The sequence below is a fragment of the Eptesicus fuscus genome, chromosome 16, assembly GCF_027574615.1.
Source record: "Eptesicus fuscus isolate TK198812 chromosome 16, DD_ASM_mEF_20220401, whole genome shotgun sequence".
In the NCBI taxonomy this organism is placed as follows: Eukaryota; Metazoa; Chordata; class Mammalia; order Chiroptera; family Vespertilionidae; genus Eptesicus; species Eptesicus fuscus.
Genome location: NC_072488.1, coordinates 55,366,992 through 55,437,377, shown reverse-complemented (window position 1 = coordinate 55,437,377; position 70,386 = coordinate 55,366,992). Strand labels below are relative to the sequence as shown.

General features: G+C 49.6%; 3 protein-coding genes across 3 annotated transcripts; 1 reads left to right on the top strand and 2 right to left on the bottom strand.

The window, feature by feature from the left end:
• Nucleotides 1-177: 177 nt before the first annotated feature.
• Nucleotides 178-5,868, bottom strand: LOC114229652 (ral guanine nucleotide dissociation stimulator-like). Its single transcript, XM_054728542.1, has 10 exons — nt 5,830-5,868; nt 4,998-5,188; nt 4,588-4,835; nt 3,623-3,838; nt 3,166-3,269; nt 2,620-2,689; nt 1,877-1,942; nt 1,369-1,440; nt 521-642; nt 178-336 (listed from the first exon to the last, which is right to left on the bottom strand). Exons 2-10 carry the CDS (start codon nt 5,170-5,172, stop codon nt 306-308), a joined length of 1,104 nt encoding a protein of 367 aa, XP_054584517.1. The 5' UTR covers nt 5,173-5,188; nt 5,830-5,868; the 3' UTR covers nt 178-305.
• A 36,587-nt stretch (nt 5,869-42,455) lies between these two features.
• LOC129151903 (ral guanine nucleotide dissociation stimulator-like) lies at nt 42,456-44,198 on the bottom strand. The gene is made up of 4 exons (XM_054728476.1): nt 44,141-44,198; nt 43,633-43,704; nt 42,818-42,939; nt 42,456-42,633 (listed from the first exon to the last, which is right to left on the bottom strand). The coding sequence occupies exons 1-4, from the start codon at nt 44,183-44,185 to the stop codon at nt 42,603-42,605; spliced, it is 270 nt and encodes an 89-aa protein (XP_054584451.1). The 5' UTR covers nt 44,186-44,198; the 3' UTR covers nt 42,456-42,602.
• A 17,483-nt stretch (nt 44,199-61,681) lies between these two features.
• FABP1 (fatty acid binding protein 1) lies at nt 61,682-67,959 on the top strand. The gene is made up of 4 exons (XM_008155928.3): nt 61,682-61,748; nt 63,666-63,838; nt 65,508-65,600; nt 67,909-67,959. The coding sequence occupies exons 1-4, from the start codon at nt 61,682-61,684 to the stop codon at nt 67,957-67,959; spliced, it is 384 nt and encodes a 127-aa protein (XP_008154150.1).
• Nucleotides 67,960-70,386: the final 2,427 nt, after the last annotated feature.

Here is a 70,386-nt window from a genome sequence, read left to right as displayed (position 1 = left end):
TTTAAGTCCATTAACTATGACCAAATTGTATAAATTATGATGAAACAGGAGAAAAGATACTAGAAGATATCATTTTTCAGAAAGAATTTTAATATTGCTAAATAATTTACTAAACATAAACATGAGAAAAATTTATAACTATGGTTAAGGGTATATTTACAAGTATTGTGACTATATTTGAAAGGGTAAATTTTAAAATATAGTTCCCATTTAGTGTATGAAACTGCTATAACGTTCAGAATAATTTCCACATCTGCAGAAATCCAATGAATTTCTTCGATCAGTTTTCCCCTGGCCACCTAGGTCTATGGCTCCAGCTGGCAGGACCGGATGTAACTGCAGGACAGAGTGGCACCTGTGAGTTCCCAGGCCTCAGGTGTCCCTCCCAGTGTCAGGAGCCCCAGGAATTGCTACAAAGCAAGGTCTGTGTGGGGATCAGGGAGCCATGGACAAAGATTCTCTGGACTGACCAGCAGAAAGCGTCCACTCCTACCCTTGCCCAACTCCTGCCCGGCCTCACCTATCATTCTCACTGAGCCGCTCCAGGGCCCAGAACCAGGCCCGGAATTCCTGCTGAGGTTGGATTTCATATTTTTGGGCAGCCTCCTGAAGCACCACTATCTCCTGCAGAATTTTGTCCACCTGGGGCCAGAGGGAAGGAGAGGATGCAGATACTGCCTCAGTGGGAGTGCAGAGTGGAGCCGGGGCACAGTTCTCGGTCTTTGAACACAGGACAACCCTCCTTCCACCTAATTCCACCCAGGCCCTTCCTGTGCTCAGAGATGGACATCAATAGCCCTTCCTCTAGTCTAGACGGTTATCCTTGATGCCACTCCCGTGCCCACAGCCATCAAATGGAGGGTTCTCCCACTTCCGTTATCAAAATCTCCAAATAAATGGAAGATACAGCAGGTGAAGCTACTATGTGTACTGGCCAGGGTGTCATTGATTCTCACTCCCCTCCCCTGCTTCTCAGGAGGTTGCCAGATGCTCAGGGTTTTTTTGTTTGTTTTTTTTTATGTGTGTTTTTTTCTTGTTTTCTTTTTTCTATGTTGATCTCATTCCCCCTAAAAGGCAGACATCTAAGGTCCATCAGAAAGAAACACCTGGCTAGGACTAGCCCCTTGTGCTCACCTTTTTCATGTTACACTACCATCAGGACCTAGGAGGGGGTGGGAAACACTAAAAAACAGAACTTGGATCAAGGCCAGGTTCTGGGCTCCCAAGGAGGGTGTAACAGATGGCTATGATGGGCCTGTCTCTCCAGCTCCAAGGGGAGGCTGTGCTGAGAACTCAGGGCTCAGTATGGGGTTCTCTGTCCCCCAAGGTCAATCCTGGACACCCCAGGTCAGGCCCCAGTTAACCCACCTCCATATCATCTTTTCTCCTCGCGTCCATCCTCCGCAGAAGTGTCAGGTATTCTCCCAGGAAGGGAACACACTGGGCAAACAGGGTGAGGGTGGGATCAGCCCCTGTTCTCAGGTGCCCCACAGATCCTCTTCTGAAAGCCTCCCACTCTCAGCCACCTGACCACCGCAGGGTTCTCATGTGGAGCAGCCCAGGTGCCTTAGGACCTCCACTCAATTGCCTCCTCCCTCACTCTCCAGGAATGCCTCTTGATCACCTCCCAGCATCTCCTTTGGGCAAATCACAGTGTCTGTTTTCCTGGGCCAGACCCAGGACCATGTCCATCCTACACTCAGCTCCCCTAGGCCCTCCTCTTGGTCACAACTAAGGGACGGTTTCAGGATCTGTGGGCACAGGAGATGGGGCTGGAGGAAGAAAGCCTCCCTGTTTTGCCTTGGAGGCCTCCAGTGGGGAGCACGGAACACCTTTTGCTCTGACCGCGGAGCGTTCCCCAGACAGGCTCACTCACCTTCTTGTGCAGCCCCTTCCTGGATCCTCGGAGGTGGAGCATCATAGTGGCAAACCTGGAGGGCTGCTGCCGCCAGGGTGGAGGGCAGGGTCATTGAGCTCATGCTCACCTCACCCCACTTCCCCACCACCCCTGACCTCACACCCTGGACATCTGACCCAAGTCAGCTGGTACCAGTGCCACTCCAACTCCAGCATGCTCTGATTCTGGATGCCTCCCAGCTACAATGCTCACTCGGTGTGTTTGACTTTGGGCTGGGCCTGACCTCCCTGTCCCATTCCCTCCTCTGAAAGATTCTCCTGATTCTCACAAATTCTCCTGAGGACTCAGTGTCATTCCTGTCATCATTGTTCTCGCCCTCAGCCCTCCAGGTAGGACAGGGCAGGGAGCTCTGCACAGATCTTTCCTGCCCTGAACTCATGACCACCCTGTGAGGCCTGAAGCAGCAGATGGTCACCCTTGCATGTCAATCACAAGGAGAATGACTGGCATCGAGTGCTCTAGGGGCACAGTAGGAAGTCTCAGAGAGCAAACCCGTCTGTCTCTGGGCCCTCCAGAGGGACCTGAGGCCAAGCAGCTCTTTTGTTCCACCTGCGCATGGACCAAACAGATCCCTCTTCCTGGTAATCGGGACCCAGAGTGTGAACATTTCCTGAGAATCTTTAAGTGACAAACTACCACAGCCTGTGCAGTGCCCCCATCCCTCTTGCCCTCCTCTCTGCAGACCTCCAGGCTCGCTCTACCTTGATGAACTGTTTCCTGCTCAACGAGCTGTCTTCCTTGAAGAGTTTTTTAACTGTAACTGCGCGCCTCCTGAAGAGATGGAAAGAGGAAAGACATGTTTAGGAAAAATGGGAGAGAAGGGTTAACAGCATATTCCTTTTGACAATCTCATGTTTCATACTGCCTTGGTGAGGGTATTACTGGGTTCCTCTGAGCAGGAAGGTCTCCGTCGGATTGGGTAGGGCTCTCATGCTGGTCTCTGGGCCTCCTTCCCATATCGAAGGAGAAGTTCTGTTTTGAACAGTTTGGGTTTCAACTGGGCATAGGGTTCTGGTGCTGGTAACATGAAAATCACCCCCATTTGGCTCAATGCAGTCTCTGACATTGAAGGAAACTGACTCCTGAAGCAGAGTTAGTGGCCTGAGGGTCCAGAGAGCCTTAGAGACCCGGCCCACAAGACAAGTCTTTGTCCCCAGGGTTGGCTGCCTCCCAGCAGGTGAGGGGACATTGGGAGACATATGGGCGACACATTAGCAGGCTTGCTGTGATGGGAGAGGCCTACGCACCTGCAAACTTTCCCCCACGTCTCCTGCAGACGAACGATGGAAACGCTCTGTAGAGCGGCCAGGATGGCGTGCAGGGAGGAAAAATTCCTTAGGCTTCTGCACTCCTGGGGAAGGGGAGACATGTTCTGTGAGGTGAGAGCTGCAGCTGTAGCTTCAGGCACCCTTGATTGACAGCTCCTCTTGATAGGACAGATGCTCAGGGTGCGCACTTTTAGCACCCAAAGACCAACTCCCAGAACTAGGAGGATCCCAACTCAACCCAAAGAAGGAGCCAGGAAGGAAGTGAACCTCTCACCATGGGGACCGGGTGGGTCAAAGTCTGAGGGACCCAGGCAGAGAGGACCTGGAGGCTGTGCTGGGGATCTGATCTCAGTCCTCAGTCCTGAGAGCTGTCTGAGCAGCAGATGCATTTTTCAAGGGTCCGCACAGGGATGCTGCTGGGCTTCCCCTAACATACCTTGGCTACCTTTATCCAATGTTCCACCACTTTGGCCCTGTCCTGGGCCATCAAGCTTGGGTCCCCAAGGCAGGTGGTGATCACACAGGTAGCCACGTGGTTGAATTGATTGACAGTGGCACGGACAGTGGATACCAGGTGCCCCTTGCGAGGCTCGGTCCTCTGTGACCAGACAGAGCCCAGGCACTGGTGGGGCAGAACCTTCTTGAACAATTCCTGGGAAGAAAGGGGAGTGTCACCCAGCCCTGCCACACACCAGTTCAGGGTCCCCAGCCCCTGAAGGAGACACTGGACAAGACTGAAGCTCAGGAAGCTCAGGAAGCTCAGGATTTGACTGAGCCTTGGAGTCCATGGGAGTCATTCTCTGTCCACCCAGGGCACCCAGCACTGGATGACCCAGGGGCCAAGACTGGTGGGGAAGGGACAGGAGCATCTGCCTCCAGCCCATCCTCAGTGACTCCAAGCTCCAGGAAGTGGCTTACGTCTGCTCACCCCAAGAGGGCATCTTCCAGCATCTGACACCCCTCTGGACCCAATCCACATTCAGTGCACATTCCCCTGTGACAGCTACACCCACAGCTGTTTGTCTCACTTAGTGGTAAACACACATCAGGGGCAAAATAAGTGCTTAGGCTGCTGAGCCTATGGGCTCATGAATGGGCGGCCGATGGATCTGGCTGCACACAGTGAGCTCCCTGCCCTACTAACAGGGCCAGGCCCCACCCAGCTTCCTGTCTCCTCTCCCTCTTTTAATCTGCACAGCCACTCTGTGCAGCAGGGCCTGGGGTGCCCACCTCCACAGCCCACAGGGGGTTGAGAAAGTTGTCCAGGACCCATGGGTGGTAAAGAGGTTGAGCTGCGATTTGCATCAAGATCATAGGAGTTGGGATCAGGGAAAGGCAGGTTGGTGCGGCCAAGGGCAGAGGGAATTCCTGTCCCTCCCACCCTGAGAGACCAAGACTCACTGCATCCATTGATGTTAGTTGCTCGGCCACCAGTCTTGGAGGGAAGGTGAGGATGGGAAGCTTCTCCTCCTTAGGGGTCACAGCCCTGGGGTAGTCAGTTGTTGGGGATGGAGCTGGCTCTGTTGTTGGCATTCGGATCAGAGCTGGTGGTCCACATTGCTCCACCACTCTCACACCAGGACCAGGCTCTAGCCCAGGAGCAGGCCCTTCCACCAGCTCTGGGGTGTGGTTGAGCTCTTTAAGTGGTTCTAGAGCAGGTTAAAGAGACAGGTATTTGCACATGCCTCACTTTCCCGTGCATTTTCAGACACAGGAAAGATGTGACTGCCTTAAAGGGAAGACTGGCCCGTGAAACACCCCACCCCCTGCCCCACTCACCCAATCCTCTTGCCAGACTACAGTCCCCTCACCTTCCCACTGTGCCTCTGTAGGCTCTAGTCTCTCCAGCTCCACCCAAAGACTTCTTACTTGGCCCACTGGGTGTTTGACAGGGAGGCTGTGCAGCACCAAGGCCTGCTTTAGAATGAACCAGGGGAACATGAGGGGCTGGCCGAAATGTTGTATCAGGTCCGGCCAGGTTCCCATCACAGAAGCGGTGGCCCTGGGGAGAGGCAGGTGGGGAATACAGTCAGAGTCCTGGTCTTTCCTTCCACTCTGCCCTCCCATGACACCCTTATTTAGGACTGAGCCTCTGTGTAGGCCCCTCCCCATCCAGAGGAGAGTCCCATGCCAACCCTGGCCACCTGTGTGGCTATCATGCTTAAAGCATTCGTGGAATCTAGCAGGTTGAACACGGAGTCTGTGTGAAACTCTTCTTCCCACTGGCAGCTCTCCTGAAGGACCTGTACACTACCCACCTCAACCCTCCATAACCGTGGGCATCGAGGCTGAGGACTGAGACAATCTTGTGATCAGCCTGATCACCACCATCCTGTTCTGAGCCATCCCGTGGGGTGTCAGGGGAGATGGATGTGGAGAGGGGAAGGCAGAGCGGGATGGGTTTGTGGTGGGGATGGGACTCGGAGGGTCAACTCAGCCCAGCCTCCCCTCTGGGTCAACGAGGCCAGGGACCCCGACCACTGTCCTCTTTCTCATGTCTCCTTGCGGAGGAGCCCCCAGAGCTCAGACCTCTCTTGGGAATCAGAAGATGTGTAAGATTGGGGATCTGCCAGGCCCTGCCCTGCCTAAGCACCTCCTCTGCTAACACAGGAGACCCTCCTTCTGCACCCACAGACCACTCACTTTGCCAATTGCTCCTGCGGTGTGTCACCCCTGTCATTATGCAGAGGTATCCCTCCAGAGGTACAAAACACCCTGATGGAATCCGATGTGATGGATGGTGGCCAGGACCTGTGAATGATGGACAGTGTGACTGTCTGACTTGGTGACTAGAACAGAGGCCAGAGATTGTGTCTGCTTCATTCCTTGAGTCAGGCTAAGTGTCTCCAAAAGTGCCTGCCTGTAGTAGGAGCTTAGCACAATTGTCAATTAAATGAGCTCCAACCAGAACCATCTGAGCCATCTGAGTGGGCCTGGGACCCTTCTATCCCCTGCTATCCCCCATGTGGCTACAGCAAGGACCAGGACCAGGTCAGCTGGTGAAATTTCAAACTGTTTGACAGGTTTTTTCCCCACTGCTTTTCCAAACTCAGATGCCACAGGCCGCTGATGGGGATTCAGGGCACTTTCCATGGGACAGAGAGACATAAGTGGCAGGAACAACCACAGCCGGTCCAGCAGCCCTTTCTGCCGGGGCAGGCAGCAGGTAAGCCCTGCCATGGCTTGTCCCCACAGCAGTGCCTACAAGAGCCCTATGATGTTGATCCTGTACCACCCCACTTTCCAGAGGAGCATTTTGAGGCTTGGACTGATGTGATGACATTGTCAAGACACACAGATAGCAGTGTACAGAGTCCCCACTGCACCGAAGAGGGGACCCACACTCACCCAGTTAACAGCTCTTCCAGGAAGCACTGGGCCCTGGAGAAGGCCGGGTGGATGGGCATCAGGGTGCAGATGTGGGGGATGTTTCCAGCTGGGAAAGCTGGGACCAGAGACCCCACCACCTTCTCCAAGGTGCCTTTCTGGAGGGCCCGCACCTTGCAGACCTCACGAAGTGTCAGTGTTAATGCAGCGGAACACTGTGTGGGACAAGGAGGGACATCCAGTCAGTGGCATCACCAAGAATCCCAGGAGGATGGAGGTCTGGAGCTCACACAGGAGTCCCAGACCCTCAGGAATGTGTGCAAGAGAAGGCACAGGAGTGTCCAGGCTGAATGAGGTTCTAGGTTTCCAATGTTCCACTCAAGTTCGCGAGTGGGGAATGTTTGTACCATTGTTACTTTCTGGGCAGGTTTGTTTGCTTGCTTGGTTTAGCTTAGGAACAACAAACCTCCTTGTATGAATAGTTTGTATGAGGAGCACTGTCCCCATGAGGCCAAAGGAAACATTCCCGTTATAGAGATGCGAACACAGAGGCTTAGGATGTCACATGTCTCCTCAAGGTCATGAGGCCAGAACTGTGAACTGTCCTGTGTGACATTCTCTCTCAGCTACCTGAGACTTATGTGCTCCCAACATGGATGCAAAGTGGTGGCAACCTTGCACATCCCCTGTGTGAGGACAGTGTCCATCATAGACAAGGCCTATGAAAACATTGACTTCAAAAAAGACACTTTTGTTTCATCCTTTTATATTAAAGGCCATTTTAAGACCCTCATTTTGGAGAACCCAGATTCAGCAAAGCAGCAAATGCTTGCAGACTCCTGTCTAAAGGAGGGTGATCCGCAATCATGAATCTGAGCAGTGGACTTGAGAGCGAGCAAATCCAAGTGGTGATTGTAAAGTGACAGGTGACTCAGTGTCCCTGTGAGGCAATTGCCAATGAAGGAACACTGTGATTGCCTTGTACACCCTGACAGTGGACAGGTGAAAATTTCAATGAGTGAGAAATCCCAGAGCCTGGCTAAGAGCAAGGCAGCAGCCATCATCAGAAACTGCTGTTGGCACCATAACTGATACAGCCCTTTGGGTTTGGAATCTGCCTGCAGCCATTACATTTTACATGTGCACGTCCTTCCACAAGCAGTGGGTATCCATCTCTAGAAGGGGGTGGTACATATTGAGATCAGAATGTGTGGCCCCAATTCCATGACTTTGGGACCCCTAGAAATTCAGAATGGGTCCTCATTTGAGATTTGGTCTTTAAGCAAGTGATAAGGTGAAGTGAATTCAGTGGTGTGGGTCTTAATCTAATCTGACCAGTGTCCTTAGAAGAGCAGGGGAGGAAACATGGCAGTGCAGAGGGGACTCCAAGTGACACACAGAGAGAAGGCGGCCATCTACAAGCTGAGAGACCCCTTAGGAGACACCAGCCGTGCTGACAGCCTCCTCTCTCACTCCTAGCCTCCGGAATTGTGAGAAAATGAATGTCTGCTGCTGACACCATCCAGCGTGGCCCTATGTTATGGCAGCCCGAGCAGCCTAACGCAGTCCATTTCGACACACTTCAGTCGCTCCTGGCAGCACTGCTGACGTGGCAGCTGAACCGAATCAGGCCCATGTCCAACAGCACTGAAAGCCTGCATCGCTGGGCAAAGGACCTCCATTATTGGTCCAGGTCTGCAAGGACAGTGGAGCTGACTGCTCCACGGATCATGGCAAGGGTAGTTTAAACAACAAAACCGGATATGCAAATGTGCTCCTGGTCTCCTCTAAAGTGAAACAATATAATTTCACTCTCATATTTCCACAAGTATGTGAGGAGCATCTTTCTACTCTCCCATGTAACTGAAGGAAGGTGGAGGCCCGGATTCCTCTGTCATGGGGCTGAGGCACACGCCAGGGAGAGCCATGGGAAGGCCTCCAGGGTAGCCAGCTCTGAGTCTGGGTTCTGGGCACTGCCAGGTTGTCTCAGGTTTATGGGTGTAAAGACCCTCAAGGCCAGTTCTCACCTGACTCCAGCCCTGGATGTTGTCTGTGGCCTGATGCAACTTCCCCAGTTCGAAGGAGGTCGAGTAGTTGAACCCTTTGACCAGTCCTTCATTGATGTCCTTGTTGGTGCTCTACAAAGACAGAGCCCAGTATTGGGCCCGTGGGCTTCAGGAACCTTCCACCACAATCAGTGGCTCTACACCACGGCAGCCCTGGCAAACTGAGACAGTCTATTAAGACACAGTGAGGATGTGCCGGCAGACCTGCTGTACTGGCAGCAGAGGTGCATCATGTCACGGTCAATAACCCTGAAAGGCTGTGTTTCTGAGGAAGACTGCGTCCTTTATGGGTTGATTTGGAGGTGAGTAGGCCACAGCTCCTGACCATGGGACCTAGGGTGGTTTGCCCTGCTCTGTGAGATGACAAGTTGCAGAGAAAAGTATCCAATACTTTGCTTCCTCCCATCTTTTTGACAGACCACCCAGTCAAGTGTGATGGTGAGTGAGGCTTAGAGAAGGTCTGCAAGGATAGTGGAGCTGACTGCTCCCCAGGTTACCTGGGGCGGGTAGTTACAAGCACAGAATAGCAAATACACATGTGTTCCTGGCCTACTGTGAGGTAAACAACATATTTTTCCCTTTAAAATTCCCACAAATATGTGAGGAGTGTCTTTCCATTCTCTGCTGTAGTTGGTGAGGGGATTGGAGGTCCAGATTGCTTTGTCATGGGACTGTGGACACCCTAGTGTGGAAGCCCTGGGAGGGCCCTGGGGGAGTTTGCGGATTGAAGTCTGGATTCTCAGCCCTCCCTGGTCATCTTGAGGTCCTGGAGGTAGAGACCACCCTGTGCCAGCTCTCACCTCAGACAGATATTGGACGGTGTCATCGGCCTGGATCACCAGCACCCTGACCTGGTAGGCGGTGTAGACGGGCCCATGGGCCACTACCTCCATGAAGTCCTCCTTAGAGGTCTGTGAAGTCAGAGCGGGTACTGAAAAATGAGGCTTCAGAAACCCTCCACCACATCCGTGGTCCTGTGTAATGGCAGACCTGTCACACTCATACAGTCTATTAGGATCCAGTGGGGATGTTCCCAGCATCCCTGCTGAACCAGCAAGAACTGTTTAATGTCAAGGTCTAACAACAGTGAAAGCCTGAATCGCTGAGGAAAACGACATCCTCGATGGGATGATATGGACATGGGTAAGTCCACAGCTCCTGACCGGGCACACTTCAATAGTTTGCCGTGTTTAGTGGAATGGTAGATTACAGAGAAAGTATCCAATACTTTAATCCCTTCCCCCCTTTTTTTTTCTAATACACCGCACTATCTAGTGGGATGATGTGTAAGGTTTGGAGAAAGTCTACAAGAACATCTGAGCTGGGATTGGTCCACAAGATACTTGGGGCAGAAAGTTCAACATTTGAAATGAGAAAAATGCAAATACAACAAAAATGTTTTCTCTATGACCCCAACAAACACACGAAGACTGTTTTTCTTTCCTACTAGGGACCTGGTCGGGAGGGTTGGAAGAAGAGATTCCTTTGGGAGTGGATCTGTGAGAAATTTGATGCCCCAGATTTGAGTATGAGGTCTGGTCCCACACAAGTCACCTCAGGGTCAGGGTGTGGGCCACCTCTCACCTCAGTTTGGCATTGGACGGATTTCCGGGCCTGACACACTTGTCCTCTGTACCTGTTGCCGGCATCAATGAACCTGTCAACCTGCTCCTCCACGACTTCATGGCTGGAGCTCTGCAAATACAGAGAAATGAGAAAAATGCAAATACAACAAAAATGTTTTCTCTATGACCCCAACAAACACACGAAGACTGTTTTTCTTTCCTACTAGGGACCTGGTCGGGAGGGTTGGAAGAACGGATTCCTTTGGGAGTGGATCTGTGAGAAATTTGATGCCCCAGATTTGAGTATGAGGTCTGGTCCCACCCAAGTCACCTCAGGGTCAGGGTGTGGGCCACCTCTCACCTCAGTTTGGCATTGGACGGATTTCCTGGCCTGACACACTTGTCCTCTGTACCCGTTGCCGGCATCAATGCACCTGTCAACCTGCTCCTCCACGACTTCATGGCTGGAGCTCTGCAAATACAGAGCCCGGTCCCCGGCCAGGAGGCGTCAAGGCCTGGCATTACCAGTAGGGGAGATGCCTACCACCCATTCTGCCCCCAAAATCAGGCCAACAGGCGCATCTGCAATGACCTCTAGGTGCGGAGAGAATGAGATGATCCCATGAGGACCCCCAATTAAGAAGTGGGTAGTACAGTCCATCCCCAACACTCAACTCCCTTCCTGTGAGCCATGACCTGGCCATGAACATGACAGAGCCTCCAGGCTTCTGATACCTACCAACCTGCTCCTTCCCAGGTTGTCTTTCCCTCATCCCACGCTGACCCTCACCACCCCAACAAACACATACCCGGGATGAGGAGTGAGAAGTGTGGGCCTTCCCAGCTCTGACCCATGTTATGGCCTGGCTAGGATATTCCTTCCCTGGGATGCCCACAGTCACACGACGGGTCCTCCTGCCACAGGCCGAGGGTAGTCGGCGGTGGGGCTTGTTTGGATTTTTGCGGCCACAAACACATATTTCACACTGTGCTTTCTTCTTCCTAGAACCTCGGAAGTACGGGAGGCAACAAAGAGACATTGTAGTCTCCCGATCCTCTCCACTCAAGTGAGCTAGAAAGGCAGTTGTCTCTAGAATGTGGGGACTTGGTTACCACGGTTCTAATTTCTGTTGGGAATTGGTTACCAAGGAAGTGAGGTCACCACTTCAAGGTTCCATGACCTGGGTCCTTCCTCCAATCAGAGTCACCCTTAGCCCTCTCTGAGCTGGTGACCTCTCACCCTCTTCACCCATGTTATCTCCATATCTGTACACCAATATCCAATATTCCTTCCCCCAGCTCTCTGGGAAGGTACGAGGCCCCTGCTTGGGGGAGAAAGCTGTGATCACACCTCCTTTTTCCTACTTGTACTGTGTGCTGGAGAAGACTCTGTGCCTTTCAAGGCCTCCCACAGGCTCCCAACCTGCTCAATGAGGATGATGCTAGACACCATATCTATAGTGTTAGAGAGTAGGAATTTTTGAGCACTCCGGAGAGGCCGTGGACTATGCCCCAGATAGGGTTGTCAGTGCTGACACCAGGCCAGGCCTTGAGATATGGTCTCATGGCCCCTTCCCCTTGCACCTCACAAAATGGCCTTGCAACATAGAACACTGTCAGCTTTCTAAAGAACAGCATAACCCTGCAAATAACATGGTCATCAATAGCATGGCCCTGACATTATTTGGGAAAAACTGTTTTGTCTTGGGTTGCTTACTCTGCAAAAGCAGGATGTGGTTAATGTGCGTAAAAGGTGGTCTTGCACAAAGGATCGGGGCTGCTCTCTGACCTCCCAGTGTGGAGAGAGAACAGCTGCCGGCCGGCTAATAAAGACTCCCTCAATTTTAATTTGCTCTGGACTCCAGTGGTCTTTACTCACGTTACCTCTACAACATTTGGAGGCCCCAGTGAGATAACCAGCCTTTGCTTGGTCCTGTGACCAGAGCCCATCGGGATCCCCGGACTCTCTGACCCAAGGGGAGATCTCTGAAAGATGTTCCTCAGTCCCGGGACTGGTAGAGATCAGAGACCCCACCTGCTAAACTTCCTAATTGACTCTGATCGGAGCCACCTGGATCTGGTTCTTACCGGTAAGAAACTTATTTCTGGTTCTGTTCTGAGGGCGCCCATCTGGGGTCTCTGGAAGGCTGGACGCAGCGCTACTTCTGAGACCAGATCCTGGGACATGATGGTGCCTGGCGATCCTCAGTTGGTTGTCTTTGTCTTTTGTTCTGTGTGTTTGTGATCTAACTGTCTCTATCATTAGAATGGGTCAGTCTACTTCATGTGCCTATGTCTGTACTCCCTTGCAATGTTTTTTGAAAATTTTCAGGAATTCAAGCAGCGAGCGGATAACTACTGAGCTTCCGTTAATGCCTTTGATTTACAGAAATTTTGTGAGCAGGATTGGCCAAATTCCCCATATCCCAGTGAGGGGTCCCTGGAGGGGTCCACTGATCTAGGGCTGGCATATAACATCCAATATGCTGTTTTTGACAATCCCGGCCACCCAGACCAAATTCCTTATATCCAAATTTGGATAGCCATTTTGATTGATAATCCCAAGTGGCTTCGGAACTGCAATAAGGAAAATTTGAGACAGAGATGGAAAAGAAATATCCATCCTCCTCACTAAACCTCCTCCCAGAGAGAGCGAGGGGAAGCAGGCTGCGCCAGTGCTGCAGGGAGGGCTGGAAAGAGAGAGTGAGGGGTCAGAGGCACCAGAAGGGAACAGGGAAGTGCTAAGGAAGGGAAGCCCCAGAGAGCTGACCTGGAAATCCAAGCTGCCGCCCTGCCCTGAGACTGAGAAACAGCCTCCTCTCCTTCCATCATCGAGGACACTCTCTTGACGGAACCTACCCCATAATTGTCTGCCCCAACTTTGGGTCCCCCTGAAGTCCCAATGAGTCCTCCCCACACCTGTAGTGGGACTGAGTATAGACTCCATCATTCGGACCCTTCCCCTGATTCCTCAGGGTTCCTGATGCTGCCCCTTTCTCAGGTAACTTCAGTAGCAGAAGAAGGCAGGCCGTTTATGTTTTATGTCCCTTTCACCACTAGTGACCTGTATAACTGGAAGAATCAGAACCCTTGGTTCTCTCAGAATCCCCAGGGACTCATCTCTCTTTTGGAGTCTGTATTTTTTACCCCTCAGCCCACTTGGGACAACTGTCAGCAACTCCTCCAGACTCTGTTCACTTTGGCAGAGAGAGAAAGAGTGAAAGTGGAGCGGGGGAAACTGGTACTCGGACCAGATGGTCAGTCAGTGTTGGACCCGGCACAGCTGGAGTCCTCTTTTCCACTCGCCCCATCCCCGTGGGACCCCAACTCAGATCAAGGTAAGGAGGTTCTGGATCGGTATCACCAGACTGAGGAGAGTCTGAGCAGCTGTGCAGAAGCCCTCCAGTCTGTCTAAGGTAACTGAAACTGCACAGGGACCGAATGAATCCCCAACCGCTTTTCTAGAGCGCTTGTGTGAAGCCTACAGGCTCTACATCCCCATAGATCCAGAAGCACAAGAAAACAGGCGGGGAGTTAACATTGCTTTTGTGTCCCAGTCGGCCCCAGACATGAGAAGAACGTTACAAAAGTTAGAAGGCTTTGAGGGAAAGATGCTATTGGAATTGGTAGAGGTAGCACAGAAGACGTTCAATGATAGTGAAGACCCAGGTGAGCTAACAAAAAAGATGACACAGGTTTTTATTAACCATGAACAGGGAAAAAGGAGACGGGAGGAAAGGAAACCAGGAAGGAAGAGAAGCAAGGTCCGGGGATAAGCGCCCTTGCCGATCTGGGCTGGGGAAGAACCAGTGTGCCTCCTGTAAAGGAGAAGGCCACTGGAAAAATGAAAGCCCACAGCGCCCTCAGGGGCACCCGGCCCCGGTGTTAGTCGAAGAAGTGGACTGAAGGGGCCGGGGTTCCGTCTTTACTAGCCCCCAGGAGCCCAGGGTCACTTTGCAAGTTGGGGGCACACCAGTAGATTTTCTTATTGATACTGGAGCCACATTCTCAGTCCTACAACATGTGGAAGGTCCGGTGTCTAAGGAGTGAACACCTATGCAAGGAGCTACCGGGAAGACAAAATCATATCCGTGGACTCAGGCCCGAATAACCAATTTAGGGGCTGGGACAGTGACCCACTCATTCCTAGTGATGCCAGAATGCCCTTACCCCTTACTAGGATGGGACCTCCTCAGCAAATTACAAGCCACCATCTGATTCCAGGGGGAGGGAGCAAAAGTAGCCCTTAATGCCAGACCTGACACTGTGCTACTGATGTGTCTGTTAAGCGAGGATCCCGGGGAAACTATGTCAGCCCCAAACACCTCACTGCTCCAAGAACTACAGCAAAAGATACCAGGGGTATGGGCTGAAAGCAGTCCTCCTGGGTTGGCAACCCACAGGCCCCCGATTGTAGTACAGCTCACTAGTACTGCTGCTCCAATGCGGGTTAAGCAATATCCAATAAGTCAGAAGGCCAGAAAAGGCATCGCAGTACATGTAAAAAGATTAAAGGAGGCTGGGATCTTGGTGCCCTGTCACTCCCTGTGGAATACACCTTTGCTCCCTGTACAAAAACCTGGGACGGAGGATTTCAGGCCAGTTCAGGTTTTAAGAGAAGTCAACAGGAGGGTAGAGACTATGCACCAAACAGTACCCAAACCTTGTACACTCCTGAGCTTGTAACCGCCAAGTCATCAAATATATACAGTCCTGGACTTAAAGGATGCTTTTTTCTCCTTGCCACTGGCCCCGTCCAGCCAGCCCATTTTTGCATTTGAGTGGACGGACCCTGAAGAAGGGGAATCGGGACAGCTGACCTGGACCCAGTTGCCCCAGGGATTTAACAACTCTCCTACTCTGTTTGATGAGGCTCTCCGCCAGGACTTAGGCATGTTCCGGGAAGAACATCCAGAGGTCACCCTACTGCAATATGTGGACAACCTCCTCCTTGCTGTGGTGACTCAGAGTAAGTGCTGGGAAGCCACTGAGACCCTTTGAGGACTCTAGACAAATTGGGGTACCGGCTGTCCGCTAAGAAAGCCCAACTTTGCACCCCGAAAGCCCCTTACCTGGGGTATGAACTCAGCGAAGGAAAGAGAACTTTATCTGCTAGCCAAATGCAGGCTATTTTGAAAAACCAGGTTCCCAAAACAAAGAAGCAGGTGCGGGAATTCCTAGGGGCAGTAGGATATTGCCGCCTTTGAATATTAGGTTTTGCAGAGATGGCAAAACCCCTTTACACCTGCACTGGGGGAAAGATTGGAGAACTAAACTGGACTGAGAATGAAACTAAGGCTTTTCAGGACCTTAAACAAGCCTTAGTCAGTGCCCCAGCATTGGCGCTGCCAGACCTCACTAAGCCATTCCAGTTGCATGTGGCAGAGGCCCGGGAAATCGCGGGCAGTTGGAAGTGATATATTGTGGTTCTGAATTATACTATTTCCCCCTTGATTAGTGAGTTTGAGCATCATCCAAAATTTCATTTTGAATGCTACTGAATAATCAGCACCATATGTAAAGTGAAAAACACTACCATTTTTATTGCTCAAGAATTAAAATTATATTACACAAAAATGTCAATGATTTTACTTGTGAATACAAGCTTTCAAAAGAAAAAAAGATCCAAAGTCGCTGAGATCACTTTGGAACCAGAGCCCAAAATGAGGGCTCAGCTAGGATGTTTCCATTTTGCTTGTTCTAATGCCTATGCCAAAGCAGCCTCACCTATCACCTCGATCCCCAAATCCTTCATATCCTCCTCCACACAACATTACCTCATCACCATTTGTCTCTTTCTCTGCTTTACCTTTAGTTCAGAGCACACAGCACATCCTGACTTCACGTTATGCATGTGCTGGCTGGTTTGACACTTTCATGCAAACATGCCATCATGACAAGCTCTTTGGGTTGACCACTGCACTTCTAGTGCCTGGCCTATAGGAGGTGCTTATTGTATACCTGATAAAGGAGCCAGGGAGTCAATTTCTCTTAACACAGTCTACAAATATGATGAAATCCCAATCAAAATTCCAAGGAAATTTCGTCAAATGATTCAAAATTCATCCATACTAAAATTTAAAATATGTGTACCTTTTGAAACTAATTTTATTTACAGGAAATTATTCAAAACTAATTGAATAGATGATCAGAGATACCTATACAATGATGATCATCAGAGACTTGTTCATAAACCAGAAAACAAAATAATTTTACATCCATTAACTACAGCCAAATTATATGATTTATGATGCAGCAGGACAAAAGATACTAGAATTTAAAATTTACCAGATATATTGTTATATTCATAGAATACATTCTCAAACAGTGATATAACATATAATGGTTTACAATTATAGTTAGGTGTATATTTATATATACAGAGAGCATATCTGAAAGAATACATATAAAGATATGCATGATTTACAACTTAGTTTGTGTATGATCACTTATTTTAAACTTTTCTCTTTTCCACCTATAACTATGAAAGATTTGTGCAATAAAAAATCTACTTTTATTTTGGAAAAGAAAAAATTGTATCTAGTTCAATTGTTTTATTGTGAAGGTGAAAAAATTGGTCTCAAGATATAAGTTATGGGTGTATTTGAGTATTGAAGGTGGGGATAAAGAAGTGTGTCCAGTATAGTGCCAGGGAAAGAGGAGCAGGTTTGGTTTTTCCCTAAACTGGGCAGTTGATTTAATTCTTTTCTGAACCAAATTGTATTTGTAAAAATAAATCCCATGTCTACAATCAAATTGCGTTGTGGCAAGACACTGGATTCAGAAGTTGATGCACTCAACTAACTGTATCACAGCCCATTAATGCACTAAAATCCAGACACACAAATATCTCAGATTTGTTCCCTTCTTCAACCTTACACATGTTTTCTTGTTTCTATACAGGTGTATTCTGCTTTATTCTTTTCTCAACATAGTCTTAGGACACTCAATTGCCTGGCTCTCTGCTGATGATTTTATATTTATTTCTATTTCCACTCTATTCCATGTCTTCTTTTCCATTTTCTAAGTTGTTTTCTTCATGTTTCTCTTCTCTTTTAAATCGCATACTAACATAGCTGAAGAAAAAGATTTACATTAATGTCATGAAAAAAGTACAACTTCCCAAATTGTTTTGGTTCTTATAGTTTTTTTCTTGTTTTCATGTAGAAATTCATTGGTGGACATTACACATATCCAGCAAAATACATGGCATTTGTTGTGTTACCCTTAAAGAAAATATTTTGTATTTTCTGATATCATTAAACTTTTAGCTAAACCCCGAGTTTCCAAAATGAGAGATTTTGTACCCAAACATGTTTTCCATGAGGTAAAAGTCCATAAAAATGAGCTCATGTTAACAAGCATTTCCACTTCTCCTCTGAAACATTCATTGACTTCCATTTGTCTCACTATAAAGGTCTGAGTGTTCCACTAGTAGCACTGGATGTAAATGCCGGACAGAGTGTCACTTGTGAGTTCCCAAGAGCCACAACTCAGGTGTCCCTCCCAGTGTCAGGATCCTCAGGAATTGTTACACAGTAAGGTCTGGGGAGGAACTGGGAGCCATGGACACAGGTACTGTGGACTGATCAGCATGGAGTGTCCACCCATGGATCTGCCACTTGACCCAGTAATTTCACTTCTAGGAATATATCCCAAGACATCAGAGACACCATTCCAAAGGGATATATGCACCCCTATGTATATAGCAGCACAATTTACAATAGCTAATATTTGAAAACAGCCTAAGTACCCATCAGCAGATGAGTGGATCAAAAAACTGTGGTACATCTACACAATGGAATACTATGCCACTATTAAAAAGAAGGAACTCTTACCATTTGCAACAGCATGGATGGACCTGGGGAGCATCATGCTAATGGAAATAAGCCAGTGGGAGAAAGATAAATATCACATGTTCTCACTCATTTGTGGAATATAATGAACAACATAAACTGATGAACAAACATAGAGCCAGAGATAACAAGTATTTTAGAATATAATAGAAGTAATCCTGTCATTTGCAGGTTTTCAATATTTCCTACAACTTTTGTGGCATTATACTATGTTAGAACAGGTTTGGTAATCCTATATAATAAAAGCCTAATATGCTAAGTGTCTGGTCCTCCAGTCAACCAATCAAAGCATAATATACTCATAATATGCTAAGGCCACTCGACCGCTGCTATGTTGTGCATTGACCATCAGGGGGCAGATAGTTGACCAGTCGCTATTACTTGCGTGACCACCAGGAGGCAGACGCTCTGACCAGTAGGTTAGCTTGCTGCCGGGGTCTGGAAAATCTGAACTGAGCAGGACAGGCCAGACATGCCCCAGAGCCCTCCCACATTCCCTCCCTGGCTACCAACCTTTCACGTCCCTGCCCGGCCCCTATCATGCATCACTGGGGTTCCTTGGCTTGGCTAGCACCCACTCGAAATCCAGGCTGAGAGACCACCCCCCCTTCCAGTGCATGAATTTCATGTACCAGGTCTCTAGTATTATTATATTTAAAATGTTTTTTTTTTGAAATGGTAATGTTTATTGCATATAATATTATTATATTTAAATTGTTTTCCTTCAGATATTAATGCTTATTTTCTGTAACATTTTTAAAAAAAGAAAATTAAAAGAAAGAGCCTCCTGGTCAGGACCAGCTTCCTATGCCCACCTACTCATGTTGTGGTGCCACCAGGTCTCAAGAGGGGGTGGGAAAGAGGGAGAGACTGGACTAGGACCCAGGCCAGGCTTTGGGCTCCAGAGGAGCAGGGACATGGATCATTATGATGGGCATGTCTCCCCAGCTCTCAGGGGCAGTTGTGCTGAGAATTTAGGGCACAGTTTTCAGGCTCTGTGTACCAAAAGGCCAATCCTGATCACCCCAACTCAGGCCCCAGGTCACCCACATCCAGATAATCCTCCATCCTAGTGTCCAGCATCTTCAGATTAGTCAGAAATTTTCCACGAAGGGAACATACTGGGCACCAGGGTGAGGGTGGGATGATCCCCTGTTCTCAGGTTCCCCACAGACCCTCCCCTAAAAGTCTCCCAAGCTCACCCTCCTGGCCACCCCAGGTTTGCCACATGGAGCAGCCCAGAACAATTAAGGTCTCTACTCAATTGCCTCTTCCCTCACTCTCCAAGAATCCTCCTAATCATCTCCCAGGAACTCCTTTTAGAAAATCACAGGATCATTGATCCCGGGCCAGCACCAATTCCATATCCATCCTGCACCCAGATCCTCCAGATCTTACTTCTGGTCACTTCTAAGGGAGGGTTTCAGGTTCTGAGGGCACAGGCGGTAGGGATGGAGGAGGTACACTCCCCTTTCTTGACTAGAGGCCTCCAGGTGGGATCAAAGAGCACCCTCTCCTCTGACACTGGAGCTCCCCGCAACATGCTCACTCACGTTCTTGTGCAGCCTCTTCTTGGATCCCCAGCATGGCACACCTGGAGAGCTGCTTTCACCAGGGTGGAGGGCAGGGTCATTGAGGTCATGCGCACCTCACCCGATTTCTCCCACCACCTCTGACCTCACACCCTGAATATTTGACCCAAGTCAGCTGGTACCAGTGCCACCCAACTCCATCATGTTCTGATTCTGGATGGCCCCCAGCTACAATGCTCACTCGGTGTGTGTGACCTTGGGCTTGGGCCTGGCCTCCCTGACCCGTTCGCTCCTCTGGAAAGTGGGAAACCTCCACCTAGCTCACAGGTTCTTCTGAGGACTCAGTGTCATTACTGTCATCATTGTTCTCTACCTCAGCCCTCTCTTGCTTTCCTGTCTTGAACACACGACAACCCTGTGAGGCCTGCAGCAAGGGTTGGTCACCCCTCCATGTCAATCATGAGGAGTCTGGCGGCGAGTGCTCTAGGGGTGCAGTGGGAAGTCTCATAAGGCAAACCCCTGTGTCTCTGATCCATCCAGTTGGACCTGAGGACAAGAGCCTTTTTGTTCCCCTGTCCTGAGGTAATCCCCCGCAGGGACCATCCCTGGGGCAGGCAGGGGGGGCTCCCCTTGGAGGTATGGTGAAGACAGAAGTGGCAGCAGTGCCCCAGCATCCTGAGGACAGGCTGAGCTGCTTTGGGAAAGAAACCACTCTTTTACCTGACAGCCTGGAAGAATGTAAGAGCCAGCACAGGGAGGAACATGGAAACCAGAGACCTGGGCAATGAGCCAGCTCTGCACCTCTTTCTGGAACAGCCTGGCCACCACCCTGTGTGCCATGATCAGGGCCTCCTGTCCCTCAAATGCGCACCCACCTGCCCATGGACCAAACAGATCCCTCTTCCTGGTAATCAGGACCGAGATGGTGAATATTTTCAGAGAATCTTTAAGTGACACACTACCAAAGCCATAATGTGTGCAGTCATTCCTTCCCTCATGCCCTCCTCTCTGCAGACATCCAGTCTCATTCCACCTTGATGAGCTGTTCCCTGCTCAGTGAGTTGGCTTCCTTACACAGTTTTTTCAGTGTAAATGTGCTCCTCCTGAGGGGAAGGAAAGAGGAAAGTCGTGTTTAGGAAAGGTGGGGAAACGGATGTGGGGACCATGGCCGAGACGCACGGACGCCTTGTTGTTTATACACTCAATATCGCAGGCCACCTGAACATGGGAATCTTAATCAGGCTGAGATGCCATGAGGAAGTACAGTCCTACCATATACTGCACATGAGTGCCCTTCTGTAGCCAAAATGACTGATGTAAGTAACGATTGTCATCAAGCCTTCTTTGTCAATGAAGCAATAGACAGGTTATTGACCAATCAGTGTGCTGGAGAGAGCACCTAGGAAGAGAAAAGGCTAGAGAGCTCAAACAGAGCTAACAGGAACCCAATGAAGAAGACATAAGGCTCAGAGTTCATAGAACACTTAAGTAGAGCTGCCATGCTAACCAGGTAAAGTTTGCTGGACATGGAAACAGGAGAAGCTGCTGATCCAGAGAGCTCAGATATCACTTTGATGTAAGGTGGTGATATCAGAGGCAGCATGAAGCTGTTCACATAATGACTGTGGGCACAGAGACTGATGCTGCTGTGTGGGAAAGAAATGTATTTACCAGCCGGTGTACGGCTGCCTGATTGGGACACTGTTATGAAGGACTGTCTTGTGTGATGACTTATGGCCACTGGCTTCTGCAATAAAAACTCATTATTAAGCATTCAGAGCTTGTCATGGCTTCTCCTTCTGCCTCGCCACAGAGAATTTAAATGTACTCAGAACAGCTGTGCTCTTGTTGCTCTGACAAGAGGTTAAGGGCAAATTCCTTTTGACAATCTCATGTTTCAAACTGCCTTGGTGAGGGTATCACTGGGTTCCTCTGAGCAGGAAGGTCTTTGTGGGACTAAGGCAGGACTCTCATGTTGGCCACTGGACCCCCTTCCCTTATCGAAGAAGCAGCTCTGTTTTGACCAGTTTGTGTTTCAACTGGGCATAGGGTTCTGGTGCTGGTAACACTCGAGTGTCTCCCATTTGTCTCAATGCAGTCTCTGACATTGAAGGAAACTGACTTCTGGAGCAGAGCTAGTGGAATGAGGTCCCAGGGAGCCTTAGAGACCCTGCCCACCAGCCCAGTCCCTGTTCCCAGAGTCGGCTGCCTCCCAGGAGTTGAGAGGACATTGAGATATAAATGGGAGACACCTTCACATCCCTCCTCTGATGGGAGAGGCCTACGCACCTGGAAACTTTGCCCCATGTCTTCTTCAGATGATGGATGGACATGCTCTGCAGCGTGTCCAGGATGGCTTGCAGGGAGTAGAAACTCCTTAGGGTTCTACACTCCTGGAAAGAGGAGACATGTGCTGTGAGGTGGGAGCTGCAACTGTAGCTTCAGTTCCTCAGGATTGACACCCCCTCTGAGTGGGACAGATGCTCAGGGTGTGCACGTTTAGCAGCGAAAGAGCAAGTCTCAGAGTGAGGAGGATCCCAGCTCAACCCAAGCAAGAGGCCAGGTAGGAAGTGAGCCTCTCACACACATCAAGGTCCACGCACCCCAGGTAGAGAGGAACTGGAGGCTGAGCTGGGGCTCCTACCTCAGGCCTCAGTCCTGAGGGCTGACCAAGCAGCAGAGGCATTTTTCAAGGCTCTGCATAGGGATGCTGCTGGGCTTCCCCTCACAGACCTTTGCCACCTTGATCCACTGCTCCACCACGTTGGCCCTGTCTGGGACATCATGCTTGAGTCCTCAAGGCAGGTGGTGATCACACAGGTGGTGATCACACATGTGGTGATCACACAGGTGGCCACATGATTGAACTGTGTGACAGTGGCACGGAAAGTGGAGGCCACATGCTCCTTGCAAGGCTTGGCCCTCTGGGACCAGACGGAGCCTAGGCACTGGTGGGGCAGCACCTTCTTGAACAGCTCCTGGGAAGAAAGCAGATTGTCACCCAGCCCTGCCACACCCCAGTTCAGAGTCCCCAGTCCCTGAAGGAGATACTGGTCAAGACTGAAGCCCAGGAAGCAGAGGATGTGCCTGAGCCTTGGAGTCCATGGGATTCATTCTCTGTTCCCTGAGGGCACCCAGCACTGGATGGATGACCCAGGCCCAAGACTGATGGGGAAGGGACAGGAGCATCTGCCTCCAGCCCATCCTCACTAACTCCAAGCTCCAGGAAGTGTCTCAAGCCTGCTCACCGCAAGAGGGCATCTTCCAGCATCTGATTCCCCTCAGGTCCGAATCTCAAAAAGCAAGTTCAACAGTTCAAGGGTCTTGCCTGCTCAGAACCTTGTCCAACTGTCAACTGTCAGATGCCCCTGGGACCCACTTGGGGGACCTGCTCCTCTCCTGTCCTGCCCACACTCACTACACTAATGGATACATTTGCCTTTTGGATGAATTTCTTAGAGAAATGAAAGGACGGCATATGACCCATCGATGTAAGAACTGTGGGCTCTCTGGGCTGCCATGAGGCCCACAATCCATACAACACCTCACAAGCAATTAGATTATGGAGAGGTTAAACTACTATCACAGACCCACACTCACTGGCTCAATACTTCACATGTTGTTAAGCTAATCCCAGTTTCTGGTGTTCCCTTTAAAAAAATCTCTGTTTGGCCAGGTCCCTTAATTTAGAACCCACACTCACAAGATTAAGTGCCCTCTGCCTCTAGGACAGAGGCAAAACCCTGGGTATAAATTGTATATTACGTGGCACAAAACTTTTACAACCTGAGTTCTAGCTTTGTTTACTTTCAGAATACATGTAGCTGACACCCTATTTGAGCTTGTGTTTCTTCTTTAAAAATGGTGTTTTTGTTGTTTTGTTTGCTTATTGTCACCTAACAATAGCCAATAGTAAGGTGTTTTTGTGCTGCTCAGTAATGCAACATTTTGTTTTCCCTTTTTGAATTTTAACCCCATTATCCATTTTTACCACCACCACCCCTGGCAGCCACTGATCTGTCCTCTGTATCTATGAGGGTGTTTTTTTAATTCCACATATAAGCCAGATCATATGGTATTTGTCTTTCTCTGTCCAACTTAGCTCACTGAGCATCATGCCTTAGAAGACCAACCATCTATGTTGTTGCAGATATCGAGACGTCATTCTTTTTTAGAACTGAATAATACTCTACGATATACATGCACCACATCTTCTTTATCCAACTGTTTATCGGTGGGCACTTAGGTTGCTTCCACATGTGTGCTATTGTAACAGATGTTGCAATAAACACAAGGGTACATGTATCCGTTTGATTAGTGTTTTGGATTTCTACAAATAACCAGGAGTGAAATTGCTGGGTCATATGCAAGTTCTAGTTTTAATTTTTGAGGAACTTCCATACTGTTTTCCATATTGGCTGCACCAATTTACAATTCTATCAACAGTGCACAAGGGTTCCCTTTTCTCCGCTTCCTCACAACACTTGCCCTTCTTATCTTTTTGATAACAGCAATTATGGCAGTGGGAGGTGATATTGTGTGGTTCTGATTTGCAAATCCCCCTTGATTAGTGACATTGAGCATCTTCTACATTTGATTTTAAATGCTACTGAATAAGCCACACTATATGTAAAATGGAAACCACTACCATTCTCACTCCTCAAGAATGAAAATGCCATTTCACTAAAAATATCAATTATTTTACCTGTAAATAAAATCTTTTTCAAAAATGATACACAGTCCAGGGGATAGGAGAATAAAAATAAGTAAAATATATTTTTTAAAAATCATACAGAGTCACCTAAGGCACTTTGGAACCACAGCCCAAAATATCATCTATGCATATTCCCAAGGCAGCCTCAACTATCGCCTCAATCCCAACAACCTTTGTCTCTTTCTCTGTTTTACCTTTGTTCACAGCACACAGCACATCCTGACTTCACGTTATGCATGTGCCGGTCGGTATGACTTTTTCATGCAAACATGCCATCATGACAAGTTCTTTGGGTTGAACACTGCGATTCTAGTGCCTTACACAGAGGAGACGCTCAATACATACATGAAAAAAGGAGCCAGGGAATGAATTCCTCTTAATCCAACCTACAAATTTGATGAGATACCAATCAAAATTGCAAGGGAATTTGATTAAATGATTCAAGATTCATTCATACTAAACTTTAAAATATGTGTAGTTTTGAAACAAATTTTAATTGTATTAAAAGGTTCAACACAAATTGAAGAAATATTCAGAGGTACCTATGCAATGATGATCATCACAGAATTATTCAAAATGTAGAAACCAAAATGATTTTAAGTCCATTTACTGCAGCCAAATTACCATATAATTTAGCACAGAGCAGCATAAAAGGTACTATGAATTATTTTTAAGAAATCATTTTAATATTACTAGAATACATTATCAAACATAAATATAACATTAAATGATTTATAAATATGGGTAAGTGTATATTTACATAAACTGCATCCTATCTCAAAAGATACATATTAAGATATGTATAATTATTTCCACTTCAGTAAAAGGATGATCACTGATTTTAAATCTTTCTCTTTTCTATCTATAAATGAGAATTACTTATGTTAAAATAAAAGAAAAACACCTACATTCTTTTGGAAGAAGAGAAAATGTGGGGATATGGAAGTGTCTCCAGTATAATCCCCCTGGAAAGAGGAGCGGGGGTGGTTTTGCCTAAAAGTGGGCAGTTGTTTTAATTTTTTTCAGAACCAAATTGTACTTGTATAAGTAAATCCCAAGTCTATAATCAAATTGCATTGTGGCAAAACTGGATTCAGAAGTAGATACACTCGACTAATTGTGTCACAGATCATTAATTCTGACATACAAATATCCCAGATATTTCCCCTCCTTCCCGCCCACACATGTTTTCTTGTTTCTACATGAGACTATTCTGTGTTATTCATTTCTCGGCACAGTATCAGGACGCTCACTCGCCTTGCTTATATTTACTTCTATTTCCACTCTATTCCACATCATCTTGCCCATTTGTGAAACCTCTTGCTATTTTGTTTTCTTTGTTTTTCTCCTCTTTTAAATGAAGTTCTAAACATAGTTGAAGGAGAAAAAATAGATTAATGTTATATAAAAAGTTGCAACTTTCTAAATTGTTTCAATTCTTATATTATTTTCTTGTTTGTTTTTCTTGTTTTCATTGCTGGAAATGTACACATATCCAGTAAAATGTAGGGAATTTTTGTGTTACCTTGAAAAAGAATAGTTTATATTTACTACTTTACTGAACTTTTACCTAAGACCTAAGAGTTTCTCCAAAAGAGAGATTTTGTATCCAAGCATATTTTCCATGAATACAAAGTCCATAAAAATGAGGTCAATTTAACAATCATTTTCACTTCTGCTGTCAATCATTCAATCACTTCCTTTTGCTCAGAATAAAAGTCTAACTGTTCCAGTGGCCAACTGAGACTCAGGGTTCAGCAGGCAGGACCGGATGTAACTGCAGGACAGAGTGGCTCCTGTGAGCTCCCAGGAGCCACACCTCAGGTGTCCCTCCCACTGTCAGGTGCCCCAGCAGTTGCTACAAAGTAAGGTCTGGGGAGGACCAGCAAGTCATGGACACAGGTTCTCTGGACTGACCTGCAAGGAGAGCCCACACCATCCCTTGCCCAACTCATGCCTGGCCTCACCTCTCATTGTCTCTGAGCCGCTCCAGGCTCCAAGTTGCTCCTTGAGCTCTATTTGATATTCTCTGCTGCGTCCAGCAGCAGCACTATCGCCTCCATTACTTTCTTCTCCTGGGCCCACAGGGAAGGACTGGATGCAGACACGGCCCAAGTGGGAGTGAAGAGTGCGCGAGGGGCGCGGTCCTGGGTCTATGCGCACTGGGGCACCCTCCTTCCTCTAATTGCACTGAGGGCCTTCCTGTGCTCACAGATGGGCATCAATAGTCCTTCCTCCAGGCGGTTACCCTTCTTGCCACCCCTCTACCCCCATCCACCAACTGAAGGGTTTTCCAAATATTGTTATGAAACTATTCCAACAAATGGAAGATGCAAGGGATGGAGCCCAGGATTGTGCTTGCCTGGACGTCTCACATAGTCATTCCTCTGTCCTGCCCCGGGAAGGGCCGCAACTACTCACCTTCCACTTTTTTTCTAGGTTGATCTGATTCCACTGGAAGGCAGACACCCAGTCCATCAGAAAGAGCCTCATGGCCAGGACTAGCCCCTATGCCCACCTTCTCATGGTGGACAACAGCCAGGTACCAGGAGAGGGTGGGAAACAGGGAAAGACAGGACTAGAACCCAGGCCAGGCTCTGGGCTCAATGAAGAGGCGGATATGGATCACTATGATGGGTAAGATGCTCCAGGTCCCAGGGGAGGATGTGCTGAGTCCTCAGGAATCAGTATGTATGGGGTTCTCTGTTCCCAAAAAGCCAATCCTAGTCACCCTAACTCAGGACCCAGGTCACCCACCTCCATGAAATAAAAGATAAACTGTGTTTCAACAGGAAATTATTAGAAAGGATATATTTTTTCTTCCATAGACCTTTTGTGATCATTCTTGTTGTTCTAAATTTAGCACAATATGACTACATTTTATAAGACTGTTTGTCTCCACCATGTTACAAACCCTACAGGCACCTAGGGAATACCACCCCTAGGCACCATTGCCACTGTTACCGGGCGACCAACAAGAGACGACCACCAGAGACAGAGATCAAAATGTATGAGCCTTTAATAAACTGACCAGTGACTGCGGTTGCTGCACCCTACCTCAGTAAAGGCCAAACTGCAGTGTAGAGCACAGGTGTTATAGCAAATTTATACCCAGAAACCACAAGAGGGAGTTAGGACAGTACAATGACAACCCAAAGGTTACAAAAGTTATGTCAGCCATTTCTAAGGAACTCAGGGCACAGGTGGAATGCCTGCGCAAGCTGAGCTGGAGCATGACCCACTACCTCCCTCCCAACTCTAACTGACCCATTGTTTGGTGACCTACTCTACCTCCCTCTGTCCTAAGGCATCCTGCCTCCAGGCAACAGAGGAGCTGTGCAATGTTTGCAACCCAGAACAGCCGCCTCCTTCTATGCCTAGACCTCATCATTCCTCTGACAGAGAGCAAGGATCTCTTGGCTCTGCGGTAAAACTTTGAGCCTCTTCAGCATGTGTTGATTTCAGAAGAATCGTGAAGTCCCCTTTCCCTGAAGGAATTCAGAGCTAAGTTCCTTGAGGGGGGGATGTGGTCGGCAGTTAGACAGACACAAGCAGAGCTAGGACCATGGGCCCAGTGGAGGAGAAATCTATGGGCCCTGAGATGTACTTCTCACCACTCTAACTGCTCTGAAGCTGGCAATGGAGGAACCTATGTAGAACTGAACTTGAATTCTATTTGGAAAGAATGCATAGTTTTTGTGTAATAGAAGGCATAGGGCATGGAGATGCATTTTGAAGGAAAGAGAAAGTGGTTCTAAAGCTGGTTGTTTCTGAAAGTTGTAAGGTTTGTAAAGAAAGGTTAGTGGAAGTTGAAGAGATATCTCAGAAGGAAATTGTAGGTATACTCAATTACAAATCTAATCAGATAAATGAATCTAAAGTAAACTCACACAGAATTTGTTTGGTTCTTTCCAGTCATCAGATTAAAAGGGGTAATCTCCACATAGCAGAGGTGAAATTAGTGGCACTATAGCAATAGAATGAATTTAAAAATAAATTTAAGTATAGTATATGGTTCAAATATATCAACAAATTTACCTACTCAGAGGGGGAGGATTGATGGGGGGACCTATAATCTGATAGATTGAGCACCGGAGTTAATCTGAAAAGTAATCATTATTGTAAATCTTAGAACACAAATACTTATGTGAATAGGGGGTTAAGTTTCTCATATATGAACAGGAGGTTAAGTGTTTTTCTTAAAGTTTCCTTTAGAAGGCCTTTGCAAAGCTATTGAGCAGGTGACTCAGCTGTGAATCCAGCAAGCAGAACCCATAAGCAGGGTCAGACCGACCCATTTGGTTTCAAGACATTATCTCATCAACGTCATCTCATCACTTGATGACTAAAGTACAATAACTGAAATCCACACACTACCAGGTCTGCCTCACCCTACCCCATTTTTCTGTATAATCCTATCCCCTGTGCCTTGTTGGGGAGACAGGCTTGGATGCTTGTAAGAGCCCTGTCTTCTAGGTGGCTAGCCTTCCCAGTAGATGCCTAACATCATTCAAGCCTTCCTTCATTTTTGGACACATCGTCAGGCAGCCTGAGCCCAACAGGGCTTTTCCTGAGAACATAACTACCTCGCCAGACCGGCCAGGAAGAAATATTTTTCACATTAGATGTAGACATATTAGCAAACAGAAATATAACATGCTTTTAAATTGTGAAGTGTATATTTAAATATGTTTAGAATATCTGAAAAGTATATAAAAGTAGGAATAATTATTTTCAATTTAGTACGTGGGTGATTTTCACTTACTTTAATCCTTTCTCTTTCCTACCTATAATCATGTATTATTTTTATAATGAAAACAACTATTTTTTGCAATAAAAATAATATCTAGTCCATTTTTTTTATTGTAACGATGAACATATCGGTCTAAAGTTATCAATTGTTTGTGTACTATTCATTGAAGATGGGGATAAAGAAGTTTGCCCAGAATAATCTTTCCAGAAAGAGGAGCAGTTTAGGTTGGACCTAACAGTTGTGTAATAGTTTCTGAACCAAGTAGTACTCGTAGAAAAAGATCCCATGCATGGCCATCAAATTGCATTGAGGCAAGACAAGTGATTCAGAGGCAGATACACTCGATTAATTGGACATATGTATCAGAAGATTAATATAGCACAAATATCTCTTTTGTGTCCTGTTTCATCCCCACATACCTTTTCTTCCTTCTATATCGGTCTGTTTGGCTTTATTCGTTTCTCAGTACAGTTATAGAACTGTGAAATGCCTTGCCCTCTACTATTTTATATTTATTCCCATTTCCACTGTATTCAACCTCATCTGTCCATTTTTCTTTTGAGGAGGGTGGGGGGGGTCTTCTTGCTACTCACTGCCCTCATGTTTGCATTTTTCTTCTCTTTAACATCTCATTCTGACATAGTTTTAAAAGAAAACAACTATTTTACTGTGCTATGAAAAGTCACAACTTCCGGAGAAACCAAGATGGCGGCATAGGTGAAACACCTAACCTGCAGCCGGGCACAACAATTTCAAAGGCACAACTAGAGGTCAGAACGGACATCGTCCAGAACCACAGGAGAGCTGGCGGACTGAAATGCCCACAGCTGGGGGGAAGGAGAAGGCCACGGGGACAATCGGGGGAGCCGTAAAAGCCTGAGGTATGGAGAAACTGGCGGAGACACGAGCACGCGCGCCTGCGGGGAGGATGGAGCCGGAGAGGAAGGGGCGGCTGACGGCCTGGCCGGCGTTCACTGGCAGGAAGGAGATAAAGGCTCCGGAGTGCGCTAAGCGCCGGCTCCGACTGCACTGAGCGCCAGTTCCGGGCGAAACCCTGGGAAGCCAGGCGCAGGCTGGGGGAATGAATCTGGGCTGTGGGGCACAGGCACAGAGGAGCGGGGGAAGGCAGAGCTCCAGAGGCGCGCACGGGAAGGGGCGCAAAGGACGGACTGTTGCCTGCGCCACTGAACTGCCCTAGCGGGAAGGAGACATAAGCTCAGGACCGTGCTGAACCCCAGTTCCGACTGCACTGAACCCCAGTTCCGGGCGAAACCCTGGGAAGCCAGGCGCACGCTGGGGGAATGAATTTGGGCTGTGGTGGCGGAGGCACAGAGAAGCAGCGGCTCCAGACGCGCGCACTGGAAGGTGCGCAGAGGACGGACTTTTGCCTGCGCCACTGGGTGGCCCTGCTGGGAAGGAGACAGGGTCGCCAGACTGCGCTGAGACCCAGTTCCAACTGCACTGAAACCCAGTTCCAGGCGAGAATCTGGGAGTCCAGATTCATTAGGGGAGGGACTGGACTGTTTGGCAGTGGGCGAAACTCCAGGGCGCGTTTCTCTCAGAGGTGTTTGCAAGGAATACAGAGGGACACAGACACAGGAGCCTCATAGGGCGGGGCTGACAGGAAGCCAAGGTTGTAGGCTCCACCCTGTAGCTCCGCCCCAGCCAAGCTGAGCAGAAGCTTTTTCCTGCTGAGTGCCTCAGGTAGTGGCTGACCCACACTGCATTGGAGACCCAGAAACGAGGGCATCTAGTGGTTGGTGGGAGATGACACCAGATTTCAATCACTTGCATAAGGGAGGCATTCTAGAGGCAGACTCAGTGAGCGCCAAGGCATTGCTGCATCAAGACCCGGTCCACAAACATGTCTCCTGCACAGCAACTCTTCCTATATGGACAAAGAGGGTCCTCACGGCCAATTGGCCTGGAGGACAATTCCTCCCAGTGACACCAACAACAATCAAGACTTAACTGTACAAAGGAGGACCAAGATGGAGACATAGGGCGGCAGCCTGATCGTTGCCTACCACAACAATATTGAGACTACGACGGGAGAGCAGAGCAGACACCAGCCAGAAAGACCGGGGGGCTGGCTGAGCAGATGCTCTACAACTAGAATAAAAGAGAGGGGTAAGCAGGATGATGCTGATGCCGGTGACCCAAAGTCCACACTTTAAGAACTATGGCTCAGGCGACACAATGGTGGCCAGGAACGTGCTCGGCGCAGTTCCCCCGGCGGTCTCCGGCTGAGGGGACGGCTCCACTCGCTGCCGAGCACGGACAGACGAGCCCCTGGGAGACATGGGGTGGGAGACTCCGTGCTTGCTGACCTCCGAGTCCTTCAAGAATCTCAATGCCCCGAAGTGGCCAGGTGTGCACGCTCAGCGACTGGCCACCGTTGCAGACCCAAGGGCCGACGCAGCGACACCGGACCAGCCCACCGCCGGGCACCGGGCACACCGGAGCCTTGCCGAGCCCGCCGCCCAACGAGTTCTGCGGCAGCCGCCCTGGAGCTCTGAGAAAATGTCCGAAGGAATTGCTGAGAGGGAATTGACCAACAGGAATTGGGATCAAGAAGATGAAACCCCGCTGAGACCCGAGTCCAGGCGAGCCTGCGAGCCTCTGGGCTCAGATGTGGTCACACGCCTCTGGGTCTAGGTGAGGCCTCACGCCCCTGGGTTTGGGTGAGGCCACGCGCCCCTGGGTCCAGGTGAAGCTGGATTCCGGGTTCGGGTGAGGCCATGTGCCCCTGGGTCCGGGCGAATCTGAACCCTGGGTCCGGGTGAGGTCGTGGGCCCCTGGATCCGGGTAAGGCTGGGTCCCGAGTATGGGTGAGGCCGTGAGCCCCTGGATCCGGGTGAGACCACGCGACCAGGGGTCTGAGAGAGGTAACGCGCCCCTGGGTCCGGGTGGCTTCGTGCACCTAGGTCCAGGTGAGGCCACGTGCCCCTGGGTCTGAGAGAGGCCACGCACCCCTAGGTCCGGGCGAGACCATGTGTCCCTGGATCCGGGTGGGGCCTCGTGCACCTAGGCCCGGGTGGGGCCACGTGCCCCTGGGTCTGGGGGAGGCCAGGCGTCCCTGGGTCCGGGTGAGACCGTGTGTCCCTGGATCCGGGTGAGGCCTCGTGCGCCTAGGCCCGGGTGAGGCCACGTGCCCCTGGGTCTGGGGGAGGCCAGGCGTCCCTGGGTCCGGGTGAGACCGTGTGTCCCTGGATCCGGGTGAGGCCGCGTGCACCTAGACCCGGGTGAGCCCAAGTGGCCCTGGGTCTGGGAGAGGCCAAGCGTCCCAGGGTCCGGGTGCGACCATGTGTCCCTGGATCCGGGTGAGGCCTCGTGCACCTAGGCCCGGGTGAGACCAAGTGGCCCTGGGTCTGGAAGAGGCCAAGCGTCCCTGGGTCCGGGTGAGACCATGTGTCCCTGGATCCGGGAGAGGCCTCGTGCACCTAGGCCCGGGTGAGCCCACGTGGCCCTGGGTCTGGGAGAGGCCAAGCGTCCCTGGGTCCGGGTGCGACCATGTGTCCCTGGTTCCGGATGAGGCCTCGTGCACCTAGGCCCGGGTGAGCCCAAGTGGCCCTGGGTCTGGGAGAGGCCAAGCGTCCCTGGGTCCAGGTGCGACCATGTGTCCCTGGATCCGGGTGAGGCCTCGTGCACCTAGGCCCGGGTGAGCCCAAGTGGCCCTGGGTCTGGGAGAGGCCAAGCGTCCCTGGGTCCAGGTGAGACCATGTGTCCCAGGATCCGGGTGAGGCCTCGTGCACCTAGGCCCGGGTGAGCCCAAGTGGCCCTGGGTCTGGGAGAGGCCAAGCGTCCCTCGGTCCGGGTGAGACCATGTGTCCCTGGATCCGGGTGAGGCCTCGTGCACCTAGGCCCGGGTGAGCCCAAGTGGCCCTGGGTCTGGGAGAGGCCAAGCGTCCCTGGGTCCGGGTGCGACCATGTGTCCCCGGATCCGGGTGAGGCCTCGTGCACCTAGGCCCGGGTGAGCCCAAGTGGCCCTGGGTCTGGGAGAGGCCAAGCGTCCCTGGGTCCGGGTGCGACCATGTGTCCCTGGATCCGGGTGAGGCCTCGTGCACCTAGGCCCGGGTGAGCCCAAGTGGCCCTGGGTCTGGGAGAGGCCAAGCGTCCCTGGGTCCGGGTGAGACCATGTGTCCCTGGATCCGGGTGAGGCCGCGTGCACCTAGGCCCGGGTGAGCCCAAGTGGCCCTGGGTCTGGGAGAGGCCAAGCATCCCTGGGTCCGGGTGAGACCATGTGTCCCTGGATCCGGATGAGGCCTCGGGCACCTAGGCCCGGGTGAGCCCAAGTGGCCCTGGGTCTGGGAGAGGCCAAGCGTCCCTCGGTCCAGGTGAGACCATGTGTCCCTGGATCCGGGTGAGGCCTCGTGCACCTAGGCCCGGGTGAGCCCAAGTGGCCCTGGGTCTGGGAGAGGCCAAGCATCCCTCGGTCCGGGTGAGACCATGTGTCCCTGGATCCGGGTGAGGCCGCGTGCACCTAGGCCCGGGTGAGCCCAAGTGGCCCTGGGTCTGGGAGAGGCCAAGCGTCCCTGGGTCCGGGTGCGACCATGTGTCCCTGGATCCGGATGAGGCCTCGTGCACCTAGGCCCGGGTGAGCCCAAGTGGCCCTGGGTCTGGGAGAGGCCAAGCGTCCCTGGGTCCGGGTGAGACCATGTGTCCCTGGATCCGGGTGAGGCCTCGTGCACCTAGGCCCGGGTGAGGCCACGTGCCCCTGGGTCTGGGAGAGGCCAAGCGTCCCTGGGTCCGGGTGCGACCATGTGTCCCTGGATCCGGATGAGGCCTCGTGCACCTAGGCCCGGGTGAGCCCAAGTGGCCCTGGGTCTTGGAGAGGCCAAGCGTCCCTGGGTCCGGGTGCGACCATGTGTCCCTGGATCCGGGTGAGGCCTCGTGCACCTAGGCCCGGGTGAGGCCACGTGCCCCTGGGTCTGGGAGAGGCCAAGCGTCCCTGGGTACGGGTAAAGCCTGATCCTGGGTCCGGGTGAGGCTGTGCGCCCCTGGATCCATCCGGGTGAGGCTGGGTCCCAGGCCCGGGTGAGACCACGCGCCCCTTGGGTAGGGGTGAGGCCACGTGCCCCTTAGTCTGGGTGACGCCGTGCCCCTGGGTTCGGCCGAGACCAAACCAGAGGGAGTCGGACCTCCATTACCACCATTTGTCCACCATCCAGAGCTGAGGGGTCAGTGCTGACATGTACACATAAGGAACTACTGGACATTGAAATTGGGTCTCAAAAGAACTGTTGGTCCAGGGGGAAGCTCGCTACAGATTGATTCATTTGCCTGTCAGCATAACTATTATTGCTCGTCTCACATTCAGTTCTTATTAGTATATATCTAGTGACATATGATCTCGCTCATCTAGGGGAAATGATGAACAACATAGACTGAGGAACAAGAACAGAACCAGAAGCAAGGAGGCATCGATCGGACTATCGGGCCTCAGAGGGAGGATAGGGGAGGGTAGGGGGAAGGTGGGGGGAGGGGGAGAGTTCAACCAAAGGACCTGTATGCATGCATATAAGCCTATCCAACGGTTAAGTTCAACAGGGGATTGGGGCATGCGTGGGGAGAGGGGTGGGATGGGAATGGGGGGATGAGGACAAATATGTGACACCTTAATCAATAAAGAAATTAAAAAAAAAAAAAAAAAAAAACCTGGGACCCTTGAGTCTGCAGGCCAACACTCTAGCCACTGAGCCAAACCAGTTAGGGCCCAATGTGACCTTTTATGATGATTGAAATGGTCTATATTCATGCTGCCTAATGGGACACATGTGACTATTGAGCCTTTGAAATCTGTCACAACTGAAGAATTTTTAATTTTATTTAGTATTAATGAAAAATTTTAATAGCCACATGAGGATAGTAGCTATGGTATTTCATCTAGAGCAGGTGCCAAAATGGTAGCCAAGAGAAACATGTAGCTACTGAGCACTTGGAATGTGACTAGTCTGAATTGAGATGGACCATGAGTATAAAATACAGAAGTGGGCAAAAGTAGGTCTACAGTGGTTCACATGGAAAAAGGCATACAGGTTATGATTATTGCAATCGCTGGATTAACTCTGTGTTCTGTGTACTCACTACTGTGAACCTACTTTTGCTTACTCCTATATATAACAGATTTCAGACGGTACCAAAAAAATGTAAAATATGTCAATCCTTTCAAATATTGATTATATGTTGAAATAGCATTTTCCCCATATTGAGTTAAATAAAATATATTATCAAAAAAAAAAAAAAGTCACAACTTCCTACTTTGTTTCAGCTGTTAAACATTTTCATTGTTAGTATTAAATGTTTTACAAGTTCCCTTTGCCTTATCTTTAAATTTTTGTTTTTCTGCTTTTAGTCTTCCACATTCCATTTCTTACCTTATTTCAACTTTTTCTCTAGTTCTTCCATTTCTCCTTTCTCTCCTCTTACCTCCCTAAATACCTTGCTATGTGGCCCTAGGTGTGCTGTGTAAACCCCAGGCCTGTAATTAATAAGTCTTCCCCACACACAATGTTCCCAAGGGTCATTGCTCAAAATATCACCTTACAATCGTAGTAGGAAACACAAGGAAGGTCCAGCCACAACATTTGGTTTTGATAGGCTGAGAACAGAAAGAAGAACGAGGTAAGCAACCTGATCAAACTCTGTGAAAACTACTACACATAGATATTCTGCCACTGGTGCCCCATTGACTCCCATTGCTGTGCTGGTATTTTAATTTATTTTAATAGTTTATTGATGTTTTAGAGAGAGAGGAAGGGAGATGAGCGACTGGGGATTGAGCCACAATCTGGGCATGTGCTCTGACTGGGAATTGAACCAGCCACCTCTCAGTGCACGGGACGATGCCCAGCCAGCTGAGGACACAACAGCCAGAGGTGGGCTGGTATTTTTAGAAACCTACTGTGGGCATCTCAAATTTTACAGCTACCAGCCTCTATCAAGTGCTTTTCACCCTTCCTCCTGTTTGAAATATTCTTTCTTCCTATGGAGTGTATCTCAGAGGACTTGCCTCTGGTTCAGTTCCATCATTACTATCTCCCAGGTTCTTATCATCCAAACAAGCATTGTGGAGGTGGAAATGTACACATACCCAGCAAAATCTATGGTACTAAGGTGCTGTTCTTAAAAACAATAGTTAGTATTGCCTTAGTTAAGAAAATTTGAACTAAGAGCTAAAAGTTTCCATAGGACAGATTTTGGATCCAAACCTGCTTTCCATGAGCACAAATTCCATGAATATGCAAGGGGCAGTAAATGAGATCATTTTCAGAATCATTTCCACTGCTGCTGGCAATCCTTCAATGACTTCCTTTGCTGTCAGATTCAAGTTCAAATCCTTAATATGAGTTCTTTGACTCTTAGGCACTCTAGTGGGTAAGACGATGTAACTCACAATCACCTGGCTTACTTTCCATTTGCATACCACCTTCACAAAATGTTCATGTCTACTGGCCATTTCTTATGTGTGTTGTTTGTCGGAATTCAGTACATGAGATGCATACAAGCCTTTGACAGGCACATGCAGTGAGCCTATGTTCCTTACCTATGCACTGTCCCCTGTTTTGTGCAATGATCTTTACTCTGCTCTTAGCTCTCATTGCAATGTGAACATACTAAAAGAATGATGATTGTTCAAGGGGGAAAACAAATCAGTGACATATATTAGGGGGTTCATAAACAGTGGTTTATACTTAAAAATGGAGTGTATCAAAGGTAAAACTTCAGAGGATGGCAGCATCATGGTGGCACAAGACATACCTTAGTTTTGTCCTTTTAATCCCCAAGCAGGTCATGGGAGATGTAGAATCCAGTTTACTCTCAGGGTAACAGGCAGGCAGACCTGGGCCCAGGCCTCTACGTGGACCTTGCAATGCCTCTGATCCAGCTCCAGCCCCACTCCGCCCTGGCCTGGAGCCCCTGGACACAGTCTTAGACAAGCACCCATCACCTAGAGAGGCTTCCTGGGCATCCAGGTTTCTAGGCGGAGAGTGTCAGCACACCGTTCTAGCAACAACAACATCAAAAATAACAAGAAGAAGAGTTTGGCTTTCCCAGCTGTGCAGGACTCCACCCTGAGGTCTGACTGTGAGCAGCATGACTGGGTGAAGAAGAGGCTGGGAGAGCAGCTGGGAGACCCATGGAAGGGTCTAAAAAGGATGCCGTTCCTACTCACTGCATCACTGGACACGTTGCCATGGACCCCTGATGGCCCACGGCACCCCCAGTGCAGGGTAAGACTCGCCCAAACATCCACCTGTGGCCAGCGCCTTCTGTGTCCTCCTGCAGACCTGCAGCAAGCCTGAGCTCAGGCAGAGGGCTAGGCGCTCAGGAGGAAAGCTGTCCCTAGTATTCAGGCCAAGGAGCATCCACCAATGTGAGCTTTAGCGCCACCTTTGGGAAAGCAAACCTAAATATAAGAGCCCGAACTATAAAATCCTTAAAAAGAAAACAAAAGGGTACATATCATGCATTGTCTTAGATTGGCAAAATCTTCCATAGAAACTCCAAATCACAAGTAAAAGAGATCTCATACATGCGCCTCACTTTTGTGCATCAAAGGAACCAGCAGGAGAAAACAGACAACCCCCTGAATGGGAGGAGATATTGACACAGCCTATATCAGGGAAGGGTCTAATACTTCCTAGAGGTGAGGAATTCCTGCAACCTGTGACGCTGAGAGCTGTGTGTCAAATTAGCTGGGCTATGGTACCCAGTTATTTGACCAAACACATGCGCAGCCAGCTAACTTTGGAGGTCAGTACCCTTGGCAATGGGAGTGGGTCTGTTCCTCAGCTGAAACGCTTAAGAGTAAAAATTAAGCCCTAGCCAGTTTGGCTCAGTGCATCGAGCTTTGGCCTGCAGACAGAAGGGTCCCAGGTTCTATTCCAGCCAAGGTCACATGCCTGGGATGCAAGCTCAATCCCCAGTGGCGTGTGTGCAGGAGGCAGCCAATCAATGATTCTCTCTCATCATTGATGTTTCTATCTCTCTCCCTCTCCCTTCCTCTCTAAAATCAATCAAAATATACATTTAAAAAATTAAGTAAAAATTAAGGTTCCATGGTGAAGAAGAAATTCTGCTTCATATGATACTAGGCAATTTTGCTGAGTTGTTTGTAAATATTTCTCTCTTTTCTGCATACAGCATGCCTAGAGAGCCATGCGTTTCCTGAGTAGGCGGCTGCTGGACATTGAGAAAATGGAAGAAAGAGACAGACACAGAGATAGAAGAAAAAAGCTGGGGCCTGATGGGAGCATTGTCCTCTAACAAAGTCAGGCACAGAGCCAATACAGCATGTTTGTTTTCTACAGGAAAAAAAAACAAAACAGGAACTTTTACTAAAAGTGAAGACAAAAGAGACCATGTGCATTCTTGGGAGGGCCTGAGTGGTATTCATTCCTGGTGCTTGGCTGGATGGAAGTAACAAAACCCACCCCCTAGCACCTGGTCTGAAGGTCAAGCTGAAAACACTCCAGCCTCTGGCTAAGCATGTTTCCAGAACATGGCTTTGGCAATGCCACTGGATTCAGATGACAATAATTAAAGAAATGCTCATGTGCCTTCCCAGGCGATCTCTACAGCTGTTAGTCTGCTGGCCTGCCTTACACATGTCACACGTGTCAACCCATAACAACAAGAATACCTTCAGGCCCCTCTGTGGCTAGACAGCTCTGCTTTGCTCTGCTTCCCTCTGAGCTGCACTGGTCTGCTCTGTCCACTCTTCTTAGACAACATCTGTGTTTCAGCTCCAGTTCAAGAAGCAGTCTTCTGTCAAAGGGGAAGCTCTACTCCCCCATCCAGAGGGGAGGTGGTGCAAATAGACAGAAGTCCAGCCCTGAGACTTTTGCAAAGGAGGGGACAAATCCTGCTGCCCATCCCATGCACAAAGAGGCCTTGGGGAGAACTGTGAGAAACGTGGGGTGTTTTCCCTTCCCTCCTGGTTTTCAGGGCTCACCAGGAAGAGTCCCAACTGCTTCTCCTTCTAGAGCAGAGGAAGCAGCCCTGTCTCCTTAGGACCCAGCAGTCGCCCTACTGGTGATGAATAGGTTGCCCTGCTCACAGGGACACTCACTGTCACTGATCTTCTTGACCTTGATTGTTCTCTTGTCTACCTAGGACGGGGGACACAGAAGGCGAGATGAGATGTAATTGTGAGCTCCCAAAAGCCACACCTCAGGTGTCTCACCCAGTGTCAGGAGCCCTAGGAATTGCTACACAGCAAAGTCTGGGGAAGACCAGGGAGCCAGGGACACAGGTTCTCTAGACTGAGCAACAGGGAGAGTCTACACCTGCCCTCACCCAACTCCTGCCCAGACTCACCTCTCCTCGCTGAGCTGCTCCAGGACCCAGAACCAGGCCCTGCATGGATCCTGGGGATCTATTTGATATTTCTGGGCAGACTCCTGCAGCACTATCTCCTCCATTACTTTCTGCTTCTGGGCCCAGAGGGATGCAGACACTGCCTGAGGTGGGGAGAGGGTTGGGGCAGGGGCAGGGTCCTGTGTTTTGCACACATGGGCACCCCCCTTCCCTCTACATCCATGCAGGCATTACAAGTGCTCATAGTTGAGCATCCACAGCCCTTCTCCCAGGAAATTATCCTTGATGCCATTCCTACTAGCAGACACCAATTGGAGGGTTCTCCCACTTCTGTTCTCAAGCTCTCCCAGTAAATGGAAGACGCAGGGGATGGAATGTGACACAAAGGGCTTCTCTGGTTGTCACTCCCTCCCGCAAGTACATGGTAAAGAGTCCCCTGGCCAGGACTTGTCCCTATGCCAACCCTTGTCCTGTTGCACTATCACCAGGTCCAGAAGGCTGCAGAAAACAGGTAAAGACAGGAATTGGATCTAGGCCAGGCTCTGGGCTGCAGAGGAAGGGGACAGATCCTGCATGTTGATGGGCATGTTGCACCAGGTCTCAGGGGCAGCTGTGCTGAGAACTGAGGCTTCCATATGAGGACTCTGTCACTCCAAAGGTCAATCTTGGTCACCCCAGGTCAGGCCCTAAGTCACCCACTTCCGGATAATCTTCCATTCTAGTGTCCAACATCTACAAGGTCAATCAGAAAATTGCCAAAGAAGGGAACACAGTGCGTAAATAGGGTGAGGGTGGGATGAGCCCCAGCTCTCACATGACACACAAACCCTCCCAGAAAACCTTCCACCCTCAACTTTTCGCCCTCTCCCCACCTCCACCCAGGGTTCCCATGTGGAACAGCCCAGAACCCTTAGGGAGTCCCCTCTATTGTGCATTCCCTCACACTCCAAGACTCCTCATAATCACCCGCAGGACCTCGTCTGGGCAACTCACAAGGTCAGTGGTCCAGGGCCAGCCCCACCCTGTATCCATCCTGCACCCACCTCTTCCAAACTCTCTATTTGGGCACTTCTAAGGGAGCGTTTCAAGTTCCATGGAAATAGGAGGCATGGCTGGAGGAGGAAGGCCTCCCTCTCTTGACTTGGAGGCCTCCAGCTGACAACACAAACCCTTCTTCTCTGACCCTGGAGTGTTCCCCAGACAGGCTCATTGCCCTTCTTCAGTAGCCTCTATTAGGACCCATGGGTAATCAGCATCAGAATGGAGGTTGGCTTCAGCCAGGGTGGAGGGCGGGGTCATTGAGCTCATGCTCACCTCACCCCATTACACCCACCACACCTGACCTCATCGACTGGACATCTGACCCAAGTCAGCTGGTACCAGTGCCACCTGGACTTCAGCATGCTCTGGTTCTGGACGGCTCCCATCTGCAAGGCTCACTCGGTGTGTGTGACCTTGGGCCTGGGCCTGGCCTCCCTCACCCATTCTCACCTTGGAAAGTGGGTGACCTCCGCCTAGCTCACAGGTTCTCCTGAGGACTCAGTGTCATTCTGCCATCATTGTTCTCACCCTCAGCCCTTTAGGTGGGACAGGGCAGGGAGCTCTGCACAGTCCTTTCCTGCCCTGAACTCGTGACCACCCTGTGAGGCCAGCAGCATGGAATGGTAACGCCTCCATGTCAATCGCCCGGAGATGGGAGGCCAACAGAGGGACAGTTATGTTCTTAAACTGTTCTGGAACTGCTTACTTTGATCATCCACAGACCCCTAATTCCCTCTCTCATCTCTGATGATTTTACTACTTGCATCACTGGTACCTCCTTCACTCTTTCTTAGTCATAACTCTTAGTTCACTACCATATAATGACCTTCCATCACAACACATTGTAAGCCCTTAGACATCTTGTCTGCCATTCAGTGTGGGAACAGCATCATGGGAATAAAAGAGCCAAGTTCTTGTGGTGTGCTGGGGGCTGGGGTGGTGCTTATAGGAGAGTCCACTCAATTGCTCTAAATCTCAAGGGAAGTGCAAGAAGCAATTGGAGGTTCCTGGGCTTCACAGATGATGCTTGGGAGAGACCCATGCAGTGTGTGGTTCCACGAACTGGGCAGACAGGAGGATGGCTCTGTTGCAAGTCACGTGGCCCATTTAGACTTTGTAATTAAACACAGTGTGCACTGCCCTTATATAGCTAAGGGCCAGGCACACAGGAATACCTGCTGCTTTTGCTTTGTAACAGGAAGATGACACACTGGAGCAACAGCAGTAAAGTAAGAACAGGCACCACAAAGAAAGGTTAATTCATGGTAAGTGGTCCGGACAGGCTAGGGGCTGGGTGCTTTGTCCTCCCTTCTGTGAAGAATGGGGCTGGTTTCACATTCTCCCTCAGATCAGGAGTTACCTAGAGCACTTTAGAACCAGAGCCCAAACTGGGGGCTCAGCTAGGATGTTTCCACTTTGCTGGTCATCTATGCATATGCCCAAAGCAGCCTTAACTATCACCTCGATCCCACAAACCTTCACATCATCCTACACACAACATTACCTCTTCACCATTTGTCTCTTTATCTGCTTTACCTTTTGTTCAGAGCACGCAGCACATCCTGACTTCACGGTATGCATGTGCTGGCTGGTTTGACTCTCATACAAACATGCCATCCAGACATGCTCTTTGCTTGAGCACTGTGCTCCTAGTGCCTGGCCCACTGTAGGTGCTCAACACAGACCTGATATAGGGGCCAGTGAATGAATTCCTCTTAACCCAATCTACTGATCTGAAGAGTCCCCAATCAATTTTCCAAGGGAATTTGATGAAATGATTCAAAACGCATACTTACTAAAATATGAAATGTGCTTTTTTGAAATAAATTTTATTTGCAGGAAATGATTCAAAATGAATTGAATAAATGTTCACAGGTACCTATACAACAATGATCATCAAAGAGTTATTCATAAAGTAGAGAAGAAAATAATTGAAGCCCAATAACTAGGGACAAATTACATAATTTATGACGAAGCATGAAAAAAGATACAAGAAGATACCATGTTTCAGAAATAATTTTAATATTGCTAAATACTTTACTAAACATAAACATAACAAAACTTATTTATAACTATGGTTAAGGGTGTATTTACATGTATTATGACTATATATGAATGGGTAAATATAAAACTATAGTTCCCATTTAGTGTATGAAACTGCTATGACGTTCAGAATAATTTCCACATCTGCAGGAAACCAATGAATTCCTTCGACCAGTTTTCCCCTGGCCACCTAGGACTATGGCTCCAGCTGGCAGGACCGGATGTAACTGCAGGACAGAGTGGCACCTGTGAGTTCCCAGGCCTCTGGTGTCCCTCCCAGTGTCAGGAGCCCGAGGAATTGCTACAAAGCTAGGTCTGTGTGGGGATCAGGGAGCCATGGACAAAGGTTCTCTGGACTGACCAGCAGAAAGCGTCCACTCCTCCCCTCGCCCAAATCCTGCCCGGCCTCACCTCTCATTCTCACTGAGCCGCTCCAGGGCCCAGAACCAGGCCCGGAATTGCTCTTCAGGTTGGATTCGGTATTGTTTTGCAGCCTCCTGTAGCACCACTATCTCCTGCAGAATTTTGTCCTCCTGGGGCCAGAGGGAAGGAGAGGATGCAGATGCTGCCTCCGTGGGAGTGCAGAGTGGAGCCGGAGCACAGCTCTCGGTCTTTGAACACAGGGGAACCCTCCTTCCTCCTAATTCCACCCAGGCCCTTCCTGTGCTCAGAGATGGGCATCAACAGCCCTTCCTCTAGACAATTATCCTTGATGCCACTCCCGTGCCTTCAGCCATCAAATGAAGGGTTCTCCCACTTCCGTTATCAAAATCTCCCAATAAATGGAAGATGCAGGAGGTGAAGCCCCTACATGTGCTGGCCAGGGTGTCTCTGATTCTCACTCTCCTCCCCTGCTTCTCAGGAGGTACCCAGAGGCTCGGGTTTTCTTTTTTCTTTTCTTTTTTTCTATGTTGATCTGATTCCCCCTAAAAAGCAGACATCTAAGGTCCATCAGAAAGAAACACCTGGCTAGGAATAGCCCCTTGTGCCCACCTTTTTCATGTTACACTACCAATAGGACCTAGGAGGGGTTGGGAAACAGGAAAAGACAGAACTTGGATCAAGGCCTGCTTATGGACTCTAAAGGAGCATTTAACAGATGGCTATGATGGGCCTGTCGCTCTAGCTCCAAGGGGAGGCTGTGCTGAGAACTCAGGGCTCAGTATGGGGCTCTCTTTCCCCAAGGTCAATACTGAACACCCCAGGTCAGGCCCCAGTTAACCCACCTCCAGAACATCCTTCATCCTCATGTCCATCATATGCAGAAGACTCAGGTATTCTCCCAGGAAGGGAACACACTAGGCAAACAGGGCGAGGGTGGGATCAGCCCCTGTTCTCACGTGCCCCACAAACCCTCTTCTGAAAGCCTCCCACTCTCAGCCACCTGACAACCCCAGGGTTCTCATGTGGAGCAGCCCAGGTGCCTTAGTGCCTCCACTCAATTGCCTCCTCCCTCACTCTCCAGGAATGCCTCTTGACCACCTCCCAGGATGTCCTTTGGGCAAATCACAGGGTCTGTTTTCCGAGGGCAGACCCAAGGCCATGTCCATCCTACTCTCAGCTCACCCAGGCCCTCCTCTTGGTCACGTCTAAGGGAAGGTTTTAGGTTCTGTGGGCACAGGAGATGGGGCTGGAGGAACAAAGCCTCCCTCTCTTGACTTGGAGGCCTCCAGGGCGGAGCACAGAACACCCTCTGCTCTGACTGTAGAGCGTCCCCCAGACAGCCTCACTCACCTTCTTGTGTAGCCCCTTCCTGGATCCTCGGAGGTGGAGCATCATAGTGGCAAACCTGGAGGGCTGCTAACACCAGTGTGGAGGGCAGGGTCATTGAGCTCATGCTCACCTCACCCCACTTTCCCACCACCCCTGATATCTCACCCTGGATATCTGACCCAAGTCAGCTGGTACCAATGCCATTGCAATTCTAGCATGCTCTGATTCTGGATGCCTCCCAGCTACAATGCTCACTCGCTGTGTTTGACCTTGGACCTGGGCCTGACCTCCCTGACCCATTCCCTCCTCTGAAATTGGGTGACCTCCACCTAGCTCACAGATTCTCCTGAGGACTCAGTGTCATTCCTGTCATCATTGTTCTCGCCCTCAGCCCTCCAGGTAGGACAGGGCAGGGAGCTCTGCACAGATCTTTCCTGGCCTGAACTCATGACCACCCTGTGAGGCCTGCAGCAGCGCATGGTCACACCTGCATGTCAATCACGAGGAGAATTACTGGCAGTGAGTACTAAAGGGGCACAGTAGGAAGTCTCAGAGAGCACACCCCTCTGTCTCCGTCCAGCCAGTGGGACCTGAGGCCAAGCAGCTCTTTGGTTCCACCTGTGCATGAACCAAACAGATCCCTCTTCCTGGTAATCGGGACCCAGAGGGTGAACATTTCCAGAGAATCTTTCAGTGACAAACTACCAAAGCCACAGCCTGTTCAGTCCCCTCATCCCTCTTGCCCTCCTCTCTGCAGACCTCCAGGCTCGCTCTACCTTGATGAACTGTTCCCTGCACAGTAAGTTGTCTTCTTTGAAGAGTTTTTTAACTGTAACTGCGCGCCTCCTGAAGGGATGGAAAGAGGAAAGGCGTGTTTCCAAAAAAAAAATGGGAGAGAAGGGTTAACAGCATATTCCTTTTGAAAATCTCATGTTTCATACTGCCTTGGTGAGGGTATCACTGGGTTCCTCTGAGCAGGAAGGTCTCCGTGGGACTGGGGTAGGGCTCTCATGCTGGTCTCTGGGCCCCCTTCCCATATCGAAGGAGAAGTTCTCTTTTGACCAGTTTGGGTTTCAACTGGGCATAGGGTTCTGGTGCTGGAAACATGAAAATCACCCCCATTTGGCTCAATGCAGTCTCTGACATTGAAGGAAACTGACTCCTGAAGCAGAGTTAGTGGCCTGAGGGGCCAGAGAGCCAGCCAACAAGACCAGTCTTTGTCCTCAGGGATGGCTGCCTCCCAGCAGGTGAGGGGACATTGGGAGACATATTGGAGACACATTAGCAGGCTTGCTGTGATGGGAGAGGCCTACGCACCTGGAAACTTTCCCCCATGTCTCCTGCAGGCGATGGACAGCCACGCTCTGCAGAGCGGCCAGGATGGCGTGCAGGGAGGAAAAGTTCCTTAGGCTCCGGCATTCCTGGGGAAGGGGAGACATGTGCTATGAGGTGGGAGTGGCAGCTGTAGCTTCAAGCACCCTTGATTGGCAGCTACACTTGAGAGGACAGATGCTCAGGGTGGGCAAGTTTAGCACCTAATGACCAACTCTCAGAATGAGGAGGATCCCAACTCGACCCAAGGGAGGAGCCAGGAAGGAAGTGAGCCTCCCACCACGAGGACGGCTGAGGTTGGGGTCAAGGTCTGAGTCACTCTGACAGAGAGGACCTGGAGGCTGTACTGGGACTCTGATCTCAGTCCTCAGTCCTGAGAGTTGTCTGAGCAGCAGAGGCATTTTTCAAGGATCTGCACAGGGATGCTGCTCGGCTTCCCCTAACATACCTTGGCCACCTTAATCCAATACTCCACCACTTTGGCTCTGTCTTGGGCCATCATGCTTGGGTCCCCAAGGCAGGTGGTGATCACACAGGTAGCCACATTGTTGAATTGTGTGACAGTGGCACGGACAGTGGATACAAACTCCTCATGGTTAGGCTTGGCCCTCTGGGACCAGACCCAGCCCAGGCACTGGTGGGGCAGAACCTTCTTGAACAACTCCTGGGGAAAAAGGGGAGTGTCACCCAGCCCTGCCACACCCCAGAACAGGGTCCCCGGTGCCTAAAAGAGACACTGGTCAAGACTGAAGCTCAGGAAGCTGAGGATTTGCCTGAGCCTTTGAGTCGATGAGATTCATTGTCTGTCCACCCAGGGCACCCAGCACTGGATGACCCAGGGCCCAAGACTGGTGGGGAAGGGACGGGAGCATCTGCCTCCAGCCCATCCTCAGTGACTCCAAGCTCCAGGAAGTGGCTTACGTCTGCTCACCCCAAGAGGGCATCTTCCAGCATCTGACACCAGTCTGGACCAGATCCCAATTCAGTGCACATTGCCCTGTGACAGCTACCACCACAGCTGTTTGTCCCGCTTAGTGTTAAACACACATCAGGGGCCTATAAAGTGCTGGGGCCACTGAGCCTATGGGCTCATGGATGGGTGGCCCATGGATCTGGCTGCACACAGTGGGGGGCTCCCCTCCTCACGAACCAGCCCCAGGCCCCACCAAGCTTTCTGTCTCTGCACCCTCATTAAATCTGCACAGCCAGTCTGTGCAGCAGGGCCTGGGGTGCCCACCTCCACAGCCCACAGGTGGACAGCAAAGGTTAGGGTTTGAGAGAGTTGTCCAGGACCTTTGGGTGGTAAAGAGGTTGTTCTGCGATTAGCATCAAGGTCATAGGAGTTGGGATCATGGAAAGGCAGGTTGGGGCAGCCTGGGAAGGGCAGAAGGAAGTCCTGTCCCTCCCACCCTGAGAGACCAAGACTCACTGCATCCATAGCTGTCAGTTGCTCAGCCACCATTCTTGCAGGGAAGGTCAGGATGTTTATCTTCTCCTCCCTTAAAAGGGCCTCAGGGGTCACAGTCCTGGGGTAGTCAGGTGTTCGGGATGGAGCTGGCTCTGTTGTTGGGATTCGGATCAGAGCTGGTGGTCCACATTGCTCCAGCACTCTCACACCTGGACTGGGCTCACGCCCAGGAGCAGGCCCTTCCACCAGCTCTGGGGTGTGGTTGAGCTCTTTAAGTGGTTGTAGAGCAGGTTAAAGAGACAGGTATTTGCACATGCCTCACTTTCCCGTGCATTTTCAGACACAGGAAAGATGTGACTGCCTTAAAGGGAAGACTGGCCCGTGAAACACCCCACCCCCTGCCCCACTCACCCAATCCTCATGCCAGACTACAGTCCCCTCACCTTCCCACTGTGCCTCTGTAGGCTCTAGTCTCTCCAGCTCCACCCAAAGACTTCTTACTTGGCCCACTGGGTGTTTGACAGGGAGGCTGTGCAGCACCAAGGCCTGCTTTAGAATGAACCAGGGGAACATGAGGGGCTGGCCGAAATGTTGTATCAGGTCCGGCCAGGTTCCCATCACAGAAGCGGTGGCCCTGGGGAGAGGCAGGTGGGGAATAAAGTCAGGGTCCTGGTCTTTCCTTCCACTCTGCCCTCCCATGACACCCTTATTTAGGACTGAGCCTCTGTGCAGGCCCCTCCCCATCCAGAGGAGAGTCCCATGCCAACCCTGGCCACCTGTGTGGCTATCATGCTTAAAGCATTCGTGGCATCTAGCAGGTTGAACACGGAGTCTGTGTGAAACTCTTCTTCCCACTGGCAGCACTCCTGAAGGTCCTGTATGCTACCCACCCGAACCCTCCATAACCCTGGGCATCGAGGCTGAGGACTGAGACAGACCTGTGATCAGCCTGATCACCACCATCCTGTTCTGAGCCCACCCGTGGGGTGTCAGGGGAGATGGATGTGGAGAGGGGCAGGCAGAGTGGGATGGGTCTGTGGTGGGGATGGGACTCTGAGGGTCAACTAAGCCCAGCCTCCCCTCTGCGTCCACAAGGCCAGGGACCCCGACCACTGTCCACTTTACTCATGTCTCCTTGCGGAGGAGCCCCCAGAGCTCAGACCTCCCTTGGGAATCAGAAGATGTGTAAGATTGGGGATCTGCCAGACCCTGCCCTGCCTAAGCACCCCCTCTGCTAACACAGGAGACCCTCCTTCTGCACCCACAGACCACTCACTTTGCCAATTGCTCCTGCGGTGTGTCACCCCTGTCATTATGCAGAGGTATCCCTCCAGAGGTACAAAACACCCTGATGGAATCCGATGTGATTGATGGTGGACAGGACCTGTGAATGATGGACAGTGTGACTGTCTGACTTGGTGACTAGAACAGAGGCCAGAGATTGTGTCTGCTTCATTCCTTGAGTCAGGCTAAGTGTCTCCAAAAGTGCCTGCCTGTAGTGGGAGCTTAGCACAATTGTCAATTAAATGAGCTCCAACCAGAACCATGTGAGCCATCTGAGTGGGCCTGGGACACTTCTATCCCCTGCTATCCTCCATGTGGCTACAGCAAGGACCAGGACCAGGTCAGCTGGTGAAATTTCAATCTGCTTGACAGGTGTTGTGTTTTTCTCCCCACTGCTTTTCCAAACTCAGATGCCACAGGCCGCTGATGGGGGTTCAGGGCACTTTCCATGGGACAGAGAGACATAAGTGGCACGAACAACCACAGCTGGTCCAACAGCCGTTTCTGCCGAGCCAGGCAGCAGGTAAGCCCTGCCATGGCTTGTCCCCACAGCAGTGCCTACAAGAGCCCTATGATGTTGATCCTGTACCACCCCACTTTCCAGAGGAGCATTCTGAGGCTCAGACTGATGTGATGACATTGTCAAGACACACAGATAGCAGTGGACAGAGTCCCCACTGCACCAAAGAGGGGAACTGCGCTCACCTACTTAACAGCTCTTCCAGGAACCACTGGGCTCTGGACAAGGCCGGGTGGATGGGCATCAGGGTGCAGATGTGAGGGATGTTTCCAGCCGGGAAAGCTGGGACCAAGGATCCCACCAGCTTCTCCAAGGTGCCTTTCTGGAGGGCCCGCATCCTGCAGGTCTCACGAAGTCTCAGATTTAACTCAGCGGCACACTGTGTGGGACAAGGAGGGACATCCAGTCAGTGGCATCACCAAGAATCCCAGGAGGCTGGAGGTCTGGAGCTCACACAGGAGTCCCAGACCCTCAGGAATGTGTGCAAGAGAAGGCACAGGAGTGTCCAGGCTGAATGAGGTTCTAGGTTTTCAATGTTCCACTTAAGTTCGCGAGTGGGGGATGTTTGTACAATTGTTACTTTCTGGGCAGGTTTACTTGCTGGTTTGGTTTAGCTTAAGAACAACAAACCTCCTTTTATTAATAGTTTGTATGGGGATCATTGTCCCCATGATGCCTCAAGAACCATCCCCATTATAGAGATGAGAACACAGAGCTTAGGGATGTGACATGTCTTCTCAAGGTCATGCAGGTCAGAAATGTAAACTGTCCTGCATGACATTTTCTCTCAGCTACCTGAGACTTATCTGCCCCCGACATGGAGGCAAAGGTGATAGGAACCTTGCCCATCCCCTGGGTGGGAAAACAGTCCATCATGGACATGGCCTATGAAAACATTGACTTCAAAAAAGACACTTTTGTTTCATCCTTTTACATTAAAGGGCATTTTTGGACCCTCGTTGTGGAGAACCCAGATTCTGCCAAAGGGCAAATGCCTTTAGTCTCCAGACTGGAGGAGAGTGATCAGTAGGCATGAATCTGAGTAGAGGACTCCAGAGGGAACAAATCCATGTGGTGGGTGTAAAGTGGCAGGTGACTCAGAATCCCTGTGAGGCAATTGCCAATGAAGGAACACTGTGATTGCCTTGAGCAACCTCACATTGGACAGGTGAAAATCTCAATGAGTGAGAAATCCCCGGGCCACGCTGGGAGCAATGCATCAGCCATGATCAGAAACTGCTGTTGGCACCACCACTGCTACAGCCCTTTGGGTTTGGAATCTGCCTGCAGCCATTACATTTTACATGTGCATGTACTTCCACCAGAACTGGGCATCCATCTCCAGAGGGGGTTGGTGCATATTGTGATCTCAATTGTGATCCCCTAATTCCCTGGTTTTGGGACCCCAGAACTTCAGCATGTGTCGCATTTGAGTTTTAGTCTTTTAGCAGGTAATAAGGTGAATTGCATTCAGTGGTGTGGGTCTTAATCTAATCTGACCAGTGTCCTCAGAAGAGGAGGGGAGGACACATGGCTGTGCAGAGAGGAATACATGTGACACAGAGCGAGAAGACGGCCATCTACAAGCTGAGGAGAGACCCCTCAGGAGACACCAGCCCTGCTGACAGCCTCCTGTCTCACTCCTAGCCTCCGGAATTGTGAGAAAATGAATGTCTGCTGCTGACACCACCCAGTGTGGTCCTATGAGTGGTCGCCCGAGCAACCTAACACACTCCATTCCCACACACTTTAGTGTTCCAGGTAGTACTGCTGACATGGCAGCCGAACTGAATCACGCCCATGTCCAACAGCACTGAAAGGCTGCAGTGCTGGGCAAACTACCTCCGTTATCAGACCAGCTCTCCTAGGGCAGTGGAACTGCCTGCTCCACAGGATCCTGGCAAGGGTAGTTTACACAACAAAACCAATGGGCAAAAGTGCTCCTGGTCTACTGTGAAGTCAAACAAAATTATCTCACTCTGATATTTCCACAAATATGTGAGGAGAGTCTTCCTACTCTCCCATGGAACAGGAGGGAGGAGTGGTGGTCTGGAGTCCCCTGTCATGGGGCTGAGGCACAGTCTAGGCAGAGCCCTGTGAGGGCCTCCGGGTGTCGCCAGATTTGAGTCTGGGTTCTGGGCACTGCCAGGTGACCAGGTTTTCTGGCTATAGAGACCCTCCAGGACAGTTCTCACCTGACTCCAGCCCTGGATGGTGTCTGTGGCCTGATGCACCTTCCTCAGGTTGAGGGAGTTCGAGTAGTTGAACCCATTGACCAGCCCTTCAGTGATGTCCTGGTTGGAGCTCTACAAAGACAGAGCCCGGTACCGGGCCAGTAGGCTTCAGGAACCTTCCACCTCAATCTGTGGTTCTACCCCATGGCAGCCCTGGCAAACTGAGACAGTCTATTAGGACACAGTGAGGAAGCTCTGGCAACCCTGCTGAACGGGCAGCGGAAGTGCATCATGTCATGCTCAGCAACCCTGAAAGGCTGCGTCCCTGAGGAAGACTGCATCCTTTATGGGAGGATGTGGAGGTGAGTTGGCCACAGGTCCTGACCCAGCGGGCCTAGGGTGGTGTGCCCTGCTCGGTGAGATGACAAGTTGCAGAGAAAAGCATCCAATACTTTGCTTCCTCCCATCTTTTTGACAGACCACCCAGTCAAGTGTGATGGTGAGTGAGGCTTAGAGAGGTCTGCAAGGACAGTGGAGCTGACTGCTCCACAGGTTACCTGGGGCGGGTAGTTACAACCACAGAATAGCAAAATGCAAATGTGCTTGAAGCCTCCAATGAAGTAAAACAGTATAAATTTTTCTGTAAAATTCCCACGCACATGTGAGGAGTGTCTTTCTATTCTCTCATGGAACTGGTGGCGCGGAGTGGAGTTCCAGATTGGTTTGTCATGGGACTGTGGACATGCTGGTGGGAAAGCCCTGAGAGGGCCCTGGAGAGTTTGCAGATTGCAGTCTGGATTCCCCACCCTCCCTGGTCATCTTGAGGTCCTGGAGGTGGAGATCACCCTGGGCCAGCTCTCACCTCAGACGGACACTGGATGGTGTCATCGGCCTGGTTCACCTGCACCCTGACCTGGTAGGTGGTGTAGACAGGCTCAGGGTCCACCACCTTGGTGATGTCCTTCTTAGAGGTCTGCAAAGACAGAGCAGATACTGAGCCAGGAGGCGTCAGGAACCTTCTACCACATCTGTGGTCCCGGCTAATGGCAGACCTGGCACACTCATAGAGTCTATCAGGACCCAGTGGGAATATTCCCAGTAGCCCTGCTGAACCAGCAACAACTAATTCACAACAAGGTCTAACAATAGTGAAAGCATGAATCACTGAGGAAAACAACATCCTTGATGGGAGGATATGGAGATGGGTAAGGCCACAGCTCCTGACCGGGCCGCTCTTCAATGGTTGGCCATGCTTTGTGCAATGTTAGGTTACAGAGAAAATATCCAATACTTTAACCCCTTCCCACTTTTTTTAAATACACAGCACTGTCAAGTGGGATGATGCGTAAGGTTTGGAGAAAGTCTACAAGGACAGTGGAACTGGGATTGGTCCACAGGATACTTGGGGCAGGGAGTTAAACATTTGAAATTAGAAAAACGCAGAGACAACCAAAATGTTTTCTCTATGACCCCAACAACCACATGAAGACTGTCTTTTCTATCCGATCAGGGACCTGGTCTGGAGGGTTGGAGGAACTTTTCCTTTGGGAGTGGTTCTGTGAGAACTTTGATGCCCCAGATTTGAGTCTGAGTTTTGTCCCACCCCAGTCACCTCGGGGTCATGGTGTGGGCTACCTCTCACCTCAGAATGGCACTGGACTGTTTTTCCGGCCTGGTCCACTTGTCTTTTATACCCATTGCTAGCATCAGTGAACCTGTCAGCTTGCTCCTCTAGGACGTCATGATTGGAGCTCTGCAAAGACACAGCCCGGTCCCCGGCCAGGAGGCATCAAGGGCCTGGCATTACCAGTGGGGGAGATGCTCACCTCGAGTTCTGCTCCCAGATCAGCCAGAGAGGGGCATCTGCAATGACCTCATGGCAGGGAGGGCTTGAGATGATCCCGTGAGGACCCCTAATTAACAAGTGGGTAGCAGAGTCCATCCCCAACACTCAACTACCCTCTCTGCGAGCCATGACCTGGGCAATGAACATGACACACCCTCCAGGCTTCTGACACCTACCAACCTGCTCCTGCCCAGGTTGTGTGTCCCTCATCTCACATTGTCCCTCACCACCCCCAACAAACACATACCTGGGATGAGGAGCTGGAAGCTTGGGCCTTCACAACTGGGGGCCACGGTCTGGTCTGACTTGGGAAAGTCTTCCCTGGGATGCCCACAGTTACCCGATGGGTCCTCCTGCCAGGGGCCGAGGGATGTTGGTGGCGGCACTTGCACCAATTTCTACAGCAACAGCAACATCTCTCTCTCTGGGCTTTCTTCTGCCCAGAGCCTCGGATTGACGGAAAGCAACAAAGAGCCATCCTAGTCTCCTGACCCTTTCCACTCAAGTGAGCTGGAAAGGCAGTTGTCTCTAGAATGTGGGGACCTGGTTACCAGGGTTCTAATTTCCTTTGGGGATCGGTCACCAAGGAAGTGAGGTCACCCCTTCAAGGTTCCATGGCCTGGGCCGTTTCTCCAATCAGAATCACCCTAAGACCCCTTTGGGCCGTTGACCTCTCACCCTCTTCACCCCTGTTATCTCTGTACCTGTACACCAATATCTAACACATTCCTTCCCCCAGCTCCCTGGGAAGGTACGAGGCCCCCTATTTGGGTGAGAAAGCTGTGTTCACACCTCCTTTTTTTATTAGTTCTGTGTGTTGTGGAAACATCTGTGTTTCTCTGGGCCTCCCCAGTTTCCCAAGCTGCCCAATGAGGATGATGCTAGATACCATTTCCATAGGAAGTCATCAGGTGTAGATGAGACAAGGCTCCTTATACTTGTGGGCTGGTATCCCATGAATCTGATTAACAAACGTAGAGGTGCAAGAGTGACAAGCACGAGTGGGACACAGCATGGAACACTAGACAAAACAGGCCTGGGGTCCAGTGTGTGATCTCAGGGAAGTCAATGTTCATTTGGCCTCATTTTCAAGTCTGCACCTTTAAGGATTTGAAATTACAGGAAATTCAGATATTGTCACTCACTGGCCTAAAACCTCACAGTGTTCTCCTGTTATCCATTGGTCCATGTGCCTCATGTGGGTCTGTGTTGTGGGAGCTTTCACAGTGACTTTGAGTGAGTCCAGCCTCCTGGTGGGAACATCCTTGTGTGTCCGCTGAGAGCTTAGTAACTGGCTTCTGAGCAACATAGTGTACAGCCCAGGTGATGGGAAGTCAGGTCCTGTCACTTCTCTTATACTCTCATTCTTGAGGTCCCTTCCTTCCTCTCAGCCTCTATTTTACTTTCTCTCTGTATCTGTGTCTCTGTCTGTCTGTCTGTCTATCTGTCATATCTCTGAAATGGGGAGAGCAAGCACCCATGTGTTGAGCTGCCCTATGTAGAGTTCCCATAGGAGAGAACTAATGGAGTAACTAGGCCAACAGGCTGGCTCTCGGGCTCTCAGTCCACACTGCATCCTGACAAAAAAACAGACAAGTGACCTTGGGAGGCAATCTGTCTCCAGTCAAGCCTCAATTGAAACACATCTCCTGCTTCACAGACACCTTGAGGCTGAGGCACCCAAACAATGGTGCCCGGGTGCCTGCTCCACAGAAGTTTTGAGTTTGAGGGCAGTGTTGTTTGTGTCCCAATTGTACAATAAGAAAAGGGAAAACATTGCTGGTTAAAGTCAGGAAGCAAGAACCTTATACAAATGTATTAATCTTGAAGAATGACCTTGGATACACTGGCTTTCATTCTGGAGGGTACCTATTGTCTGAGTTGAGTAGAGGTAAATCTGTGAATCATGTTTATGTAGATGTGGGGCTTAAAATTCGGAGTGTATGTTGTTTATTCCTATTACTTTTTAGTCTTCATTGTCAACTAGATGAAGTGACAAAAGAAGTCTAGTGAAATAAGAGGACTTGGGTAGGGGATCGTGAAGGGGGGCATTTTACCAACCTTACTTTATAGCCCCGTGCCCCGTATTTTTGGATTTCATAAACCAGTAACATTTTCAAAAGAATTGTTACAAAGATGTTAAAATAGAATAATAATAGATACCATGGACTATCATGTCATATCACAAATAACTACAACAACAAAGACAAACAAAGAAAGAAAGGCATCATCTCAGAACAGTTGGTAACCTTATTCTGGTATATTATCTAACCCAGTCATGATGTAATAGTGGGGTTTTCAGACTGGGAATGAGAAGAGGAGGACAGCAGGCAAATGGGGGAAATAAATATCTTGGGCAGGTGAGTCCTCTGATGTGTCTCCCTTGTTCTCACCCTCCTTCTACCTGGGGCCTCTCTTTCTGGGCTGGGAAGAATGATGGGCTGTGGTTGGGAGTCCTGTGTCAGCACACACGTCCCAGTGGGTGGATCACAGCTTTAGTGGTCCCAAGTCTACTCTTCCTACCTAAGAACTTGGTCCTATGACCGTTGACTTGCAGATAAAATTAATCTCCTTGAGATTAAGGAAGCAGCAGGAGCCAATGGCTCCTTTGATGGGGCCTGAAATGTTCTGAAGTCAGCACTCAGTCCAGAAGCCTCTGATGGCCCTAGATAACAGGCAGAGCTGTACCTTGGCTCCTGTGTGGATGAAAGGTCTTCTCATGCTTGACAAAATGGCTAAGGACCTTTGGACCTCACAACTGCACTGATTGCCCTACCCCTTCCCAGAAAATCTGAGCCAATGGATGGAATGAGGAATACGTACCAAGGCCATTATCAAAATCATTCCTTACCTAGAAAGGCCATTTTTATTAGGATCTGAAAAAGAAGGACAGTTGGGGCCACTTCCCCAAGCTGATATGCTTATCTTTTAAAATAGATAAATGCAATTCTTTGAGATGTTTTGATCTTACAGTATTGTTTTGAGATTTCAGTGTGACAGTACAGACAAAGCATCTACTTAGCATTCAATTAATGGAAGCTGCTATTTTATCACTATGAATAGAACTAATGGGATAGAATAGAAATTGCTATTGGGGACATTGATCTAGAGGAGCTGAGAAAGCAGCAGAGCCTAGAAGGATGTCAGTGGAGTGGCTGTCCTGGCTCTGGAGGGCTGATGGCTCACAGCTCAAAACCAAAGAGGATGCAGGATTGCAGAGTGTGGAATGCAAGTTAGCCAAGGATCATTTGGAAGAGATTTCTCTTTGACGTATCAGGCTGATCTGATGCCAACTGGACCAGCGTTCAACCCTCAGAGGGCAAAGGAACACAAGAACCCAGTGATACAAGACAAACAAATGCTATTAGCTTTTTACAACCAAATAGGGGACTTATGAACTAGCCTTGCAGGTAAGTTTTGAGTTCTTCCTTGATTGCATCAGCCCTCAAATGATCTCCACTGCCTGCCATGTAATCTACGGGTTTCCCTCTACTGTTCAAAGCAAAGGAGATCCCACTGAGGACCTAAACTAAGTCCTAGGAAGGCCTCACTTTACACAATAAGGATATTTCTGAAAGTTATTATATAAGAGGAAATTTTGCTGAGTACACTTTTCAGAGTAGTCTGTGTAGCCTGATTCCTTTTACAGTGCAAACCAGCGCCCACAATGTTTGTTTGCCATATGTGTACTTTTGACCCTCAGTGGGGCTATGTCTAAAATGTCCTGGGCATTACATGGCTTTAATGCAGATCCCGCTCTAGGTACTGGACCATTGTTACCGGGCATTCTTTAAGGAATTTACAGTGAAACAGGGTAGGCATATGAAAGAAAAGGCTTAAGAATGTCTTTTAAAAGTTTTCCTGCCTTGACCAGTGTTGCTAAGTGGTTAGAGCACAGGCCTGTGGACTAAAGGGTCTCGGGTTCAATTCCCATCCAGGCCACATACCTAGGTTTCAGGCTCCTCCCCAGCCCCAGCCCTGGTCAGGACTTGTGCAGGAGGCAACCAATGGATATGTCTCACATCGATATTTCTCTCTGTCTTTCCATCTCTTTTCCATTCTCTCTAGAAATCAATGGAAAAATATGCTCAAGTGAGGATTAATAAAAGAAATTAATTAATTAATTAATTGCCCCAGCCAGTATTGCTCAGTGGTTGAGTGTCGACCCATGAATTAAGAAGTCACTGGTTCGGTTCCTGGTCAGGGCACATGCCGGGGTTGTGGGCTTGATCTCCAGGAGGGGCATGCAAGAGGCAGTTGATCAATGATTCTCTCTAATCCTTGATGTTTCTACCTCTCCCTCTCCCTTCCTCTCTCTCTAAAATCAATAAAAACATTTTTTTGGTAATTAATGGGGGAAAAATCCTGGGGTGAGGATTAATAAGGAAAATAAAAAGTTTTTCCTGTATATGCACCACTATGTTCATAGCAGCACAATTTACAATAGCTAAGATTTGGAAACAGCCGAGGTGCCCATCAGCAGATGACTGGATCAGAAAACTGTGGTATATCTACACAATGGAATACTATGCTGCCATAAAAAAGAAGGAATTCTCATCATTTGCAGCAACCTGGATGGAATTGGAGAACATTATGCTAAGTGAAATAAGCCAGTCAATGAAAGAAAAATACCACATGATCTCACTCATTTATGGATAATAAAGAACATTATAAACTGATGAACAAAAAGATAGATACAGAGACAGTAAAGCAACAAACAGACTTTCAAATTACAGGGGGAAAGTTAGGGAGAGGTGGGGGAGATAAGAAATCAAACGAAGGACTTGTATGCATGCATATAAGCATAAACAATGGACGCAAAACTCTGGGGGGTGAGGGCATGTATGGGTGGGGGGTGGGGGGGCAATGGTAAGATATGTACACATATAATACCTCAATAAAAAAAAGTCAAAAAAATAAAAAATAAATTAAATAAAATAAAAAGTTTTTCCTGAAGGATATAGATCCTGAAATCCCATCAAAAGGATTTAAAACAGCACAAAATAGCTCAGCTGGTGTGGCTTAGTGGTTGAGTGTTGACCATAAACCAAGAAGTCACCGTTCAATTCCAGGTCAAGGCACGTGCCCAGGTTGCAGGCTCAATCCCCAGAGCGGGGAGTGCAGAAGGCAGTTGATCAATGATTGTCTCTCATCATTAATGTTTCTATCTCTCTCTCCCTTTCCCTTCCTCTCTGGAATCTATAAAAATATATTTTAAAAAACAAAAATACATCAGCACAAAATAAAAACACAACAGTTCTAGGGCCTACAACATGGCCAACAGAGCTGATGCAAACTCTTTACTCAGCACAGCTAGAAGGTACAGAAATACAGCTGAGGTCACAAACAAGGATTAAAATCCCAGGTGCCAGTAGCACAGAGAGCACTGAAGGTCAGAGCAATGAGCAGTGAGATAAGTCTGGGCACCTGGCGTGGTTGCCAGACCTGGAGACAGGCCGGGTGGCCAGGAGCATGGCTTATCATACCCCTCGGGAGAGGAGGCCTTAGGTCTGACACAAAGTGGGATGTGAGACGCCTGGTAGGGCAGCTGCACCATAGTAAACCAGGGACTGGAGACACTACCCAATGGCCCAGGGAAATAGGAAGAAGCTTGTCCCCAAGCCCGGAGACAAACATAAAAATTGGTCCCGGGCTGGTGACACCTGATAACCTCTGGACACGTGGCAGAAGCAAATGCAAAGTGCTCTGAGTCTCTCTGATATGAGCTCACGTTCCAGAAGGACTTGACTGTCATACAGTGCTTTCACAGGCGGAGAGTGGACACTCTGAAAGGCTGAATCCTTGATGAGGGTGCTCTGGCCCAAGAATCCTTGTCCAGGCAGAGAAAAGAGCTGGGCCCAAACCCAGTACTTCCCATCTGCAGCCCTGCCTCTCGCCGATGGGTTCCCAGGGCACACAGGGAAGTGGGCAAGCGAGTACTGTAGACCGCCTGGGATCAGACACAGGTGCAAAGGTGCCTCACTTAGAACGAATGCCAGTCATATCCTGGACATTACCTCCTCTCCCTCACCTCCATGCTGCTCAGCTGAGAAGGGAGCGTGAGAAGAGGGAACGTCTAGTGGGGACTGGGCACTGGAGTCTCTGGTTGACAAAAATCAGAAGCCGTTCCCATGAAGTGGGAGTCTCTTTCTTGAAAGCCACTTGAACTTTGTCATCCCAATCAAGCTTATCTCTTCTTGTGTTTGCTTAGCTCGTGGGTGGGAAATGTCATTCCCCTCTCCTCATTTTATGGAACACTGTTCACAAGTGATAAATCTTGAAATGGCCACTAACCTCCTTGGCCTCAAAACTCACACACAAGAAACCTGACCAGCCGAAGCCGGTTTGGCTCAGTGGATAGAGCGTCGGCCTGCGGACTAAGAGGTCCCAGGTTCGATTCTGGTCAAGGGCATGTACCTTGGTTGCGGGCACATCCCCAGTAGGGGGTGTGCAGGAGGCAGCTGATCGATGTTTCTCTCTCATCGATGTTTCTAACTCTCTATCCCTCTCCCTTCCTCTCTGTAAAAAATCAATTTAAAAAAAAATATTTAAAAAAAAAGAAAGAAACCTGACCAAAAGGAGGCTAGTGGGGGTTGCCTGAGGATTGTTCTGTGTAGGACCTGGGGGTTGGGGGTTGGGGGTTGTGGGGGGGGGGGCGGGATCCTTGCCTTGTGACTGCAGTGGGAGCTGTCAGCTCTTCACTGGCTGTGCCAGACCCCTGACCAGGCGATGTGCGTTCTGCCCAGGCATTGCCTGGAGAAGTACAGGCAGTCACAGGCCCTGCTTTTCCTCAGACCCCGGGAAAGGACTACCCAATGGATCCAGGCTTCCTAGAGGCCTCTGGGATGGGTGCTGACTTACACTAAGGAGAAACTTTCTCAACCCTCCTTCCCAATCTCCACCTTAGAGCCCAGTTAGCAGCACTGGGCCGGGGGGGGGGGGGGGGGGGGGTTCACCTGACATCTGTGGTCATGGGAGAGGGTCTGGATGTGGAATTTATATGCCAGGTGTAAACCAAAATGAATTTTAGGCTGTAACAAAGAGTGAAAAGCATTTCTTTCAGCAAAAAAAGGGGCAGCAGCTCAGGAAACACAGATTCTAAATTGTGTTCTGCCAAGGCAAAGGAGAAAAAGTTCCCAGCCAGGTTCTCAATCTCCCGGCTGCCCAGCCCAGTGATCCCGTGGTTTGAGAGTGTGTGCCTACCGGACTACTCCATATCTCTCTCTGTCCCTTCTTTTCCTTTTACGGGAAGAGCCGTGGCCTCGTTATGGTTTGACGGCTTTATTTGTTGACCCATCATTAATTGGACACCTCTCAAGCGCCAGGTATTGGGAATCCCAAGGAAGAAGTGCCGTGAAAGAGAGTACATCGAGACGTAATGGCAGTAGGAATTAGAGTGTAGGTGTTTGCCAAGTGCTCTCCGGGCCCAGAGGAATCCCAGAGGGGGTGAACCTGTGAAGGAAAGACGGGCACAGAGAGCGGAGTGAGAGCAAGCACGAGCCAAGGGCGGCCCTGACCTGTCCAGGCGGCTCAGCAGGTACTGCCTTCTTTCTCTCCACTACCCTTTATCTGCCGAATAAAACGCATCTCAATTGCCACACCACTGGTTTAAAGGCTTACACCTTCTCTTTAGTATGTACTGTTCTAACAGTTCAAAAAGGAGACTGATGCCCCAGTGGTCGGCAAACTGCAGTTTGCGAGCCACATGCGGCTAGCAAGCCGCGGTTTGCCGCTCGGTTGACTAATGAGTTTGCCAACCACTGTCATATACTACCCTTTACCTCTTTGCACACAATATGCCACAATTGCCTAATCCTCACAGCTTCCAACTACACGGTAACATTTAGTCTAGCAGTGGTCGGCAAACTCATTAGTCAACCTAGCGGCAAACTGCGGCTCACGAGCCGCATGTGGCTCATGAGCAGCAATTTGACGACCACTGCCCTAGCCAGTTTGGCTCAGTGGATAGAGAGTCAGTTTGAAGACCAAAGGGTCCCGGGTTCAGTTCTGGTCAAGGGCACGTACCTTGGTTATAGGCTCAATCCTCCACCCTTGTCAGGGCACATGGGGGAGGCAACCAACTGATGTTCTCTCTCCCTCTCTCCCCCTCCCTTCCACTCTCTCTAAAAAAAAAAAAAAAAAAATCAATGGAAAAATATCCTCGGGTGAGGATTAAAAAAAAAAAGGGAGCCTGATTTGGACTGCGGAGGAGCTTGTCAAGGAGACATTCCCTGGAATACAAAATAGCTCTAGGCCCCTAGAGTCTAGGGCAGTGATGGCGAACCTATGACACGCGTGTCAGCACTGACACATGTAGCCATTTCTGATGACACGCGGCCGCTGAGGTGGCCGCATGCCGAGGATGAAACATTTGCTGCTCCTGAGGATGAAACATTTGCGACTAGAGTCTTGGAGTTATTTTTTTCCTCAAAGTGACACACTATCCGAGTTATGCTCAGTTTTTTGGCGAAGTTTGACACACCAAGCTCAAAAGGTTGCTCATCACTGGTCTAGGGGCTGATGGCATCTTTGTAAAAATTAAGTCTGGGAAGAGATCAAAAGGTTATGTAAATAAGGTGAGGTTTTTTAGTTTAAAGGGATTATTTAGTATTTTTCTGTTTGTCTAGCTCTAGATACACACAAGTATATATACATACATAAACATGTGTGTACAGATATGTATACATACACACATATATGCACACATTTCATGGGTGAGTAGCACCTTAAAGGCTGCAGGACCATAGGGCTTTGCACTTGATTGACACCCGTTAATGTTTGCTGAATTAGATCAAATCTCTGCTGTGCCCATCCTGTGTGTTTTTTATCGTTGACCATTGCTCTCGAGTTAATATTTGAACCTGGCCATAAAGGAGGTGACAGATGCTGACCTATGGCCAACACTCCAAGGGGAAATAGCCTCTTATAAATCAGCCCACACTGGACAGCCCCACCAGCAGAGCTGCCGATCAATTGTGGAGGGAGCCTCGTCGCCACCATGAATTTCTCCGGCAAGTACCAGCTGCAGAGCCAGGAAAACTTTGAGCCCTTCATGAAGGCAATTGGTGAGTGCTGACCTGGACACCAAGCCAGCGGTCATGGCAATCAGTGTCTGACCCGGCAGGTGGTGGCCAGTCACAAATGCAGGCTGGATGCTGGGATGGGAGCAGAGGCTCGGGCTTTATGCAGGCAGGGCCATGCTGTGCTTGTTCCTTTTGCAGTCACTGGCAGCTTGTTCTGGTCCTCACTGGATGAGCCACCCGTAGGCAAGTGGAAGGAGCACTGAACTAGTGTCTGATTTGGATTGAAGCCACCTCTGCTAGTAACTCATTGTGTGACCTTGTTCACTCATTCATTCATCCAGCCAGCCATTCATTCTCCAAACATTGATTTAAGGCCAACCATATTCTAAGCGCTGTGCTGGACAGATACAAGGAAAACATGTCAATGAGCCACATTTCCAAAGTCACAGTTTAGCGAGGAAAATGAGACGAAATAAATACAATAAAGAATCTCCTAATGTGTACTGAGTGTTGACTCGGTGCCAGGCACTGTGCTAAGCCCTTGACATGCAATATCCCACTGAATCCTCCATGAAAAAACTCTGAGTTGGATACTATTGTTTTTCCCATTTTACAGTCAAAGCAACTGAGACCTTGAAAGGTTAAGTAATCCCAACCAAGGTCACTCAGATAGGAAGTGTTTGCACCAGGAATTGAAGCAGGCACTGGTTCCCAGAGACCCCACTTTCACCCGCTGTGTCCCCCAGAGGACTGTGCAGGAGGATGTGGTGCTCACAGGAGGGCAAGGAGAGGAGGTTTGATGGTGATGAAGGTGAGCCTTGTCTAAACCTTGGAAGATGAGCAGGTGTCTACTAGGGGACTGGAAGAGGGGATTGCACTCCCGGTAGAGGAAGCCTTATGAGCAAATGGGCCATGTGACAAGGAAGGGTGCCAAGAGAGAGAAGGGTGGGAAAAACAGCAAAGACAGGGGGAGGGGGACCTTTAGAGAGCTTGGATCTCCTATAGGGAAAGTCACGCCACCTCTCTGTGGCTCACATCCCTCACCTGTGCAACAGGACCCCCCCCCCCGCCCACTATCAATGCATGTGGGTTTGTAAACTTCAATTCATATGACACCACAGACATGCTCTGAAATTTGTAAAGCTCTGTCCCAGGAGAAGGGACTCCTGATACCTCCTCTTCGAGAGCCTTACCAGCAGAGGTCGAGAGAGGGCTAGGTGGACAGATGTTGACCAGGACAGGCCCAGTTGGTGCATGTTGCTCTGGCATAGTAGCATCCCCAACCCCACTTCTCACTCTCAAGAGTGATCTGGCTTGGAAGATAAACTGTATCAGCCAACTTGAGTGTGGAGGATGAAATGCTTATACTCAAAGAGCAAATTCTCTGGGTGTTAAAGGAGGAGAGTGAGGAAGGAGAGTGAGCAAGAAACAGGTGCTCATGATGGGAGAGGTCTTCAGCCCTAGCCGGTTTTGCTCAGTGGATAGAGCATCGGCCTGCAGACCAAAGGGTCCCAGATTCGATTACAGTCGGGGGCACGTACCTTGGTTGTAGACTCCTCCCCGGTCAGGGAGCATGCAGGAGGCAACCAATTGATGTATTTCTCTCACATAGATATTTCTCTCTGTCTTTCCCTCTCTCTAAAAGATCAACGGGAAAATATACCCTGGTGAATATTAAAAAAAAAAAAAAAAAAAAGACAGGAGAGGTCTTCAGGCCAGAAGAGTGTCTTCTTTATAAACCAACTGACAAGATGGTGAGCCGGCCAGGGCAGGTCAAGTCAGGCCACTGACCCTTCCTTTCAAGGTCAAGGCCCATGTTACTCACAGGACTCCATGCCTGTGGCCTCCAGGGAGACACATCACTTCCCTCTTCCCCTCCGTACTACAGACTTTCTCTGTGACCTCTGCCTTGCAACTCCCACCTCTGCTGGTCTCTAAACCTCAGATGGTTTCCACCAGGTCTGCCTGACGACCTCATCCAGAAGGGGAAGGACCTCAAGGGAGTGTCGGAGGTCGTGCAGAATGGGAACCACTTCAAGCTCACCATCACCACCGGGTCCAAAGTGATCAAGAATGAGTTCACCTTGGGGGAGGAGTGCGAGCTGGAGACCATGACTGGGGAGAAGGTCAAGGTAAGAGATGTCCCTCCAGCCACACTCTGCTTCTGGAACTTTTCTTGGAGCTTGGTCCCAGGGCTTCCTCCCTCGAGGGTCACACCTCACATTCCCAACATGGATGCCCTTTCTCTGAACTTACTTCTGGGGTGAGAAGCAGAAAGACAACGTCGGCTCCTAGGGAAGAAGCTCTTAGGGAAAACTTCCCAAAGGACTGATGATGAGGATGCTCTGGCCCAAGAATCCGAGCTCTCCCAATACGGAGGAACTGGCGGGACCATGCATACAGCAAGGGACTAAGTCACTAAGTCCAGGTTCTTCCGGGCTCAACAGTGGGCAAGTGGGGGTCAGTGAAAAACCCTTCACAGAGCCCTGGGTCTCCTTGAGTCCAAATTAAACTGGCTTTTCTAGGCCTCGAGCCAGTGGTCCTGGGGAGAAGCTTCCTGCAGGAGATGCTGACAACCCCAGAATACCAAGCCTTCAGGGGTGACCCCCGAGCCCCCGGCCTCAGCTACCTCATCTGTAAAACAGGCACCATTACTCTTCCCAGACTGAAGGCAAGGCCACATCTTTTCCACTGGGCGGTGGCTCAGGTGTGTAATGAGCGCTGGGTGCGGGCTGTGTGAGCGTCAGCAGGCACTGGCATGGAGATCCAGTCACTGGGGTGCCCGCCACCAGGAGCCTCTCTTCCTTCCTTAGAAACTCCACCCACCCCAGCATGGCCAGCACCGCTGAGCAGCCGCCTCCACTCCTCCCCTCCAGACAACTTTGTGCATTGGGCTCAGCACGTCGGTATTTTTACCTCTGATCAGTCTTTATTTCTGCTTCTCCAGATACAACACTACAGGTCAGGAAATCTGTGATAAAACTTAGGAGGAAAATCCTTTCCATGTGCCCATAGGAAGGGGCACGTGGTCATGGGTTTTACCACAGACCTTTTCCAATTGTCCATTTTGCAGGCAATTTTTTAACATTGGCCAGTGTCTTCTGCTCCCTGTTTCCTCTTCCTGGGTTTCTGTTACCTCTCCCTGGATGCATAAAGCTTGAGAAGGATACCCCAAGAAGAATGATAAGCATGCTGGAATGTGCTGTCCCAACCGGCCAGTTCTGAAATCTTGCTACCATCTCCCTCCATTAGCTTGGAGAATTGAGATTTTACTCAAGTTTACTTCAGTGTTTTGAGCCAGTTAGGTGTTGTATGCTGATTTCTAGATCACCAAGCATAAATTTAAGTCTGGCAAAAGATACCCTGACTGTTTCTTCCCGTTATTTTCTTTTAAGTAAATTTTTTAATGTTTTTATTTATTTCAGAGAGAGAAAGGGAGAGGGAGAGGGAGAGAAATAGAAACATCAATGATGAGAGAGAATCATTGATTGGCTGCCTCCTGTATGTTCCCTGCTGGGGATCAAGCCCACAACCCGGGCAGGTGCCTTGACCAGGAATCGAAAGGTGACCTGGTTCATAGGTTGACGCTCAACTGCTGAGCCACATCAGCCAGGGCTTCTTTTAGTTTTTAAATACAATTCACTTCTATTAGGAGTCAGAGAGCTGGGAGGTTGGCCTTATATAAAGATGAGCGATGGGTTGTTGTAAGCAGAGACCCATGCCGGGAAGCCAACCTCAGTAGCAAATGCCTTGCTCCCTGCCAAACCCTTCCTCATGGGCCATGTCTTCTGTCCCCTGCAGGCAGTCGTTCAATTGGAAGGTGATAATAAACTGGTGACATCTTTCAAAGGCATCAAGTCCGTGACAGAACTCAATGGAGACACAGTCATCCACGTAAGTTGCCACTCTGAGCTGTGGCTCCCAGTGCTTGAGGGAAGAGGTGTAGGGCCAAGTGAGGAGCCACCTTTCCCCCCACCTTTGCTGCTGTTCGTCTCTGCTGCCAGCTCCTGAGGACCCACTATGTACCAGGCAGTTGACACACATATCTGCAATCTTCCCAGTAACCCTCCGTTTTCTAAATGGGGACACTGAGGCAACAAATAGCGAGGAAAAGCAGAGCTAGGGTTCCTCTGAGTGGGGTATGTCTCACAGGGCTGCCACCCACAGTTGCACCACAGCACACCTTTGGGGGAACCACTCCCCTTACAGACAGGTTAGACTTGCACACTTATTACAACTGTGCAGTGTCTGCCAGTCAGGAGTGTTAGTCTAGGACAGTGATGGGCAACCTTTTGAGCTTGGTGTGTCAAACTTCGCCAAAAAACTGAGCATAACTCGGGTAGTGTGTCACTTTGAGGAAAAAACATTATTTCGCAAATGTTTCATCCTCAGGAGCAGCAAATGTTTCATCCTCGGCATGCGGCCGCCTCAGCGGCTGCGTGTCATCAGAAATGGCTACGCGTGTCATAGGTTCGCCATCACTGGTCTAGGAGTTCAGTGCATTAGGGTAGCTTCCCAACAGATCAGTGTCTTGAGGAAGGGGCACCCTTTTCTAATTCACCAGACTCCACATGTGCAGGCAGCGACCCCTACTGGGGCTTCCCCACTCTCCCTGGGCTCCTTCGGGCTGTCCTTCCACCACCACATTCCTGGTCCGGATTCACCACTCCAGCCTTCCCATTTCCTTCTCTCCTCATTGCCCTACCCTTCCTTCACCAAACCTAAGTAAGATGGGGCAAGAGAGGCGCTGGGTAGGAGACTCCGGGTCATGTAGAGCTACCAGCACAGCCCACCCTCTTCAGTCTCCACGGGGATTTGGCCTCAGGACACGCTCACAGGCTAGAGGGCAGAAATCTACTTGTCATCTCCTGTGTGCCTCTGATTCACAGAAGAGCCCTTCCACTGACACAGAACCCACATGCAAGGAAGGTTTTGTTTGGCCAAAAGTTGGGCCCTTTTGTTGCTTTTTCTGTTTTATGACAGTGCAATGATTATTAGCCATAGCCCTCCTCTTCTGCCTCCACACTCACCAAGAAGCCACAAAGACGTCTATGTGCCCTACAAGCCCAGGGCAGGCAACAAATGCCTTTGCCCATTCAGCGTTAATAAGGAGAATCATATTCATGGCAGCTTATGAATCTGGCACACTGTCGTGGTATGTGCCACGTCATCCTTGGTGCCTGGCTGCCAGCCACTTCTGTCTCCGACACAGTGCAGTGTCTCTCCATCAATTATGTCCCCTGGCTCTTCCTTGCCCCAGACTGTACTTTAGGGAGTAACCGCCGGGCTCTGTCATCACTCAGTCCAAGTGGAAAAATCCTTCAACTTGGCAGAGTGTGAGCACGCCCTCCACCCCCCACCCCCGGTACATTCACAGCATATCAGGGAGGCACCAGCAGGGGAGCAGGAGAGGATCAGTCCTGGGCTTAGCCTTGGCCAATGTCCTTCAATACTCTCCGTCTCTCCTAATCCTCACATCTCCAATGAAGGAGGCAGGATGGGGGGTTTAATAGACAGGTTGACCTGTCCAAGGTCATCTACAATGAGTTGTAGAACCAAGGTTCAAACCCAAATCTTTCCATTCCATTCCATTGCTGCAGAAACTAAGAGACTCCTTTTTAACTCTAATGACATTGCCACAGTCTTGTTCAAGAGAATTAGTGGATCAGGGGGGGAAAGGGAACATGCCTCAAAAACTCAAAAACTGATGAGCCCAAGAAATCTAGTGTTTTTATATGCTTTGCAGCTTTGGAGGAAAATTATGCTCTACCTGCTATGTTCCAGGCTGGGTGCCTCGGTGTTTCCATATACGTGTGCCCTTGCTATTCAACATGTGTTTGGTACATAGTAGGCACTCAATAAAACTTTGAGAAATTGGATTGGACAAAACTGGTTTTGATGGTCTTGCTCTAACAGCCATTAATGTAGAAAAGACTTCAGTAAGAGTCAGGACAACTCTCCACATGAGGAAGGAAAGTGACAAAAAGTTGGCCTGGGATTTTAGAAAAGATTGCCAACCCTTTCTCTGGTCCTATAAAAAACAGAGGACTCTGGGCTGTTACATATGATAGCATATTTACAGCTATTTTGATGACTTAGTCATCTTTTGCAATTCAACATCAGATGGTTAGAGAGGTTAGATTGTATACTTATTACAATTCTGCAATCATACTTACTGCATGATATCTTTTCTGACTTTCAGACCATGACATTGGGTGACATTGTCTTCAAGAGAATCAGCAAGAGAATTTAAACATCTTCACTTCATATTCTTGCACTGTATAAAATTAATGTAATAAAGTAAACTTTGTTAAAAAAAATGTCTTTGCTTCTTGGTGGCCTCTCACAGATGGTCTTATCGACATCAGTAAGCACTGACCACCTATATTTTCATAAACTTTGATAACCTGCACATTCCATCCTCATGGGGTCAGGTCTGAAGCAGACCCCAGGCTGCCCACTTGGGCGACCCCACAAGGATCATGAAATGTGGCTGGATTTGTAGAACAACCCTAAATGACCTTTCCTAGGAGTTGGGGCAAATGGATACGCGATGTGCTGGCCCAAAGGAAAGGGTGGGTCCCTGTGGGGACAGAGAGTCTGGCCACAGCGGCCTCCCCCACCAGTGGACATGAACAAAAAGAGCAGGCGCTGGCCCACCAATGAACAATTCCCCTCCTAGGGGAGGGCTGAGTGAGGAGCTTTGCAAGGGGTGCCAGAATAAACAGAGGAAGCTCAGAAGGAAATCCCCTACAGGCAATGAGCAGAGGCAGAATGTGGGAGAAGAATGATTTCTCTGAACAGTACCTTGTACCAGGCTGTGGTAGTTGTTATGGGTTAAGCTGCATCTCCCCCATATTTGCATGTTAAAGTCCTAACCCTCATTACCTCCAGAATGGGACCTTATTTCAAAATAGGGCCATTGCAGATGCATGAGTCAAGTTAACGTGAGGTCATATTGCAGTAGGGTGGGCCTAACCCAATACGCTGGCATCCTTAGTAAAAGGGGAAATTTGGACAGAGACATCTCCATGGGGAGTACACAGCATGAAGATAGGAGGAGTGCTGTCCCAAGCCCAGGACCCACCAGAAGCTGGAGCGGGGCCTGGAGCAGGTCCTTCCTTTGAGCCCTCAGAGGGAGCACAGCTCTGTCAGCACCTACTCTCAGCACCTTCTTCTCAGACTGGAAGAGGACACCCTGCTGTGCTGTAAGCCACCCAGTCTATAGCAGTTTGGTATGGCAGTCCCAGCAAAGTCACAGTGTTCATTCCCCAACTTCAAAGAGCTGCCATCCTCTGACATTTCCATCTTCTTCACACCTCTCAGCTCCCAGAACTTGCCCAGCTCACAGAAAGCTCAACAAAGAAGCTATTTGGGGAAAATCCAGTCTTCCTCTTCTGTTTTCACACAGAACACTTTATTCTTTTTTTTTCTTTTTCTTTTTTTTACAGTATTGTTGAGTATTTTTGTATTTTTATTTATTTTTAATAATTCTTTATTGTTGAAAGTATTACATATGTCCCCTTTTTCCCCCCCATTAACCCCCTCCAGCCCGCTCCCCCTCCTGCCCTGCCTCCTGCCCCAGGCCTTCAGCACCTTATTGGATAATGCATATATGCACACAAGGTCTTTGGTTGATTACCTCCCACCCACCCACCCTCCCCCGCCTTCCCTCTGAGATTTCGCACTCTGTTTCATGCTTCCATGTCTCTAGATCCACTCTGTTCATCAGTTTATTTTGTTACTTAGATCCCACATATGAGTCCGGTCATGTGATACCTGTCTTTCTCTGATTGACTTATTTCACTTTGCATGATACTCTCCAGGTCTCTCCATGCTGTTTCAAAGGGTGAGAGATTCTTTTTTACTGCTGCATAGTATTCCATGGTATAAATGTACTACAGTTTTTTAATCCACTCATCTACTGATGGGCATTTGGGCTCTTTCCAGATCTTAGCTATTGTAAATTGTGCTGCTATGAACATAAGGGTGCATATATTCTTTCTGATTGGTGCTTCAGGTTTCTTAGGATATATTTCTAGAAGTGGAATCACTGGGTCAAATGGCAGGTCCATATTTAATTTTTTGAGGACACTCCATACTGTTTTCCATAATGGCTGCACCAGTCTGCATTCCCACCAGCAGCAGAACACTGTATTCTGATCACCAAATGTGTGTGTGTGGCGGGGGGGAGGGAGAATGTTACCCATACCAAGCAATTTTAGGACACCCGCTGGGTGTGCTACAATTTAACTCAGTTATGACACTGTCTACCTGGAGATAGTGTCAGATCCAACAGTTAAGGGCTCAATCCTGTGAGACCGCCACCCTCCCACACAGGTTAGAGGCCAATCGCAAGTAACAGGCCCCATGTTACCCACCGCTTCTGTCCAACTTGGCTAGAAGTGACCTCCTCCACTTTGGATCCGATTATTTGCTGAAATAGCTCACAGAACTTGGGGACACACTCACATTCATCTATTTATTAAAGGATATGATAATAAAATAAAAAAATACAGGTAAGCAACCGGATGAAGACATACATGGGTGGTCTGATAGGGTCTGAGCACAGGAGCTTCTGTCCCTGGGAAGTTGGGGGTTGTCACCCTCCCAGTACATAAATGTGTTCACCGTCCTGAAAGCTCTGAACCCCATACTATTGGGGTCTATGGAGGCTGCC

What these genes read in the sequence shown, in the direction of transcription:
- LOC114229652 (XM_054728542.1), bottom strand. Translation starts at nt 5,172, where the DNA reads ATGGGAACCTGGCCGGACCTGATACAACATTTCGGCCAGCCCCTCATG. An exon ending in ATTGGATAAAGGTAGCCAAG is followed by an intron (nt 3,270 to 3,622) that starts GTATGTTAGGGG and finishes CCCCTTCCCCAG; the next exon opens with GAGTGCAGAAGCCTAAGGAA. An exon ending in GCAGGAAACAGTTCATCAAG is followed by an intron (nt 1,943 to 2,619) that starts GTAGAGCGAGCC and finishes CCCTGGCGGCAG; the next exon opens with CAGCCCTCCAGGTTTGCCAC.
- LOC129151903 (XM_054728476.1), bottom strand. Translation starts at nt 44,185, where the DNA reads ATGATGCTCCACCTCCGAGGATCCAGGAAGGGGCTACACAAGAAG. An exon ending in GGATGAAGGATGTTCTGGAG is followed by an intron (nt 42,940 to 43,632) that starts GTGGGTTAACTG and finishes CTCTGGCCCCAG; the next exon opens with GAGGACAAAATTCTGCAGGA. An exon ending in CGGCTCAGTGAGAATGAGAG is followed by an intron (nt 42,634 to 42,817) that starts GTGAGGCCGGGC and finishes TCTGTCCTGCAG; the next exon opens with TTACATCCGGTCCTGCCAGC.
- FABP1 (XM_008155928.3), top strand. Translation starts at nt 61,682, where the DNA reads ATGAATTTCTCCGGCAAGTACCAGCTGCAGAGCCAGGAAAACTTTGAG. An exon ending in TGACTGGGGAGAAGGTCAAG is followed by an intron (nt 63,839 to 65,507) that starts GTAAGAGATGTC and finishes TGTCCCCTGCAG; the next exon opens with GCAGTCGTTCAATTGGAAGG. An exon ending in ATGGAGACACAGTCATCCAC is followed by an intron (nt 65,601 to 67,908) that starts GTAAGTTGCCAC and finishes TCTGACTTTCAG; the next exon opens with ACCATGACATTGGGTGACAT.